General features: G+C 34.0%; 4 protein-coding genes across 8 annotated transcripts; 2 read left to right on the top strand and 2 right to left on the bottom strand.

The window, feature by feature from the left end:
• Positions 1-15021: 15021 nt before the first annotated feature.
• On the top strand, positions 15022-18476 carry LOC132054676 (CEN-like protein 4). The gene is made up of 4 exons (XM_059446650.1): positions 15022-15755; positions 16079-16140; positions 17129-17169; positions 17968-18476. The coding sequence occupies exons 1-4, from the start codon at positions 15552-15554 to the stop codon at positions 18186-18188; spliced, it is 528 nt and encodes a 175-aa protein (XP_059302633.1). The 5' UTR covers positions 15022-15551; the 3' UTR covers positions 18189-18476.
• Positions 18477-46103: 27627 nt separating this feature from the next.
• LOC132052715 (zinc finger protein WIP3-like) lies at positions 46104-48725 on the top strand. The gene is made up of 2 exons (XM_059444370.1): positions 46104-46807; positions 47797-48725. The coding sequence occupies exons 1-2, from the start codon at positions 46229-46231 to the stop codon at positions 48226-48228; spliced, it is 1011 nt and encodes a 336-aa protein (XP_059300353.1). The 5' UTR covers positions 46104-46228; the 3' UTR covers positions 48229-48725.
• Positions 48726-55258: 6533 nt separating this feature from the next.
• Positions 55259-59788, bottom strand: LOC132052716 (beta-1,6-galactosyltransferase GALT29A). Of its 4 annotated transcripts, none has more exons than XM_059444373.1 (2): positions 58299-59788; positions 55259-55628 (listed from the first exon to the last, which is right to left on the bottom strand). In XM_059444373.1, exons 1-2 carry the CDS (start codon positions 59364-59366, stop codon positions 55575-55577), a joined length of 1122 nt encoding a protein of 373 aa, XP_059300356.1. In that variant the 5' UTR covers positions 59367-59788; the 3' UTR covers positions 55259-55574. The 4 variants fall into 4 exon arrangements, with proteins under 4 accessions (XP_059300356.1, XP_059300357.1, XP_059300354.1 ...); XM_059444374.1 differs by having other exon boundaries at positions 55259-55639; XM_059444371.1 differs by lacking the exon at positions 55259-55628 and adding an exon at positions 56775-57344.
• A 5460-nt stretch (positions 59789-65248) lies between these two features.
• LOC132052717 (uncharacterized) lies at positions 65249-69861 on the bottom strand. 2 transcript variants are annotated; one of them, XM_059444376.1, is made up of 5 exons: positions 69611-69861; positions 69406-69512; positions 67673-68129; positions 65790-65908; positions 65249-65661 (listed from the first exon to the last, which is right to left on the bottom strand). In XM_059444376.1, the coding sequence occupies exons 1-5, from the start codon at positions 69812-69814 to the stop codon at positions 65463-65465; spliced, it is 1086 nt and encodes a 361-aa protein (XP_059300359.1). In that variant the 5' UTR covers positions 69815-69861; the 3' UTR covers positions 65249-65462. The 2 variants fall into 2 exon arrangements, with proteins under 2 accessions (XP_059300359.1, XP_059300360.1); XM_059444377.1 differs by lacking the exons at positions 65249-65661; positions 65790-65908 and adding an exon at positions 67263-67533.
• Between the last annotated feature and the right edge of the window lie 2228 nt (positions 69862-72089).

Consider the following 72089-nt stretch of genomic DNA (forward strand, 5'->3'; position numbering starts at 1 on the left):
CCCTATCAATCACATTATTCACTTCCAATCAAATCCTCTCATCTCTCTCTCTTCCATCTTCTCCCATACAGCAGCATGTGCACCAGCAGCACTTGAGCGCAACAGCATGTGAACAGCTTTCGACGTCTTCTTCTCCGACACGAATGCGCAGCAACCAGGTTCTCTTTTTTCCCTTTTGTGCAGTCTTCTTCACCTTTGATCGGAAAATGCATTATTTTTCGAATTTTCAGCTGAAAACGGGATTTTCAAAATCTGAAGGGAGTTGTGATGAGGACAGGAGAAAATAAGAGGAAGGAGAAGAAGGTGTACTAGATTCCTCAAGAACATGCTATGGGGAAGTTTTTTTTTCCAAAACGTGTGTACATATTTTTCAAAAGTTTTTTTTCCCTGATAAACGTGTATACGCACATCGTATACAATATTTTTCACATTTTTTGAAGAAATATGTTGTATACAAATGAATAGAGTGAATTTACACCTATATACAAATGAATACAATCAATTTTATTTTTGTATTCAATATTTGATATATTCGTTATTTTTTTTGGTTAATTTTTTAGCTTGTATTCATTTATTGTTTTGTATTGGTGATTTTTTTGAGTGTTTTTTGTTAATTTTTAGTGTATCTAGAAATTTTTATACCCGTATTCATGAATCAGATCAGGCCGTTTTATGAATACTAGTGATTTTTTGAATAGAAGGAAAATCTGATGAAGCTACGCAACGTAAATATTCAAACCGTAGCTATGACAATTTTTAAACCCCCAAAGTGTAGTCATTTATGTAAAATTCCCATTAAATAATTCATGTATTAGTTATACATGCCCCAAAATGTCAACCAAACATGGAATAAAGTAATACCACATCTAATACCATGACTATTTTAGCTAAGGCCTCCTACCAAACGAGCTCTCGTGTCAATTTGGTAGCAGTCACTGGTATTACGGAGAACTCAATGAGAATAGAGAAAGGCGCTGCGAATAAATATCCCAAAGGTTAGTACTGCACTTATGTTTTGTCAACTATTTTGTTACGTTTCAGCTTACTTGTGTTCAACATTGGAGCTCGCAAAACCGCATTACCTTAGCTTTTCTCAAAAATCCACCTGCAAGGTAGTTTATTCTAATTATGTGTCGAATATAAGACTTATTTCTTGATAGTGGAGTCTTAAATTTGAATTTGTTGCCCCTGTGAAGTTTTGATTTCCGTAGTGGAGACTTTATTTGTGTGGCAGTAAAATTATTACTATCTTCATCAATTGATTATAGCCAAGTTAATTATAATTTTGACTTAGAAATTGTTTACATTTTTCACTTTTGTGAACAAGGTTCTCAAGATGGAGCCACCAACAAATAAAGAAACATAGATTCTGAGTCCCATCTTTTGGGAACAAAAAGTTGGTTTCTGTAGGAAATCAATCCGTAATCTGTATTGATGTGTGAAAGTTTTATATACAAAGTAGTATATAATGATACTAAAGCTAAATTATAGGATCCTAATTACAATACATAAGGAAGGGAATATTTACATAAGGAAGGGAATATTTACAATATTTACATAGTCTATCACACCCCCTTTAAATGAAGCGGGAGGTTGTCGTTTTATTAATCGTCCCCGAAATCATCAAATAGCACGCGCGGAAGACCTTTAGTGAAGATATCGCGATCCGGTAACGGGACGGGACGTGAAGAACACGAACTTCTCCACGGCAATTTTCTCGCGTACGAAATGTATGTCCATCTCAATATGTTTAGTGCGTTAGTCTTAAATGGATTACACGACTTAGTATATGGCACTAACGTTATCACAATAAACCAATGTAACCGTCCGGATGGGATAAATACTTTAAGGTTGCGAAGCCAACGGGACTCGAGACGACATTGGCGACGCCACGATGTCTTCCGCACTCGACTTGGACAAGGTAGGTTGCCGTTTGGATGAAAATGGAAGTTATCTCCGAGGAAGACACGAAACCGAAGTTGATCGGCGAGTGTCCGGACAACCACCCCATCTTTCCGCGCCGTATAAGAGGGCAAGAGAGAAGAGGAGCCCCGATGGAGACCAAAATCAATAGGACCTCGAACGTGTCGATTACGCGTTTACAAGGTACGGGCAACCTTAGGATCGTAAATTGAAGGCATACTTGTTGAACCGCATAGGAAATCCACGGTCTTGTGAATGTAAGGTATTGTAAAGCGATTGCCAAATTCACGATATTGGGTGGGATCAAAGGCCGGCCGCGCAGAATTTACAAAATCGAGATCGGCTATGGTGTCCCCGGGATTACGATTGTGCGTGCCCGCACGCTGGATTTAATGGCCATTTCTTCACGAGAGAAAATGCCATGTGAAGTCGGGAAGACGATAGAAAATATCTTTCATTTGACTCTTTCTTTCATAGCAAATTCTTACTAAGGAGAGACATGATGGATTTCTCCATAAGAGGTTGTGAGAATAATTTCGTCAACATATATCGAGAATGTAAGCAATTCGTAATCCTCGACAGATAAATAAAAGAGTGATCATCGGCTATTGAAAAACCAATGCGTGGAGACATTTTCCTAAGCGTTGGAACCGTGCACGGGTTTGTCTAAACGTAGACGAATATTCTCAAGAACGAGAGATGATGGGGATGCTATTAGATCCTTAAATCAAAGCCGACGTGCGCATATCAAACTTGACATGTCTCATGATAAGATTTCGTGGAATTTCATTCTTGACGTCCAAAAAGAATGGGCCAAGAGTGTGCATAAAAATGCTCGATTTCTAACAATTGGTGCGAATAGTAGGCCGGTTTGACAAGGTTTTCCGAAAGTCTCGTCGCAATCAACTCAACGACTTTGTTGAGACTCGCCTAAAGCGGACAAGACGGGCTTTGTACGCTCAAAAGAACCATCGGGATTTCTTTTTATGACGAAAAATCCACATTTTTAATAAGATTCACATCGGGGGACGTGGAACCAACTCACGTCTTATTATTATTAGAGCATTATATTCATCAACCATGGCGATCCTTTCAATTGTGGTCATTTGCACCGACGAGGATTTCGCGGATAGGCGAGATGGAGAGAATCTTGGAAGTATTTAAGTTGAACGGTTGTTTGGGTTTGAAGATCCCGCGTTGGCTTCTAGTAATTTATGCGGGAGGGGGATTAATCATGTGAGTGGGGGCGGTGGGGTTGGGGACCGCCGATAAATACTCTACGGGTGGGGGCGATGGGGTTGAGGATGCCGGCGATCACGGGCGAACAGCCCGGTGGGAGGGTCAACAATGGTCCGCGATTCCACCGGAGCAGCGGCGGGTGAGGGTGGACCGAGGGAATGACGGGAGGAGTAGGTGGAGACAGAAAATGCAAGGTATACGGGGAAATTCCATGGTCCAAAATTCATAGGAAGACAAGGGAGTGCAATTTGGAGAAGGGAAAAAAGTTTTCGTCAAAGAGGACATGCCGTGATGATGATTTTGTTGGTAGACAAATCATAACACTTATATCTCTATGATTCAACGGATAGCCCAAAAAAACACACGGCGTGGATCTGGATTGTAACTTATGAATAGTCGTAGACGGGGGAAAAGAGGATAGATAGACACCCGAAAACCGAGAGATGGGAATAAGAGGGGGTTCGTTGATAAAGAACTTGCGTCGGTGATTTTTGTCTAAGGACTTTGGTAGGAAGTATATTGAGGAGGTATGTGGCCATTTTGGAGAGTATGATGCCAAAAAGAGGGGGGACGGAGGTGGACAAGAAAAGTGCGCACTATGTTGTTAATGAATTTAATTTTTCGTTCCGCTTTGCCATTTTGAGAGATGTATGGGGCAAGAAAATCGAAAATTTATACCATTTGAGGCGCAAAAAGATTGAAAATGCCCATTTGCGAATTCCCGCCCATTGGTACATTGAATGTTTTTAATGTCTCTTTCGAATTGAGTCCGTATTAACGCCTTAAGATAGAAAAGTGGAATACACTTGAGACTTGTTAGAGATAGGAAAGGTCCAAAAAAAATTACTATAATCATCAAGAAAGAAAACGTAATAGCGGTGCCCATTAGAACTTAAAAAAGAGATGTCCATAAATCACTATGAATGATGTCAAACGGCATAGTAGTAAACGACAACGAATCATAAAATGGCAATTTAACATGTTTCCCCAAAGGACAAGAGGTGCAAAAAGAAGATACGGGCCCTATTACATTCAATTAAGGCATTACTACGAAGAGAACTAAGGATAGCTTTTCCGGATGACCGGGGCGGGAATGCCACAAGCTAGGTGATGCGGCGAGGAAGGTGGATGGTGGAGTGGACCAACCGGCATTGAGAGGATACAATTCCCCGGTGCTCTCACATCTCGTTAGGCGGCTCCCCGTCGGAAATTTCGCGTAGAAACCCAAGAGGATCAAACTCAAAAAACATTATTATCCTTAGTGAATTTACGTACGGAAACAAGGTTTTTGATGAGTTTTGGAGCATGCAAGACATTTCGGAACGTAATTGAGCATTAGGTGGGGGGAAGGAAGTATGACCATAACCTCGAATTGGAATAGTGCTACCATTACCAACAATAATTCCAGGTAATTATCGCTCAAATTAAAATAAGACGGAGAGTACCCCGAGTCACGGATCAAAAAAGTCGCCCGTGTCCATGACCAATTGTCATCCGGTTGATGAATGGATAAGTGGCCGCTCCACGTCCGTCGGAAATGTATCCCGAGGTGCGGAGGAACGATAATGGCTTTCGCATCCGTCGAGGCCTAGGACTAACCCGCGCCAAAATGCCGCCGCCGGCCGCGATTGAAATATCTTGGTGTGTTAATCATCGGACACGGGCACTTCAAGTAGAATCGATTCCATGCTAGTTGGTTCAAATGCTAAATGGTACTCTTAAACCTCCATGGAGGATACAAAGCATCATTGATGGAATAAAGACAAAGATGAATCATAGAAACATCTCTATCAAGCATTGCTATAGGGAAGGTTGTTGTTGTTATTTTTGCCCTTGCTTAGCCAAACATGCTACACAATTATTCGAGGTCCCCAAGGATTTTTTGAACGAAGGAGACCCAGGTGGTGGAGGAGACAGGTGCCATCATGAATAAGCTCGACTTCCCATCTAGAGCGCGGGGGTCGGGAATCACGGTTGGTACTTTGAACCTCTTCCTTAAGGTCCGGAGCACCATAGGATGCAAAACTTATGGTAAGTTTCAATGCATTAGCATAGGATATATTTGTAAGATCTTGGATCAAATGGCAAAATGGATGCTTATGCTGTCCTAAAAATCAAAGGAGCGAGACGTATGGTCCCCCTCAGAGGTGAGCCTGTTTATTAAATCAATGGACGAGGTAGGGGTCTTGCCAAACCCCCCATCATGTGCCGTAATGGTGGATTTTGGTTAAAAACGCCGCCCGTGGTGTTTTATTATCATGGTGGAAAGTGAGGATAAGATAATGTATTAAATAATTCATGTATTAGTTATACATCCGCCAAAATGTCAACCAAACATGGAATGGCGTATATCCATCTAAGGACCATGACTATTTTAGCTAAGGCCTCCTGGTTGCTCTACGTGGTGAGTTTGGTGTCAGTCACTGGTATTATGAACTCAATGAGAATAGCGAACGCTGCGAGACTTTAAATATCCCAAAGGTGATAACTGCACGGTTTATGTTTTGTCAACTATTTTGTTACGTTTCACATTGTGTTCAACATTAAAGCAGAAAACCGCATTTTTGTTTTCTCAAAAGTCCACCTGCAAGGTAGTTTATTCTAATTATGTGTCGAATATAAGACTTATTTCTTGATAGTGGTCTTAAATTTGAGAGAGAGAGTGAAGTTTTGATTTCCGTAGTTTTGGAAGGAAACCTAGTCCGTGGCAGTAAAATTAATCCTATCTTCATCAATGTGAAATTATATACAAAGTAATTATAATTTGACTTAGAAATTATAGGACCTAATTACAATAGGTTCTCAAGAAGGAGAATATTTAAATAAAGAAAATATTTACAATATTTGGGAACAAAAGTTGGTTTCAAACTGTAAGTGATGGGACTAACTAGCAATTTTGTTATATGTAGAATAAATATCATTCACTTAGTACAAAGGGGTTATATTAGTAATATAACCTAATAGTTCATTAACCGCGCCAGTCCATTTGAAATAAGCAAGCATAAGCTCTTTTTGTGCGATTGAAGATAGTTGTTGTTGTTAGTTCCGAGCATATGCTCTTTTTGCAGGATTGAAGACAGTTGTTGCGGTTGGTGAAACATCTGCAAGAGTCAACTGAAAATTGGCTTTCCTTTGCACAGAGGAATGTGTTTTAATGCATTGTTAGTGTGGTGAATGGCTCTTGCGTTCGTGCTACCTTCCTACTTGGTTTAAAAGAAGCTTTACAGTGGAAAATAGGAAAAGTTATAGATGATCCACAGGCAAGCATCTTGATGCTTTTACAGTTGGTTGTGCCCTTAATTAATTGCCTTTCAAAAGCTTTCACTCAGTTATGCGCAAACTGTTAGGCAATACTAATTACTCTCAAATCTGCATCTTTACTATTGTGCATAGCATTTATCTAACAAAAAAGTAAAACTCGCTGATCCATGAAATCTATTGTGGAAGTTAAATAACTTTTGTTTGTTATGAAAATTTATTCAAACATGTGGGCATTTTATGCTATCCTGCGTTATTGTTACGTAGAAATAGAATCCTGCTTAGTTGCTTCAGCGACGAGTTTTAGCCTTCTCTTCGCTTTAATAGGAGCTCTAGTGGACACGGGCAGAGAGCAAGCAGAGCGTATCATTCGTAATAGGAATAAAGGTACCACTAATTTGCCTCTTTGTTGGACTGCTGGCACAGAAAAATCAGTCTCTGACCAGAACCAAGAACCAATTGGAATCTGAATCTTGACAGGTCAGTGGTTTTTATATACTTTAGATACCAAGTGAGAGATTTGTTGAATATGCTTCGTTCTCAATTTCAAGTTCTAATATTTATTTATAAATGTCATTTCCTATTTACTATAATGGCAGCCTTACTTTTGTACAGTATTTTGCTCATACTTTTTTTAAGGCTTATGGTTATCTACGTTCATAAGAAAAAAGAAAAAAAAAAATGTAGAACCAGTTCGTCTTTGTTCCAAAAAATATAATGTAAACATATTTTGGCTTTGACATGGATATCTAGTATGTAAAATATGTATATCCCAGCAGAACTTTTGTCCTACAACTATAAGACATTACACCAAATAAGGGGTATAATTAGGGGTCGTTTGGTAGATAGTCGAAATTATCCCGGGATTATAATCTCAGGATTAATTTATCCCATCTGTTGGGATTATTTTATACCATCTAAAAGATGGTTGGGATAAGAAAGTATAGGCTGGAATATCCAGCACTAATTTTTGTACCATATTTGATATATGATATAAATTTATTCTGGAATAAATTTATACCTTCTACCAAATATAATATAAAAATTAATCTTTGGGATATCCCAGCTTATACCTTCTACCAAACGACCCCTTAGAATTTAAGCAGACAAATGGACAATTTACCATCTCATAGGAGAAAGTGCATAGCAAACAGATGCCAGGCAGGTCAGGAAATGTCCCTGTCGAATGGGACCCAGAGGTGCAACTTCTTTGGCGGCAACAAAAGGAATAAAACCAAAGTGAAGGCCCCAAAGTTGAAGATATTTACCATTTTATACCATGATGACCAATGGGATAAGTTAAATATTAAGGGCAAATCAGTCAATTCAGTAGAACGGGAAGCTCCTCTGTTCCCTCTTATTAAGAGTAGTAATAAAAAAAAAAAAAGTAATAATATATGTCGTTTAACATTTTAGCATTCCTATTAGGAAAATCATTTAAGAGCATTAACATAATGAGTATTTGAATAGATTATCAATATATCTTTCCTTAAATAAGTGACTTGTCCAAGTGCCAATGAAAATTAAGGATGGTGAAATTACACGAGTTATGTTGTTGTCGTCGTCCTCCTAAACTAACTATTAGTTCAAGAATAATGACTGCATTACATGTCTATATCAATTTAATCATAATTAATTTATGTATTTTAACCATAATTATTATGTAAATCATACTGAATAAATAAAGGAATGTAAGGCGATAAACAATCCGACACGTTGCAATTTAATTATTTTGAAAGTTACGGATTTTGGGGACAATATTCTGTTGGCATTGAATAAAGTAAATTATTGAGTTTCTCACTGCCAGCAAATGTTTGCTGATATGGAATTAATCAGATATTTTCATGTGACCATGTTATCCTTCATGGTTGAGTTTAGGTTTTTGATATGATCAGTCATTTAAGTATTTTGTAATTTACTCGAGAAATTCTATCAATACCATTGATAAGGTCCAAAGTGGGCTATTTGATGACATAATGTTATAAGGAAAAGAAAAAAAGTGGGCTTTGCCCTAAACCTGATGGTATTTGGGCCGGGCCCAGTGAGATGTTGAGCCTGTGCTCCTATCCACAACACATTCCATTGCATAAGAGAACTCGATAGATCTATGTTTTATTGTTATCAGAAGAATGAATCGCGTTCAATGTTTCCATCAAACAAATGAGAGTCCATTTCGTTTTGCACCTCTAATGTATGTCCTTTTTTGTGATCTACACCCTGTCTTATTATTTTATACTATCTACACTCTATCCTCTTTATTTTTGTGCAAAACAATAAAACTGCTTTTTTTAAAAAGTTTCCAGAAGAGTAAAACAGGAAATACACATAATATAACTTTTTTTTTTCTAATTTTTCTTTTTGTTTGTGTAGGAGGTAATTAGATCGAACCGAAACTCTTTGTCTGTCCCAGATATCATACCTATCAAGACCAGATAAACAACACGATTAGAGAACAAAACGATCTTACTAGAAGTGGATTAGAAAGCTAGAAACGTGTCTCGTTACTGAAAATCATTTGTTACTTGCTGATTCATTTGAGCTTATCTGTATTTTCTAGATTTGGTCAAGAAAAGAGAGTATCAATCATAAATTATCTTATCTGATCTTCTATCTGGAAAGTACTTTTTAGTTTTGGATTGTCGAGATTGTTCATTCTCTTTTATTTGAATGATCGATTTGTCAAGAGTTAATACAAATAAGTGGATTATTTGTAGGTCAAAGTTTTTACTCTTCTTCCTGTTTAGATAAATCACGAATCTTCTAATATTTTTTTCTTGAGCAGTTAACTTTTTTTGCTATTATCTTATCTTATGCAGTCTAAAATAACAATTTCCGTTTTCAAAGAGTTTCTCTAAATGCAGAGGAGTTCAAGTTGCCAGAAATTAAGCAGCTGCTAAAGGAGGCGAATGTCACGTCATAAGTGATTACAAAATTTTAGTAACTAATCATTTTCTTTTTTGGTCCATCAAGTAAATATTCTTTATGTGATCTTCTATAGGAATTCAACGTTTTCTATTGTAATGTGTGTTATGTCGAGTTATGCACGAGTGTTATATTTTCTAGGCTAAAGTCATAGATAGACCCTCAAATTTGTCCATATTTTTCACTTGGACCCCTCAACTGAGCGGCGTACCATATGAACCCTTTAAGACTACTTTTCTTTGTGTCACTTAGACACGTCGGTCGACCGGCTTGAAATAAAAGTTTGTGCGTGTTATGTATTACGCGCCAACCCTGTATTATTTGCTACCCAATTAAAATTTGTCATGTATTTTTACAATGCCACATATAAAATTAACAAGGCTTCATCCAAAACAACCCAAATATACATTTACGTGACCCTCATTTGAACTCAATTAATTCCTTAGATTTCTCAATTAAAAAAAAAAAAAAAAAAAAAAAAAAAAAATCTCTCTCATTCATCTTCTTCCTGCGCCATTACCACCAATGTGCCGACCGGATCCACTAGGTCACAACCACTGTCTCCGCCACCTCCTTCCCCAAATACTTTGTATAAGATTGCTTCTTCCTCTTAAATGCTTTGTTTTGTTCTAAAAAAGAGGAGTCAGATTTGGGTCCTTAAAATAATTCCGGCCATCTTCATGATGAAATTCAGGCCATCTCCATTTTTTTCCGACAACGAACGGAAAAATCGAGCATTTCACCTCACCATAGACCTCTAATATACCTCCATTACACTCTTACCTCCAATTTCACGAGAATAAACGTACAAAAATGTCCTATTAATTAAGAGACTCTAATATGCATTACCATATGATCTAAAAATAATAATTAAAAAAAAAATGGCTGCTTCCTAATTTTAAATTGTTGATGGAAAGTATTTTTAATTGATTTGTTGAGTTGAACTTGAGCTAGAGATGGAGTTGAGAAGCTTGGAGGTGAATAAAACTTGAGACCGCCATTGTTGGTTCTTCGGATTTGACTATCATGGCGGCTCTATAAGGAAGAAGAAGAAAGGGTGGCGTGGGTGGGTGGGGTGGGATGTAGAAATTAGCTTTTTCCTTTCCTTTTAATACATTCACGCGCTCAATGTCAGTGAATTCCACGCAATGTGCCAAGCTGGCCCGCGGTGTCCAAGTGGCACAATAAAGGTTGTCTTGAAGGGTTCATATGGTACGCCGCTTAGTTGAGGGGTCCAAGTGAAAAATATGGACAAGTTTGTGGGTCTATCTATGACTTTAGCCTATTTTCTATCAACAAGAAGACAAATACGAGTACACAGTGAATGGATAGTTTTGGTTTGGAAATAGGCCGACATCTTTTTTCTTTTTTGAGCTCTTTTAAATTTTTATGCATTTTATTTTGTATTCTTATTTGTATTTCCTGTTTTACCCTTCTGGAAACTTTTAAAAAAAGAGCAGTTTTATTGTTTTGCACAAAAATAAGGAGGATAGGGTGTAGATCGTAAAAAATAATAGGACAGGGTGTAGATCACAAAAAAGAACATACATTAGAGGTGCAAAACGTAACGGACTCAACAAATGAATATAAAAAAACATGTTAATTTTGCGACTATAATGATCAATTTATTGGATTTAATGTAAACATTAATTCCAAGTAAATATTTTTCTTTTGTTATGTTTGATCCCAGTTATTTATAATAAGGCAACGCATTTATAGCTCATATATTAATTGCTCAGGCACTATATATAAGTAGCAGGGAATCGTAGGCTGCAGAGTTGTAGAATGCACCAACACCATTAAATAATCTCTACTCCAGTGGTAATCTCCATTCCCTCTTTCACTTGGAACATGGGAAAAAAAGGGAGAATATTAAGAGATTTGACTAGTATGAAATTTCCTTCCATTAGGAAGAATTTCAATGCACATAGGTGCAGACGTGCAGTAGCTACATGCATCTCTTCCCTCCATTTACTGATAACAATGCTGAAAATTCAAGGTGTCAAATTTAGCCTTTAAAATGATAAAAAACCTACTCGTGTTTAAGCAGATAGGTCCATTGAGCAATCTATTTAGTCCAAATTGACCAATAAAAGTTCTTACCAAAACATGAAAAAAGAAGTGTTTTCGGTTGGCTAAATATAGTCATGACGAATTCCAAAAATATATAAATATTTGTTACTTTGATTTGGTAATTAAATAAATTGTAAAAGACAAATAAATAAAAAATGATGTTAGATTGGACAAGTGGGTTATGATTAGCTCATATCAAGCCATTTATTAAGAGAAATTTACACTGCTAGTCACACTTTAAGACTTATAAACATAATTAGCATAACTCTTAAAGTTGAACAAAAATAGCAGCTTTTATAACTTTGGGGTACACTCACTCACGGTCATTTACTCCACCAAAATCAGGGAGAATTAGTAAATTCTTTCCATTAAATTAGGAATCCACATCCACAATTATTCTTTTAATATTTTATTTAATTCTATTTTTCCATTAATTTTCTCGCTCTTCTTTAATCAATACACCCTAATATCTCAATTTTCTGTTCCTTCTTTTAAATACTTTGTATATTTATGGGATAAATATGCTGCATGAAAAATATGTTCCAGTTGAAAAAATAACATGTATATCTACGGTATAAACACTTTTTTTTTGTGAAAATACCATGTATATTTATGGTATAAATATATATTTTATGAAAATATCAAGTGTATTTCACTAGTATTTGTTATGTATAAATATATATGTTTATGAGTATAATTAGATATATACACAAATGCTGGTTAGATTTTTTTTTTCCCCAGCAAAATATACCTTAGAAAAGGAAAGAATCAAAAAAATTTGAATGATTGTTTCAAATATGGAAGATAAATACTTTGTCCAAAAATATAGGAAGAGTTTCGTATTGATCCTCATTCAACTTAATTCTAGGAATTTTTTGGGGAAGTTGCTAATATTTAATTGCTATGAAATGAAAACTAACTAATGTTGCTACGATTTTGGAATTATTTTTTAACTATTGCCTAGTTATGTTTTTTCCCATTTATTAACTCAATTTGCTTCAGCCCTCTAAAATTTAACCTGTCACCTTGTCACGCCCATTTGATATCCCTACTGGGGGCATTTCATCATTTGAAGTATGAACAATTGGGGAATATTTCAACATGCTTTAAGTCATTTCCTACAAGTATGTGGTAGAATCTAACAACCGAAGAAATGGAATTGGTACAAGGAATCAAAATGACGTTATTTTTATTATCTTGACTCAAATGGTGGAGCATCAATTTTTCATTGTGTGGTTGGAAGCAGCAAAGAGTAATTATATATCTTGGGGGAAAAATTCACTTACTACAATTTACATGGTTTAATTCCTTCATTTAGCAAAGATTCTTGATTGTGCCTAGCTCGTGGTGTCAATCCTATTGATAATTACTAGTAGTATTATCTAATTCACCACTAAGTTTGAAGTGATTATGCGGTGCAACAAATAATGATAGAAATGAAGATAAAGAATTTCAAATATTTTATAACGGGATAGTGGTTCGTAGAATAAAAACGCCTAGCTATATATACTATATGTCACTTCTATTTTCTAGGGGAGAACACTAGCTACTTGCTTATGCGATCGAAATGGGACACTATTACGAGTATTAGTTATTTGTCAAAAGCTGCAGCAACACAAAGACTTTATAGTTTTTGTTTGAATTCGAAAACAAGGTGACAAATTCTTTGATCAAACAAGCTATTTTTTTTTTTTTTTTTTTTGGTTTTGCATTCGGTCTCCTCTATTCGCATTGGGATCAACTAATCTGGAGTAATTCGGAAAGACCAATTTTTTGGTAAAACACTGCTACTCCTAACTACCTATTAAAGACCAACTTTATTCGTAGGGCTCGAACCAAAAATATGTGATTAATGATCGAGAGATTTCTAATTTTATGGTCAGTGTATACTACTCAAGTCTCATCTTCAACCAATTCCCAAAGTTTATGCATAAAGCTGTCTTTGTGTCAGTTCCAGTATCTACGCTGCTCAACGTTGATATCTACATGGGGAAAGTAGTAGAAACAGTGCAAATGACTATCCATGATGATTAATAACTTAATTGACAAATAAATAATGAGCAAACAAATAAAGAGAGCGAGAGACATAGAGGAATCAATGAACGATAATTAAAAGTATTGAATTAACCAAGCAGCAAATAATTAATCTCTGTGCTGTCATGTCTGAACTGTGCAATGTAATGCAGATGCATCTACAAATGGAAAATTAAGGAGAAAAGAGGAAGAATCAGCTTGTAGAATGGAATATGGAGAAAAAGGTAAATTCAGATTTCTATTAATAGTAAGCTTCTTCTTGCTATTACGAGTTTAAAGCTGCATAGAAATTGAGTTTCTTTTTTCTTGATATGACCTGACTTCCACCATTAATTGTTTGCAGGCTGGTGGTGGAGTGTCCCTTTATACCCTCATCTCCTAGCTAGGTACCATTACTCAAGTTCTAATTTTTTAACAAAAAAAGAAAAATTATGAAGGAAGTTCAACTTTTTTTTACCTTAAATACTAAAGTAATTTTGATGCTTTAACTAGCTTGAGAATGTCCAAGACGGTATCTGCAAATTCCATATGCTTTTCCTTTTTAAAATAAAATAGTGTACGTGCTATCTAAAAGTGGAAGTAAATTCTGTGTTTCCCCAAAATTAATTTTACCGTTGGACAGCAATTAGGGTAAATTGTATAGGGACATACATTTCTTCTAATAGTCCAGGGTTGTTTGGTTTTCGATATGTTGAAAATAATCCCGACGTAAAGTTTTACCTAATTAGTACAACTCTTAGTTTGTACTATAACATTTAACACCACATTAGGCTCTGCATTACCTATTTTGGCGTAACGTTTACGTAGATACATGTATTATCATACAATTACAGACCACCAAAGATAGCTGATTTTCTTTTTAGGGACAAATGTATTTCTAACATCCTCCTGCACGTGTACGGTTCTTGAACCTACACATGGATTGATTTTTTTTTATCTTATTTTGTAGAAGATTGAGGAGTGAAATTTGATGTAGGAAGGGAGCAAGTTCAGGCCCAACAAGCTGAAAAGTAATCCTGAGCTAAGAGGAGAGTATGCTCAACAAGCTAAGAAGCGAATCCGGAGCAAAGTTTGTGATTCAATAGGCTAATTAAGATCCACAGACAAGAAACTCAGAGCCGATGGATTTATTTGAGAGAAAAATACAAAGCATTATGGTCAAATGGGCTTACCAAAGTTTGACTCTAATATTGTACTACCATATTTAAAAAAATTAAGTATTCAACTAAAACTATAAGGCAATGAATGAAGTGGTAGTCCATTATATTATGAACTTCTTAAAAATCTTTACACAATCACTGTGGGACAAGTGTTTCCTCTAACACCACATAACATCTCTATATTATTATTGTTCATTGTGTAACACTCTATGCATCATCTATGCATCATCTAAGAACCAAAGGACCCCTTGAGTGATGGACGGACTGGTCAAATATAGCAATTCTCATCAGTGTATGCAGTTCAAACATATCTTTCTAGCAAGAAATTACACACACAGTGAACTGGTAGTTTGCCTTCAAATATATACTAACAGAAAAGGGTAAACAGAGGGATGAGTGGAAAAAGCAAAGCTAGAATTTAAAATTTATTAGTTCGGGATTTTAGTTCTTTTGAGTTATTTGTCTTCTAAATTAATCATTTATGTATAAGATTTGAATCAAATTACTGAATTCTACAGAAGCCGCTTCCTGCACTCTAGCTCCGTCCCTGATAGGTGGGGCCGAAGAAAAAACAGAAAACAATTCAGTAACTTGTCAAATCATCTTTATCCCTCTTTCTAAACCTTGGTACGCTTTTTTTTTTTTCCTTCATTTTTTATGAGGCTAAAGCCCATAAAATAGAACCCATATTCTTTCTCTAGCTGCTAATTAAGCTATGACTTTAAGTCATTGTAGCACGAGTAGGAGAATAACCTTTTTGGGCTTCTCTTTTCTTTAATTTGGTTCCCATTTTTTGAACTATCAATATTTTAATCCAGTCCCACCTGACTCTACAATGATCTGATGGCCACTATAAATATTGCTTTTTGGCTGTTCTCTTCTCCACCAAAAAACAACTCGAACTCTTTATATCCACTACTGATAAGTCTTTAAATCTTTCAAATGGCTTCGAAAATGTCTGATCCCCTTGTGATCGGTAGAGTGATTGGGGAAGTTGTTGATTATTTTTCTCCAAGTGTTAAGATGTCTGTTATTTATAACTCCAGCAAACATGTCTATAATGGACATGAACTTTTTCCTTCCTCAGTCACCTCTAAACCTAGGGTTGAAGTTCATGGTGGTGATCTAAGATCCTTCTTCACACTGGTACTTAATACTCTACTACTCCCTCATAATATTGTCTTCTTTTCTTGTTCACTAATTTTAATGAGTTTAAATATATAAACAGTCATAGTATAAGAAATTTTCACACTAGCAGGTAATCTGTTATAGCAGGTAATCTGTTTTATTTTTAAGATTACAAATTTCACGTTTTAAAAAGACCAAAAAATATCATTTAAGTGACCTGATAGTGTAAAAATTACTTGTTGTGGTGTATATAATTTAAAACTCATTATTAATACATTTCTCTTCAATTATTTATATGGATATTTGACCCCTATTTTTTTTTTTTCTACCTTAATTGACAGATCATGATAGACCCAGATGTTCCTGGTCCCAGTGATCCATATCTCAGGGAACATCTACACTGGTATAGACATATGCCTTTTATTAGCTAACTCTTTACAATTTTATCTTCCCTCCTTTTCAATTGTTTACTTTGGAAGTGTATATGAAATGATCATCCTATGTTGATCATATGGTGTTTGGACAAGGAATATTTTTTTTAAAAGTTCCCCGTGAGTTTGTTTGATTTTTTTTTTTTTTTTTTTTAACCTTTTCTAAAAGTTGAACACCAATGAGACAATCATCTAACAAATTATATTGGGAATACAAAGAGAAAATAAATTAACTTCTGGTATTAATGTTTATGACATGATTGCATCAACAACTCATGGAGATATGGTTATATATAGTAGCAGTACAGATTAATCTTTATGTTATTGCATCAGCAACTAGAGAGATATGATCATATAAAGTACTGGAGTATTATTGAACTATACTTTAAACAATAGTAGTCTATATTACATATATATGTGAGAAATTTATATCAGTCATCCCTTTTTTAGAAGATAAATGAGCCATTCTATTTGGAAACTTCACCAGAAAACTCACAGATACTCCAGTTCAATACAATGGTGTTGTGACGACCCAACGTGCAAACTAAATCTCATCATCATTTAAATGAGATGTGATTAACTGGCTGGCTTGGCTGCTCGCAACAATAAAAGGTTCCTAGTTGAATAAAACTTATTTTTCTTACAAATTACAAGTTACGGATTATAAGATTTTGGTGAATTGTTGCGAAAATAAAAGAATTTTGATAAATACATATATTATTGTGGCTTTTAATTAGTCAAGCAAATTATAAAATGTCCAATAATTGTTCACATTGTCCTTATTAATTACTTGTTCCCCTCAACACTATAGTGGAGGTACCAAAAATGAATACTGCAAAATGGTCACATTAAGTGGTAACGGAAAAAACGTACTCGATTCATGAAAGAAACAAAGTGACATATTTGTGCAATAATTATAGTTGACAAATATCTGAAAAGAGGATTTGACCATCTTTACAGGATTGTCACAGACATTCCAGGCACTACAGATTGCTCTTTTGGTATGTATCCTTGACCCGTACTCCAAAATAATATTTTTTAAATTTATTTTATTTGTCATAAATAGGTATATTTTCTTCATTGCATAAATTCCTGGTGGTAACAGGATCAAACATTGACTTTTGTATTTTATTTATTAATGATCAAAAAAAAAAAAAGGAGCACAGGAAAAAAGAAGTGTTCACCTCCCTGTAGACCTAATTGAAAGCCTGGGTGGATCCTTCTCAAAAAAAAAAAAAAAAAAAAAAGGATTGAAACAGATACTTGGCTATCTTTTTCACTTAAATATGCATACGCAATGTCAAGAAATAATAAGATTTCTATGATCTAAGAAAATCTCGGCGCTAATTGTACAACGCTTTCGCATATAATAATGCATAGTAAGATGAAAATATATGAATGTTTACCAATTAAAAAAAACATAAATGTTTAGTAAGCCTAAACATTGAGTTCTAAATCACCTATTCAGACTTCAGTTAATAATTTGTTAAACATTTGGAGTACTAGTTTAATTAAATATTTATTTAGTACAAGATACTTATCAGTATTTCAAATGTTTTGGTAAAAAGTACTCCATTTAATTTAATATATATACACACCCCTTCAGAGAGAGATTTGATGTATAGTCTGACTCATAGTCTCATAGGCGAATTTTCTTAACTTCCCCTTATCTCTTCTTAAATATCTTAATTAATTAACATTCCACTAATTGGATGCAACTGGTATGTCTTACAGTGATATATAGTAGTATATTTTTACACACTTGTCAAAAAAAAGTAAATCCAATTACTAATTGACAGGAAGAGAAGTAGTTGGGTATGAAATGCCAAGGCCAAATATTGGAATCCACAGGTTTGTATTTTTGCTGTTCAAGCAGAAGAAAAGGCAAACATTATCCAGTGCACCACTCTCCAGGGATCGTTTCTGTACTCGCAAATTCTCTGAAGAAAATGAGCTTGATTCTCCTGTTGCTGCTGTTTTCTTCAATTGCCAGAGGGAAACCGCTGCCAGAAGGCGCTGATCATGCGCAGACACAAGAAGGTCGACCATTAATAGCATTACTGTTTTATTAATCGTAACTAATTAAGGTGTTGATCACCAATTAAGCTCCATAATATTAATGCATGTACTACTGATCTTACAAGAATATCAGGGATACATGTGGATTGTGGAGTGCCATGCTTGAATAAGACCTATATATGGGTTGTTGTTCCCCCTGTTGAATGGCCAGTGATTAAAGCAGCATGTAATATTATCATCATTGTAAATTAATGTTTGACCTAATTATTAATGCTAGTATGTATGTGTGTTTTTGTACCTGTTATTTTGTCATTATATTTTTCTTTTTTAATTTTTCTTAACGTGTTGTGGGCTAATTTTCTGCGCATCTCAATTATTTTCTAATGCAACAGGCAAATAATCACTTTTTGGCCACTAATTGACATTAAACTACTGTTTCAAAAAAAAAAAAAAAAAACTTTCTTTTGACACGAAAATAGGATTTGAATAAAATCGCCCCAAGCTAAAACATGGAGAAACTCCAATAACTTTTACTGGTGTTTTAACCATTGCTCAGTTCAAATTTCAGAATTTTGTTTTGGACTTTAAAAATCGAGGAGTTTGAACTGGACAACCGAAACTCCAGCATATTATGTTGGTTTTTGAAACAAAGAAAATACAGGAAAATAAAGAGGAAGAAAACTTTAAGAATTACAGTTGAATGCAGTAGAGTACAAGAAAGAAGAGAGCTTATGAATTGAAGTTGAAAGTTCGATATAATTTTACTGCAGTATAAGACTACAATTTATAATAGAAAATACGCTTAAAAACCTAAAGATGAGCAAAGAAAATCTACTTAAAATAACAAATTCCTAAAGACTAGGAAATACTATTTATTCAAAATTCAAATAGAAATCAACTCCTAAATACTAGGTCTAACTAATTGACTAGGTAAAACTTAATAAACTACTACAGTAAAAAGATTTGTAGTTCTAAAGCAAATATTCAACACTCCTCCTTGCTTTAGGAACTGCAAAATCTTGGTCTTCTATCTTGGAATCTTCACATTTGATAACTGAAAGTGACCTTGTGAATAAATCTGCAGATTGATCTTTGGACTTGTAGTGAATTAAATTCACTTCTCTACTTGATTGCAACGCTTGACTGCTAAAAATTTCTGGCATGTTTTCTCGCCGTTTGCATCTTGACTCTAAGCTTGTCAATTTTATTTTCCTGAAACATTGACAACTCCTCCATTGCTTTAATTCTTTTTGGAACATTGCAATCTTTTTTAAGCCTAGGTTCCCTTTTTGCTTTTTCAATTGGAGTATAATCTTTCAATTTTTTCGGCCTTTGATCTTTTGGTTGTTCTACAGGAACATCTTCCATTGGATCAAATGAGAAATTCTTACCTCTCATCTTAATTTTAAAAATTTCTTTTCCAACAACATCATTGATGAAACAATGCTTATCCTCAAAGGATACTTTGAATCCTTTTTCTACCAACTGACAAATACTCAACAAGTTCTGATCAATATTAGGTACATAAAGAACATCTGAAATTGTCTTATTACCAGAACTTGTTTTAATGACAACGATTCCTTTTCCTTTAACAAGAATCTGGTCACCATTTCCGATCCTAACTTTAGATATTTTAGTGGGCTTTAACTCTTTGAACAAACTCTTGTCATAAGTCATATGGTCAGTGCAACCGCTGTCAATCAACCAAGAATTTGTTGAAACCTTACTTGATATACACGTTGCAACAAAAAAATGGTCTTCTTCTTCTTGATCGGCGACACGTGCATCTGCATCATGATTTTGAGATTCGTTTTGCAAATCACTGCTTCATGACCAAGTTGATTACACTTGTTTCACTTTGCGTCTGGCCTCTTCCAACATCGAATGGTGGATGTCCCATTTTTTCCACTGATCTTTGGCAAGGTGGGTAATTTTTCAAATTTTTACCCACGCTTTGAGTGTTGTGGGTACGTCGCTAAGGCTCCTTCAACCATACCATCTTGCCTCATAAACCTCTTTTGTTCCTATGCCTGGAAAGAATTTAACAACTCTGCCAAGATAATCTTAGACAGATCTTGTGTGTTTTCCAAGGTAGTTATACATGCTTCATATCTTTCGGGCACTGTTACCAGAATTTTTTCAATAATTCTTGAATCTTTAAATTTAGTACTGAGCAATCTTACCTTGTTAACAATGCCAAGCAATCGGTCCGCGTACTCTTTGACAGTCTCGGACTCTTTCATTCTCTGCAACTCAAACTCCCTTATCAAATGTAATACTTGCATCCCTCGTATTCTCTCATCTCCAACATATTCTTTCTTCAAATAATCCCAAATTTCTTTTGGTGACGTGAGAGACATAATTCTCGTGAAAATAGTTGTTGAAACAACAGCAAACAAAGTTGCTTTCGCCTTGGACTTCCTGGTTTTCTTTTCCTTGTAGCTCTTGATTTAGGCCATGGTGGGATTAGTTGACAGCAAATTAATTTCATAATCCTCTTTCACGGCTTCCCAAATATCAAAGGCCTCCAATTAAGTTTCCATTCTAATAGCCGATAATTGGTAATTTTCTCCATCGAAAGCAGGAGGAGCCATTCGTGGAAAACTATTTTCGGAATCCATTTCTTTACTCACAAGTCCCTTAAGGAAAAAAGGCCCTAGATACCAATTGTTGGTTTTTGAAACAAAGAAAATACAAGAAAATAAAGAGGAAGAAAACTTTAAGAATTAGAGTTGAATGCAGTAGAGTACAAGAAAGCAGAGAGCTTATGAACTGAAGTTGAAAGTTCGATATATTTTTACTGCAGTATAAGATTACAATTTATAATAGAAAATACGCTTAAAAACCTAAAGATAAGCAAGGAAAATCTGCTGAAAATAACAATTCCTAAAGACTAGGAAATACTATTTATTCAAAATTCAAATAGAAATCAACTCCTAAATGTTAGGTCTAATTAGTTGACTAGATAAAACTTAATAAATTACTGTAGTAAAAAGATTTGCAGTTCTAAAGCAAATATTCAAACATATTACTTCGAACTCTAGCATCATGTGCCAGCTATAGAGTTGTGTCATGTTTTAGCTGAGGTATTTCTGTCAGAAATGTTATTTCCATCTTAAAATGACTGTCTCCTTTACATTTCAAATAGTTTCTAAACATTAACAAACGATCTAAAAACTGACCACTCTAGCTAACATTTACACTATTCTTTCGGGAGATCAAGTATCTCTTATACGTCCCACCAATACAAGTAATAAATTCACAAGGCCTAGGCAAATAGCAGGAAAAGATCACTTGGTCCTAATTTTCCATGATTTTCATCCTAACCCAAGGTGATCACAAGAAAATTGAACATTGCACCTTAATCAAAGGGCAAAACCTGAAAGTAACTTTAAAAGGCATGGTTATATCAATAAGTTTCGGGGAAAACACAACATGCCGGAAAGACTTTCCCAAAATATAACTTTCTGTCGTCTTGAATTCTGCTTTTCAATTTCGATATTCTGAAATATATATTTATTGAAGACTTATGATAGATGTTATACCCTATTTTAACCTAAGTCAAAATAGTTTATAACATCCGGGTAATTCCGGGGTTATTTAAAATTAAGGAGTCGCCACCTAATTATTTACGGTGAATTAGGGCACCTAAGTTATTAAAGTAATTATCTAAAGTTGATTTTATTTTTTAAAGTCTACGAAACCAAAAGATCTAGGTAAGGGTTCAACTAACTTAAAGGAAAGGTATTAGGCATCCTCTAAATTCCATTAATAATGGTTAATCCGACCGGACTCAAATTTAATTAGGCTAAGTGTAAATATAGTATTTAAATTTAAGAAAATGGCTTGTAAATGTTGCTGAGGTTTTAAAAGAAAATATAATAATACTATTTAAAATAATACTTGTAAATATTGCTAAGGCTTTAAAAAAAAATGCTATTTAGAATAAGACTTGTACCAAATATAATGATCTTGCATAAAAAGGGAAATAAAACTTATAAATATTGCTATGGCTTTAGCTAAAGATGCTATTTAAAATAAGATTTGCATAAAGTATATAAGTAGAAGAAAGTGGGATTTATGCAGCGTTTTAGTAAATATTTGACATAATTCAAGTAGCGAGGTATTAATTGGTTTTTGCATTTCTAGTAGCATAAACAAAATAGCTGCTGAGAGTTTTCTTTATTTTTTATTAACTATTCTTTAAGAATATGCATAATTGATTCAAAACTTAGAGAGTTATTTATAAAATATATTTGATTTTATGTTTGCGTATTAGTGATGTTTTGAAATTTCTAAGATAGTAATAAATAAGACATAACTCCTTTAATTCAAAATATGCTATTTAAAAATCAATTATTTTGAAAATAAATATTAAGATACTATAAATAACTCTAATATAAAAGGAAGAAAATGAAACTTATGGAATTAATTGTTAGTTCTTCCTACCCATTTACTAAAGCCAACCCGACTAAATTCGCTAAAGTTCACCTAATCTAAACAAAATGAAACAAGTAAAATATTAGTCATGTAATTACAAATTAAATGCACAAACAAAAATAAAGTAAAGAAATGAAATGATTTAAATGATTCAAATTACCCATTTTAAGTCGCCATTGTTCATCAGTTGTTGGCTTAAAAACCAACGGCCTCAATATATTCTTTCATGATGGGTGGTGGGGGCACCCGGGAGAAGTGTTTCGTTGGGCTTCGGCCCAACGTCGAATGCGGGAGGAAACGAGTCCCCGCGGACTCGTATGCGATGTTCATGCATAAAAAAAGGGAAGAGAATTAGTACACGATCAATGGACAATGTTAAACATGTAAAAGATAAACTCAGACAAATCTGCAGATCATGTATACTTTATGTTTATTCAAAGTATACCTCATGTATACACACTCGTAAGGATGTATAGAAGGAAGAAATGGACAGCAAAGGATAGTGACGCAAAGTGTCACAGAAATTAAGGCGCAGCGTTTGCCAACAGAATTGATAACAACATTTATATCAAAAGAAGAGCTCGCAACAGACCAAGTTAGCAATGCATGGCACATTATTTGGGATACAAGAATGCCTCGATCAATCAGAACTATTGAAAAACACAACCAGTGGCAAATGACGCAGTCAAGTAGCGACAATGGACATCAGTGATTATAAGAAATAAATAAGACCAGCCCTTTAACGAAGCAATAACTAATCCTCATCAAAGATAACCATTTTCACAAGCAATATATATATCAAACAACAGTCCTCCTTTGGTCGGGTCTGTGTTCTGTCCCTTTAAAGTTCAGCAGCAACCAGCTATAACAGTAAGCTCATCGAGTGTAACAACCAAGATAGCAATCAATTGTTTATGAGGAATTTGTGTTGTCTAATGAACTAGAATGTTTAGCAAGCTAATGTTTCCTACATTACACTCAAACAATGCGAAACTAAACATTTAAACCTTCGAAACTTTCCATACTATAATCAACTTCTAATAAACGAATTTGGACATTTCAAGAAAAGCAGAATCTGGGCAAAGGTAAAACAGATTTCAAACCAAAATTGACATTTATCCTTATAAAGATCTTCATTTAAACTCAAAACAAAAATCATTTCATGCCTATGTTATCAAAAGAAACCTATTTTCAATAGAGAAACAGTAACTTTGAAACAAATAAATAACTTCGAAATCATTAACAAATATTCAGTCCCTTCAGGATTCCAAAGGTTCAAGTTATTTGAAACAAAGAAACTAGGGCTGGAAAACAGTTCAGTCGAAAACTGGGAGGCATGGATATTCTATTAACGAGTGATAAGACGTAGTGATTACAGAAGGAGTCAAACAATACATAAACTACAGTTTTGTTTTTCTGATAAGCTATTTTAATACTCTGATTTGTTCTAATTCAGGTAGCCCAGCAGATAAGCATTGAGATTCACTAATCACATAAATTAGCATGAAGACCAATGTAGAATCCAGACAGCGATGAGCTAGTTAAACTGCTTAAAGCTAAGCCATGAATCCGAGGGAAAAGCAAAAAAAATGCGGTGGAAATCAAGCAGAGTAATGAAAGCAATAGCCTACTCAACTGAAACAAGATATAACAGATTTCGAGTAAATGCAAGTCATCAATATGCCTATGTGCTATTTTAACAAACTAAAGATCCGAGAAACAAAATCGATATAGAAAAACATGAAAGGCCAGTTATTCATCCTATACTTGTGCATACTAATATAAGACAAACCAACCAACAAACAAATCTAAACCAAGGAACTACTCATGCTCATCAACTATCATCGGATAGAATTCAAGGGATAAAGCTAAACTTTTAAATTCAAGCTTCGGCCAAACACTTGCATTCGGAAAATGAGATAAACTTCAACAAATGTGCCCTGTACTTAACATGTACATTCATGTTCGCAAAATCATATTAATCAACAGAAAGCGACAAAATCAAGCAAACAATACGTCTTTGCACCACATGGAACTGGTCTTAACAACAACGAACAACAAAATAGAAATAGGGATAATGATTTTACCTGTTGTAGGTGCAGTGAATGAGGCGTCGACGGTCTCGAATCTCACCCGAATAGATTTAAACTCCAGATCAAAACAGATCCGAAAATTTTCGTGTGAGGAATGTTTTGGGACAGATAAAAATTATCGAATGGTATCCAACTCTAAAGTAAAACTCTCCCTTTCGGCTGAGCCCTTCGAGACATATTTATAGCTGACATTAGGGTTTTTAAAGAAAGTCACGGACTGACATTTAGGCGGGTTTTTGAATGATTTTGAATCGGGTCAAATGGACCCGTTATCTGCATGTGATTGCTGCAGATTCGTCCCAAAAATGGATCGATTTTCTCTGCCTTTCGGAGGTTTGTTGTGTTTGAAGTGGGAAAATAGGAGGCCCCCTCTCCGTCAACGACGAGCAAAACAGCCGATATAGGGACGTGTTATGTGGAAACGGGAAGGCGTAATCCGCGGGCGTGAAAAGGGAGGGTGGATTGTAACCGGAAATGGATGAGGGAGAGAGGCGAGAGGAGAGAGAAAGAGAAAGAAGGGAGGCGGCGTGAAAAGAAAAAGGAGAAAGAGATTAGGGCTTCTCTTTTGTTCCAAAGAAGAAGAAAAATGGGCCGGATCGGGTCAAGTGACGGGTATTGGGCTGGTCTGGTTGTTGGGCTGCGTTTTGGGCCGCTAGTTGGCTGAGCATTGTTGGCTTTCTTTTCAATTTATAACTTGGAAAGTGTATTTAATAATCACACCATTAGTAATTGAGAGTAATATTATATAATTCAATATTATTAATTTACTAACAATAGAAAACCATAAATATATAGGCAATGTGATAATGGAGTAAGAAATCTTTGTCTAGCTTAATTTTATGATTAATAGGTAATAAATAAGTAGTAATGTGAGGATAATACTAAAATAGTAATATTAAAGTAACGACACTCTAAATAATTGTAGTAATAGTAATAATGTAGTAGTGAATAGAAAGTATATAGTTTATCAATAAAATTAGAAGCCCAGGAAATAAATTAGAATAAAGGAGGGACGAAATTGGGTGTCAACAATAGATATAAGTGTTGGGCTAAACGGTCCAAAGATACTCTTAATACGGTGTGATATTGTCCGCTTTGGGCCAGTGACGGATCCAGGATTTCCACTCAGGGTGTTCGGAAAAACAACTGGACCACTTGACCTAGCCTTTTGCATTTGTTCAGGAGCCTTTTGCATTTGTTCAGGGTGTTCAAAAGTTAATATATGTACATGAACACAAAAAATTTACCCTAAATATACACTGTAATTTTTTGCCCAGGGTGTTCACCATTACTAAATCCGCCCCTGGGCTTTGGGCCAAGCCTGCCCTTTTTTCCCCAAAAGGCCTCACACCATTAAGAATATCCAACACCTTATAAGTGACTCCTTTTTTTTTTCAGCTACCAATATGGAACTTTGTTTGCACACCCAACAATCTCCCCCTCGAACTAAGTTCCACATGACTCATCACGGGTCAGAGATTTAACGTGTCCTTGTGCCACCCACATCGTCAAAGTATTTACGTCACCGAAGCCCAAAGGCTGTGTATGCGTCTTCAAAGCTATGGGTAAATGCCGTAAACCAGCCCATAGACGGACAAAGGCACTAGGCCGGGCCCCACACCACACTCCGCCATCTTCATACCCGTCCTGCCAAACCATTAGCTCTGATACCAGTTATTGGGCTAAACGGTCCAAGATACTATTAATACGGTGTGATATTGTCCACTTTGGCCAAGCCCGCACGCTTTGGGCTCCTTTTTCTTTTCAGATACCAATGTGGGACTTTGTTCGCACACCCAATAATATGATCTTCTCTATTTCCTAATTTACCAACTACAAATACTTAATTGGCAATTTATGGAGTACTTATGTATATATGGCTACATATGGACCTAGCCAAATAATCATTCCAACAGTATCTGTAAGTGTAATAAGGAAATGTGCAAACTACTGAGATAGAGTGCATTTCAATTAAATTTTACTTCCTATACTTATAATTTATTTTTGGTTATCAAACAATGCTAACAACATACCCAGTGTAATCCCACAAGTGAGATCTGAGAGTGTAGAATGTATGCAGAGCTTACCCCTATCTTTGTGGGGTAGAGAGACTATTTCCGATAGACCTTTGACTCAAAAAATATCAATCAATGCTATTAAATAAAATTAATCAAGATTAACGTTTGAATGACGTCATTGTTAAAAATAAAATAAAAAAATTACACCGTTAGGGCATAAAACTTAAAGTCGATCAAACAATTATCGAAATGCCATCATGAGGTTTTCCTTTTGACAGCCTACAGTTAAGTGCAGCTTAGGTCTGTGGTGTCTGTAGGTCTTTACCTATTCATATGCACTTCATTTGTTTCCATAATTTCCTTCGGAATTGATTCCCCTCATCCGTGACTCCTACTACAGATTCTCTTGTAGAAACTTTGTACCATGTCCTTGTACCTGCCACAGCCCCAGCACCAGAGCTAGCTATGCTTGAATTATAACATTAATTTACTACCACTATGTGATTGAAAATAAGCATTAATAGAAATTTGCAAGTGTCAAGAATAGGAAATATTGATGCCAAGGTGTTAAAAGAGGTTTTTTCCCCTTATATTTGGCTGTAAGTTCGCATGCAATTCTCATACAAGTTCTAGAAAATGGACAGAGGTTTTCATTGGACCCTTTCTTGTCCCATATATTTTTTAGTGATTATGTAGTAATTAGTTTTTTTTATTGTTGTTGTTTTAGGTATAAAAATTCACTTGCCTGATCAATATGGATTTGCCGCAAGTTAAACACTTCCTTAACGTAGTTCAAACTTCAAACTCAAAAAAATTTGGTTAAATTGGAGAAATTTTGACCATCTGACCACACCCAGGTAGACGTATTATTGATTGGAATGTTTGAGATATTATCCAAAGAGTTTAAGTAATATACATTGTTAGTGCAACAATTTTAATACCATCAGGTCATTTTCACATGCTTTAACATGTAATTTCTTATTTTTAAAATTTCAAATCCCACATTTATGGAAGCTTACCAGTAAACACACTCCCTCCATTCCATAATAAGTGGTGTTTTAGGCTTTTCATTTTGTTTCAAAATAAGTGGTGTTTTAGGATTTTAAGAAGAAATTGATCTTATTCTTCCAAACTTAAATTGATCTTATTCTTCCAAACTTACCCTTATTTATAATCAAGAATCATTAAATAACTTTTCTTTTTCTAGGCATTAATTAGAGGTAAGTTTGTAAAAACACTCATAATTTTTTAGGAGTAAGCAATTTCTTAAGGGGTGTGCATAAGCTAAAAACACCACTTATTATGGAATGAAGGGAGTAATTAGGATGATCTAAGGATATATACTATAAAATGTACTCTTCCGTCTCATAATAAGTGTCACCTTAGGCAAAAAAATTTGTCCCATAATAAGTGTCACCTTAGGAAACCAAGACATAAATTGACTAGTTTTTTTCAATTTTACCCTTAGACAAAAAGACAAGTTAAAGTAACATCTAAATGATGATTGGAAAAGCCACATAGTAACTTAGTATTGTTGGATTCCTAATTAATGTCAAAAGTTTCACTACTTGTACATGCTCTAATCAAGAGGAAAAGTAATTTATTTTTATTATATAAGGGCAATATGGTAAATTTCATATAACATTATTGATTTCTTAATATACATATTTTTTTGCTAAGATGACACTTACTATGTGACGGAGAGAATAAAACTTAACCTCTTATCCAAAAGCACCCCGCTTTTCCACCAATCAAATTTGTACTTTCTTTCAACCATATATCTAGCAAAGGTACGATGCAGAGAATAGAGAGATGGTTTCGGAAAGGGCCAGGGATAGGAATTGATAATAGGAATTTACGAGAGGCCTTAAATTATTCTAATGAAATTTTGTACACGTTTATTCAAATTCTTTCTTCATCTTTTTGTATAGATGGCATACAGATCATATTGCATGCATCTTGATTATTTACATAATCACATGTTAGTTTCCACCGTTAGAGATATTTAGTAACTATATTCATTAAAATTTTAATAAATATTGTATAAGAAACATATATTGACGGTTAAGATAATACTTTTATAAATTTTCATAATCTAACAACCTTAATTTTATATCACTGAATAGATGTCAAAAATAATTTCATACATTTAGCATAATTAAAGTCTATCTTGAAGTTAAAAAATGGTTTAATCAACTATTTATAAGAAATAATCAACTCTACAAGAGACTTCGTCTGTTTGAAATTGTCAAAGTCTTCATCAATTTGTTCATTTTTTTGTATTAATTGCATAGTGTTTGTTATTCTCTAATTTATGTGAAGATATTTAACTAGGCAAGGAGTTTAAAAGAAAAAGAAAGATTTTTAAAACTTGTGGTCTAAACCAAGCAATGAAACTTTTGTAGCTATAAATCATCTCATTAAGGTAATATAAAAAGTTTAAAATTAGATTTTTATTAAATATGTAAAAGTATCATTCTTTTAAACTGACTAAAAAGAAAAGAATGTCACATGAATATGGACATAAAGAGTATAAACTTTGAATTATTTATTTCAATAACCTCTATCACATTTTAAAAATAATATAAATTCTAACCCCTTTTACTCATAATTTTATAATGTACGAGTAATACATAATAATAATTATATGGGGCCTTCAATTTGGGGGGGCTAAAGCAATTGCTTTAGTGGCTTCCCCTCCAGCCGGCCTTGCTTGAAGAACCAATAGCTGCAACGCTAAAGCAGTAGCTAGAGCAAGTCAGGTAGCATTATAAGGAAATCCCCATTAAAAGAGATATTTTCTTTAAAAAAATGTATGACTAAAATCAAAGACAAATTAAAGAGAGAGGGGGTGGCCATTGTGGAGTGTGGACTCCTAATTTAGGATAACTGCCATAGAGACACGTTTTCACTATAAAGACCTATAACTGAAACCAGTAGACTGAATCTGAAATCTGCATGCAAATGTGTGTTCGAGAATAAAGAAAGTCATGATATATCAGGTCATTATCGCACGTCTGTGTTCGACAATAAAGAAACTCATGATATATCAGGTCATTATCGTACGACTAGGAAAAAGGAAGGAAGGAAAGAAAGAAAGAAAGAGCTAGGGCATGCATAATTGAGAAGAAGCAAATGGGGTTTGGCTCTTCAACTGCATCTAATGTTTCACTCTAGAAGATACTGTTAGATAATTTGTTTTTACTTGCATGTATGGATTCCTTCTGCTTCAATCTACGCTTAATATACATAGATATATACTTCCTCAAATTTGCCAGCAAATTTCATTTAAACACTCGAATTATTACTTGTTTCACTTGAACACCTGAACACATGATAAAATATTCTCATTAGACACTTTCTGTTCAAGTTTTGATTTTCTTTTTGCTCATGATCTCAAATGTCCATTACGTAGATAAGTTAACCACTTAAAATATGTTATTTTCTTTAATCATACACATCAATCTCAATTGGAACATGCTTGAGGTTTTACAGCTTATATATTGAGACTAATTCATATAATTAACGTAGGTGACATATTTTAAGTTGTTAACTTACCTACGTCACGAGCATTTGATAACTAGAAATCAACACCCCTTTTTAGTTTAAAATAAGCACGTGTTTGCACATGCTGCATTTTAATTTATTTTCAATACTAGGTAATTAGTGAATAAGTTCAAGGAGGTAAATAATACGAAAAAATAAGTTCACGGGGGTAATTGGTCCCCCGCATAGTAAGGTGTGTAGTCGGCAATTTCACCCTAATTTAGGGGTGTTTCTATGTCTTATCCCAAAAATAATTAGGAAAACAACACAAAATACCCCTAAAATGCAAAATATTTACCCGTCCATGCCCTCTCCTAAACTAATTTCGCTTCTTACCCGACCGGCCAAAAAAATTTACCCAAGTACCCCCTAGCCCAAAACCATTCCTCCATAATACCATCGCAATATATTTATATATCATCATGGTATCAAGGAGGATTAAGAGAAGGACTGAAGCAGTCCTCCATGATACCATCTCAATATATTAATTATATACCACGATGGTATCACGGAGGACTGAGAAGTGTCTCATTGAAGGACTGAAGCAGTCCTCCATGATACCATCACAGTATATGCATATAAGACGATGGTATCATAGAGTTTTTTTTTTTAGAAAAATGTGTCTTTTGAATAAATGAACACGATACCATCTCAGTGTATTTATCTACTATTTTGGTATCATAATTTTAGGGGCATTTCAAGTAAATAATTTTGGGGGCATGAAAGTAAAGGAGGCATGAGCGGGTAATTATTTTGTTTTCAGGGGGTATCAATGTTCTTCCCCAAAATATTCGAAGTGGGAAAAATTACATCATTAGTCAAGGTAATAGACTTATGAACATAATTATCACAACTTCAAATGTTCATCAAAAATAGTAGTTTTATCACTTTTTTGGCATAATTAAATACGTTCAATTAACCCGACTAGGGATTCATGTCTAAATTTTATCCCACTAATAAGGGATTCACATTTATTCTCTTATTCTTATCTTCATCCTTTATTTTCTCATTTCTCTTTTTCTTTAATTAATACACCCAATTATTTTTAATTCTCTCTCTTATTCAATTAACTAATACACCGTAATTACTTATGAAATTTCACACTCCGGAATCTCAATTCCCATTTTTACTAATTTCTTGTTGTTCCGACTCTTTGCTGCTACTTTACATGGAATTACATTGAGCATCCACATACAAAATAATACCCACAATATACATAATATAATTTATTATACAGTGTATAATAAAATTATATGAGTATATAAAATTTCATATATCGTGTATAATCAAATTATACGAGTTATATCTAATTTATTTTAATAGGTGTAATAAAATATAATAATATTATTCTATGTACAATATTATTCTATGTATAATATTTTTATTATACTACATATAATAAAAATTGCAAGTCATATCCAAAACAAGCCATGAACACTGAAACTATTGTACTTGTGTCCAATATCCCAATCCCATGATGTTCAATCAAAGCTGTGATTTTATTTTTCATGGATATATGAACAATGAAAGGAGACTAAAATAAGAAGAAGTAGAAAAGGTAAAACGAAAAATGCTGGTAAAAATTTTTATTCAAAATATGGGGGAAGTGTGTAAAAAAGTAGTTACAAGTATATGCATGAACAAAAAAATCGGGATGGACTTTATTCATGTGGAAATGGTTTCCTTATATATAGCAATTTGGTTTACTATAAAACTCTTTACCTTTCATGTAATGTTCATTTAATCTACCTGCTAAGAGAATGTAAATATTATTATGTAAAATTTACTTGGCATAGGTTCCATTATTACCTATTTATGAAACATAACTCAACTTTTCAATAATTATATTTAGTAGCTAAAATATAACATATTTACTTCACATAGCTACCATATTTTTACCACTCATCTAATAACTTCTCACTCCCCTAAATTTAAGCCAAAAACGTGTCTCTCTCCTACCTCCTAAATACACGCCATTATTCACCATATTCATTACTTTCCTCCAATTTCAAATCGGTTTTACAACTCTTCAACTTCCTTTTTATCTCTAATTAACTACTCATTAATTTCACTCACGTTCAAATCTAATTCCCAAAATAAAGTAAGATTCTATACCTGATTTTTAATTTTTTACCGTGTATTTAACCTATATTTTGGGTTTTTGATTTTCATGTTGAACAGTAGCATAGTTGGTTGCGACTTTTGTTGCTGTTTTTTCATTTGGACATATTGTTTCATGTGCAGTAATGTTTTTTAGGATGGTTAATATTGAACACCACCTTATGGTTTTTATATTGTTGTTTCTTTCAAGTATGTTATTTTTTCAATGCATAAATTCCATTTTCATTATCCGTGATGTATTCATTTAACAAAGTAGTATATATATAACCATTTAAATACGGTGTTGAATATATACGTAAAATATAACTCAGATAGATTCCATAGGTCCATTTTTTAAATTACAGTGTGTTACAAAATTTAAAATTTCATTTAAATACGCTTCAAATATATGTAAAATATATATCAAATATAGTTAACAGTAAACCAGAATAAGTATTATATACCAGATCAGACAAAATGCAACTAAAATATGGCCAAAATATATACGAAATACAACTATTAAAGCATAAACCAGAATGACGGATAACACATATTGTACTTTTTGAATATGATTGTACTTTTTGAATTCAATTTTTTTTGAATTTATTACCTTTTTGAATGAGATATGGAATCAGATATGGAATGGGAAGATATTTGCGTGAATCAGGGAACAATAGAACCGATTTTAATTTAAATTGGAACATTTTGTTTCCATAAATATAATATTACGTCATTAGCCTCGCGTCCGTATTTCCGCTATATTTACGCTATATTTTGGTATACCCGACTACTAGCTAAATATAGAGTCATCTAGTTACGAATTGTAAATATAGAATATGTAGTTATAGATTGTTAGAAGGTGCTAAAAGGTAGCTATTTGTGAAAATTTTACTATTATTATATCATTGTCTACTTAAGTTTTTTTTCCCTAGAAAATATGACAGAAGAGCTTTATTTAAGAAGCCGACCCAATTATTTCCAACAGAAGAAAGAGGTGCAGGATCTTAGCCCATGATCGATACAGGTCCATGGGCCCTCTGTCCTTACAGATGTAAATCTTCTGGGCTGATGCACTTTTAAAAAGGGCCAATTTGCAGGATTGTCTTTCGTTGGGAGTGGTCCTGAATTTTTATCCCTCAAAATGGTGGTCATTACAGAATTTCAATGAGGCCTTAAAGGTAGAATTTGCACATGGGTATATGTAAAATTCTGCCTTACATGGCTAGAATTGTAAAATTGTGCCTTGCGATTTTTTTTTTTTTTATTTAGCTGGGGTTCGAACCCACAACCTCGGGTATTAGGCGAAGGGAAAAACTTAAAGACCATCAATTTGAAGGCCAAAAATTAAAGACCACCCCAAATGAAGGATAATCTGTGCAAAAAAAAAGTCTTAAAAGAGACCGCTATACTAATAGCCCAGTTTTAATAGCAACTATTATGTCATAACTTAGTCAAGAAAATAAGAAAATGATTCACAAAAATCTATTTTGTTTTATTTACTAATTTTTTGCATTATTTTACTAATCTCTTCTGAAAATAATATATTGTTAAAATAATATTTGTAATGGACTGTAAACCAAATCTCCTTCCTTTTGAGAATATTAAATAGGCAATTAGAAATAAAAGTTATTAAAACTCTGAGAGAATTTTCATTAAAGTTCTACCTAAATAAAAATTTCAACAGTTTTTTCGAGATTAATTTTTGGATGGAAAAGTGCTCTTGAGGCACTTTTTTTTCTTTAAAAAATAATAATTCTACTCACAGAACTTCAAAGGACTTTAATTACTTAAAATCCATTTTCTTCCACATATTTTTTTTTTCTCAAACATACAGTAAATTTAAAAAAACAAACCTTAAGAAAAACAAATGAAAAAAGAAACAAAAAATGAAATTGTTTTGCAATCCAAAATGGCACTACGCGCATTCCACGGGGAATTTAGAAGAAGAGTCAAGTCAACTATTAGGAGGCCTAAATGGTGGTTAATTAAGTTTTATTTTCAACTTGGTAGTTAAAATCTTTATGAATGAAGCGAAGGTGTAATGATGAGAAATTGGACTAACATTCCAATAGTAGTAGACTCAAGCCAAGACTCATTTAGTCATGAGTCGCCCTCTTTTTGGTATTTTTTCACTAATGTTGTCAATATTTACCAAGCAAATCTTCTAAAAACCAACTTTTCTCCCCTCCCAATAAATGTTGAAATTAAATTGTGCAGTTGTATGTATAGATATCTAAAAATTATTTATAAATCAAGTTACCTATTAGATTATTATATGTAAATTCATATGGTATGTATTAACTAATAACTTGGTAGTTATGGTTCTGACCTGCAATCAAAGGTTAAACTAACATGATAATGTAAATTCTTTTTTATAATTATCATTATATATATACTTTAAAATTTATTAAAATATAATATAGAGAAAGAAGAATAAAAAGGTGGGAGTCATTTCATAATGAAAATTTCAACAGGGTATATTTTTTGTTGACTTGACTGAATTAAATATTATTCCTTGGTTTGACTAGTCATGTGTTGTTGATTTACCCTTTGTTGCAAAAAATAGTGGTCCTAACTCTTAAATGACCTAATCATTTCATCACCTTGAAGCTATTGATCCTTTAACGTGTAGGGTAAAAGTCATGGGTAAATATTTTTAGGATTTAAAGTTGGGGAGAATAAACTTTAGGTCCTGGTAAATTTTGATATTGATCTTGGTGAAATATATATGAGTCATCACGTTTAACTATACTATATTTGGACTATTTTTAGAAGTATATTATCCTCAAATATCAAGTACATTACAAGTTTAACAAAACATATGGGTAATTAATTATATGGTAAAACGATTAATAATTCTGAAAATTTATGAATATCCATAAGCAAATGGATCAAAAGTACAATATTTTAAGCAATTGAAGATTAAATGTGCTTAGTCATATATCATAAGTACTAAATTAGAATTTACCAATGATGAGAGATCAAAAGTGTTATTAACCCTTTAAGTTATAGGCACTTAAGACCATTTTTTTTATATATATATTATCTGTTAATTCTGACCTGTAATAGCAGGTTAATCAGTTAACATTTTCATTAGATTACCAATTAATATTTATCAAGATATTTATATATGATTTCCTAATAAGTAACCTAATTATATAAATATTCTTTACACCATTAATCTGCATAACTTAAACTCATTTTATGCTTTACCAGGAATTTCTATTTTTTTCGTTTGGGGAGATGGGAGCTCTTCACCACCCCCCCCACCCCCCCCCCACCCCTCCTCTTGAATGGTGGTAGTTCCACTCCATATTGATCAAGCCCAAACTGGGGGTTTTGATCAAGAAAAGAAAGAGAGAAAAAAGGTGGTGGCCGAAATATTAGAATTTGCTCATCATAATTAATCGGCCATTAGCAAACTATAAATATATCTTCTTCTGTGAAATCATAGCAACATAGCTTGACCTAGAAACCCCCAACTTTTACTTCAATCTCTTGAATGTATTTCAGACATCAACTGAAGTTGCTCCTATTATTAAAGCAAAAAGGAATTTCAACAAGTCAATATAAGGCAAGAATGTTCTGAGTGAAATATTACCTAACTTTTAATTAGACTCTTTCATCTTGTAAATTTTTTCTAAAAAGAATTATTGTCACGGGAAGTGAACTTTTTCTCTCAAGTTTAGTTTGGAGAAAAAGGCATTTGTACCAAAAGTTCAACACCTCGCAAGGGAACAAATTAAAGGGACAACAACTATGTCGCATGTGAAAAGGGAGAAAATGAGAACAGGAAAATCTTTTTGCCGTGTATTTTTAAATAGGAGTAGCAGTATCACATTTTGGCTGCCCATAAGAAATTGTTTGTAGTCTAGTTTGAATAATATAAACAGGACAAAGACTTAGATTTGGTTAATATTATCTATTTTATAATAAGATATTTATATAATAGTTACGACGTACTTAGTTAATATTTGAGAATGCATTAATGATTGGTGTTACAAAATGGTATTCTCCCTCCAAAAGAGGAATCAAGAAGTCCAAGACAAAAAGATCTAAACATATGGAATGATAGTATATCGTGAAGCTAAAAACAAATTTATAAAGGATTACAAAAGCAACATAAATGACCCTGTGGCAGATCTTTGAACTTAGCATTCCTAAATAACCTGTAATCATCAACAATATTAGAGTTAAATATTAAACATTCATTTGATGCCTAGTCTAGTTCTTAACTTTCCCATTTACTATTGACTTTTTTGGGCCATTTTACGCTCGGCATTAGTTTGAATTTTCGCATCATAATATCCAACAAGTTATGTCCCGCTCGGCATATATACTGGCTATGAAATACATTATGCCTTCTCCAGCATAAGCTGTGTAACATCCCACAAATTATGCCCCGCTCGACATAAGTTTGATTTTTTGCATGTGTGTTGATACGCTATGCCCTTCCCTGCATAAGTTGTGTAACACTTATTGAGTTTTTTTATCTTCTGAAACTGAATTTTTGCGTCACTACAAGAAAAAATAGATATGGAAACAATTTTTTTTTTTGTTGCCATAGGTTGATTATTGTTGCAAAAAGTACTTTTGGCAACAAAAAAATATATTTTGTTGTATTTAACTTTTCCTAACTATCGTTACCGCAACAACATGCAACAACTTTTTTTTTTTTGTTGCCAAAAGTACTTTTGCAATAATAATCAATACTATGGCAACAAAATTAAGTTCTTTGACAACAAAAAAATCATTTGCCAACAATAAAACTAAGTTGTTGCTAAATATAAAAAAATTTGTTGTGATTTCTATACTTTCTTGTAGTGCCTCTCTTGACATAAGTTATCTAGTGTGTGGGCATGTGTGTTGCTATGAAATACATTATGCCTTTATTGGCATAAGTTGCAATAAGTGTTAGCAACTTATGCCGGTAAAGACATAATGTAAAAGGTATAACAACTTATGCCGGTAAAGACATAATGTAAAAGGTATAAGTAAGTTATGCCTTTTACAGCATAACTTGTGGGTTAATGATGGGAAAATATAAATTTATGTCGAGCGAAAAAGTAATGTAAATTTTGGTGTCGGGGGTATTTTCGCCCTCTTATTTGCGACATAAAGCACCAAAGAGTAAAAGTTAAAGACCACAGATTTGAGGGGCCAAAAATTAAAGACCACCCAAAATTGTGTTTGCAACTTATGCTGGTAAAGACCTAATGTAAAAGGTATAAGTAAGTTATCCCTTTTACGGCATAACTTGTGGGTTATTATGATGGGAAAAATATAAATTTATGTCGAGCGAAAAAGTAATGTAAATTTCGGTGTCAGAGGTATTTTCATCCTCTTATTTGCGACTTAAAGCACCGAGGAGTAAAAGTTAAAGACCACATAATTGAGGGGACAAAAATTAAAGACCACCCAAAATTGTGAATGACCATTTTTTTCCAGCCTGCTAATATTTGACGGGTAGAAGCTTGTTGTTTTTCGAAAAAGAAATTACTAAAAAGAATTTAAAATTACAAAACAAGCGGAATAAATTTTAGATTAATTTAAAAGGAAAAGGCAAAATATTTTCGGGCACACAATTTTATACTTTTGTTGAAGCCCAATACACCGTGGATCCTACATAGCACTACTCAAGGCCCACTTCATTATTCGTCTTGTACCTGGGCCGAGGCCTATATATGTAATAGGTTTAGCTTTAGATTTTTTTCTCTCATTTTGTATAAATATGAGTTAGAACTTTTCAGAACAAGTTTAGCCATTTTTCTTCAACACAAAGAAATAAAAAGATTCTCTCTTATCTCACCAACTTCACTCTTCTTCTCAAACTCGGATCAAACAATGGCTTGATCAGTTCTCACTATTTTCACATGGTATCAGAGCGGATAATCCGTTCCTATTTGCTTCTGTCTCTCTTGCGATATTAATCTCATTTGTTTTCAACGATTCAAGTTTTTTTACAATTTTTTGCCAGTTTCACGATCATTTCACTTATATCTTGAAGTTCTGGTGTTGTTTGATAGTTTCATCGGATTGATTGAAGTCGATTGAAGTTTTCTTTGTAGAAATCGCTCCAAATCTCATCTATCTAGGGTTCGTTCGTTGATTTAGGGTTTTCTCAAAATTTTGGCTTGTGTATACTCGAGATTCTCTAGTGTACTCGATGATTTAGGGTTTTCTCGTGGTTTAATCGTGATAACTTGAGTTTTTCTGGTGGATTTAGGTTTGGTGTGTGCGTGTTCGTGATTGTTGAAGTTCTAGGGTTTGACCCAATTGTTTTAGCTTCGACAACTGGTAACCTCGTTCCTTATTCAATTTTGCTATTGTTGCTGCTTAGACATTGTTGCAATTGTTGTAGTCCAATATGGTGACCTCTACTGATGCCTTTACATTTACTCCTGATTCGTCTAGTCCTTTATACTTGGCATCATCTGATGTGCCTGGTGTTTCACTAGTGACTAATCCTTTTTCTGGCACTGGGTTTGGGGGATGGAGACGAAATATGATTACCTCATTGTCTGCTAGAAACAAAATAGGGTTCATTGATGGTACATTTACCAAACCTGATGAGAATTCTCCTCAGACCAAACAATGGGACAAATGGAATAACTTGGTAATTTCTTGGATTGCCAACTCCTTAACCCCAGACATTGCTGAGAGCGTTCAATATTCTGACATTGCTCATAGCATTAGGGAACAACTAAACAAAAGATATGGTGTTACTAGTGGTACAAAGGTGTTTGAAATAAAAAAGGAATTGGCTTCCACTTCCCAAGGATGCTTGAACAGAGCCTCCTATTTTAACAAATTGAAGAAATTGTGGGATGAACTTAGATTTATATGTATTTCCAAGGGTAGAAATTCTTGTACCTGTGCTGCAAAGGCTGAACTTGAGAAAGAGGATGAGGAAAACAAGTTACACCAATTCCTCATCGATCTTAATGATCCTTATGTTGGTGTTAGGAGCAACCTCTTGATGATGCAGCCTCTCCCTTCTCTAGATACTGCCTACAGCATTTTGCTTCAGGATGAGAGACAGAGACAAGTCTCCAGTACATCTCAATTTACACCCGAGACTGCTTCATTCAATGTTAACATGAATCCACCAGCACACCCTGCTCTTTCTTACCCTCCTAGACAGTTTAATCAAAGGGTTAATTTTGATCAAACCATGCCTACCTTGATCTGCAAATATTGTAAGAAGACTGGGCATCTAGTTGACAAATATTATAAACTCCATGGCTTTCCACTCAATTTCAAGTTCACAAAGGGTAAAAGAACTGCTGCAAATGTAAAGTTGCAGAGTCATGGGACATCTACTGAAACTGGAAATGATGTTTCTATTGGGAGTTCTTCTATCCCTGGTCTCTCTATAGATCAATACAATCAACTCATGCAACTTCTCAAACAGATCACTCAAATCACAGAATCTGCTTAGTCCAATCTTATAGGATCTGCAAATTTTGCTGGTATGATGCCTGTGCCTGGTTGTATAAATAATGTGTCTTATGGTGCATGTATGTTAACTAAAACTAAAGATTGCATTTGCATTATAAATTTTGGAGCCACTGACCATATGACCTCAAATAAAAGTCTACTTTTTAATATCAAACCTTTAGTTATACCTTACCTAGTTACTCTACCTAATGGATACAAAGTGAAAGTTACTTGCACTGGTTCCCTCAATTTCCTATCTTTCACCCTTCACCATGTGCTGTACATTCCTAGCTTTCACTATAATCTTGTTTCTGTGTCCAAGCTTACTGTTCAACTTGATTGCATTGTCTTGTTTACTAGACTTTCCTGTTTGATACAGGCCCCTTCAATGAAGAGGCCAATGGAAGTTGGTAGATTGGATGATGGTCTCTACAAACTTGTGCAGCATTCCAATTGCCTTAATGCTTCCTCTTCCATTTCCCCTGCTATCTGCACTAAGTTTGTCTCTGGTACCCCTATCTCTGTCAGTTCTTGTAGTTCAAATGATGATGTCAATCCTTGTAATATACATTCCACTGATGTTGCTTCTGTTCTTTCCATTTATGGTTGTAATGATGTTGTTGTTCCTTCACTAGAATCTGCTTGTAATATTCTTAGTAAGCAATGTCCAATACTTGATTGTAATAAAACTTCCTCTCAATGTAATGCTACTGCTGTTTCAAATAAAATGGAAATGTTATGGCACCACAGACTTGGTCACATACCTTTTATTAGGATGAAGGACATACCTACAATTCCATACTCCTTTTCTTCCAAACAGCCCTTCACCTGCACAATTGTCCCCTTGCAAGGCAACCTCGACTGCCCTTCCCTGATAGTTCCATTACTACTACACATCCTTTTCAACTCATCCATGTAGACACTTGGGGTCCATATAAAAGCCCCACTTATAACAACCTAAATATTTTCTCACCATGGATGACTATACTAGGGCAACTTGGACTCATCTCATGGGGTCCAAGAGCTATGCTTTGCCCTTAATCAAAGCCTTCATTACCATGATTAGGACTCAATTTAACTTCTCCATACAAACTATCAGGAGTGACAATGCTTATGAACTTGGTTCCAGCACTTCAGCCATTGATTTTTTCCTTACCCAAGGGATTCTTCATCAAACTTCATGTCCTCACACACCACAACAAAATGGTGTGGTTGAAAGGAAACATAGGTATTTATTTGAGACTTCTAGGGCCTTACTTTTTCAATCCAAAGTCCCCATCAAATTCTAGGGTGATTGTGTCCTCACGGCCACCTACTTAATAAATAGGTTCCCTTCCAAAATCCTACATAATAAGTTTCCTTATGAACTGCTCTACCATGCCCCTCCTTCTTACTCTCACATTAGAACTTTTGGTTGTCCTTGCTTCTGTACAATTCCTAAGATACAAACGGACAAATTTCAACTTTGGGCTGATCCTTGTGTTTTCCTTGGATACCCTTTACGTAAGAAGGCATACAAAGTTTTTAATCTCACTACTAAATCCATCTCCATCTCCAGGGATGTTGTCTTCCATGAGGACATATTCTCTTTTACCTCTGATTATGCTTTCATTCCTTCATTTGTTTTTCCTATCCCTTCAGTTCCTCCTTCTGATCGTTCACACATCTCACCTTCTCTCTCACCTTTATCTCCCTCTCCTGCCCCTGCTTCACCTTCCACTCCTTGTTCTTCACCTGCTTCTCCTCATCTGTCCAATTCTCTTGCCCTTCCTCCTCCCTCTTCCCATATTCCTCCTGCTGTGCCTTCCAGGAAGTCCTCCAGACCTTACTCTCTTCCCTCTCACCTTCAGCAATTTGTTTGTAATTTACCTACCTCTTTAAGTGGCTCTGGTCTATCCTCTATTTGTTCTCGTGGTTTGGTCAGCACCGCTGCACATGAACCACGCTCATATCACTGTGCCGCTCGCCTCACTCGCTCAGATGCTACGACAAGGAATTTGAGGCACTAGAGGCCAACAACACTTGGTCCATTATAGAACTGCCTCCTGGTAAGAAGCCCATTGGTTGTAAATGGGTTTATAAAGTGAAATATAGAGCTGATGGATCAGTTGAGAGGTACAAAGCTAGGCTTGTTGTTAGGGGCGATACCCAAGTGGAAGGGGTAGACTACAATAAAACATTCTCTCCAATTGCCCAATTTTCAACTGTCAAGTGTCTTATTATTGTTGCTGTGAAAAGGAAATGGCCTTTGTTCCAACTTGATGTGAATAATGCCTTCCTACATGGCGACTTGGATGAAGAGGTGTACATGAAACTTCCTCTTAGGCTATCCACCTCTCCTCCTGCCTCTGCTAGATCTCCTTTAGTTTGCCTTCTTCAGAAATCTCTTTATGGCCTCAAACAGGCTTCTAGGCAATAGTATGCCAAGTTATCTCAAGCCCTTTGCTCCCGGGGTTATTCACACTCTATGAATGATTACTCTCTGTTCTCCAAGCAGTCTGGTTTTTCTATAGTTTTATTAGCTGTTTATGTTGATGATATTGTTCTTACTGGTGATGACTTGGTTGAAATATCTGCATTGAAAGATTTCCTTCATAACCAGTTCAAGATCAAAGACTTGGGGCATCTCAACTACTTTCTTGGCATTGAGGTTACCTCTTTTCCAACTGGTTTGCTTCTCCATCAGAGTAAGTTCATCAGAGATTTGCTTCACGAACACAACTGTGCTGAAGTTACTCCTGTTGTATTTCCCCTTGACTTGAGTGTTAAATTGCACGCTACCCAAGGTAAGCCCCTTGCTAATCCTGAGGCTTATAGAAGTCTTGTGGGAAAACTTAACTTCCTGACACACACTAGACCAGACTTATCCTTCGCTGTTCAACACCTGAGTTAATTTCTATAACTTCCTACTGATTTGCATATGCAAGCTGCTCTCTGTCTCCTCAGATATCTCAAAGGGTCAGCTGATGTTGGTATCTTCTTCAATGACTGCTTCCGATCCGTCTTGCCTGGCAAGCTTCTATCGACGATTGGGCGACACCTTCGACACTGTGAGATCCGTTTTACCGGGTTCTTGTTTTACTTGGCAACTCTCTCATTAGTTGGAAGGCCAAAAAGCAACCTGTTGTCTCTCTCTCCTCCGCTGAGGCTGAATACCAGGCTATGAGCAAGGTTGTAGCCGAATTGTCTGGCCAAGTGAGACTTTTATCGACTTTTATTGCTATTTCATCGCCCCTTATTCCGCATTCTCGCGATAACCTTGTTTGCCATTCACATAGCTAAGAATCTGGTGTTCCACGAGCGCACAAAGCACATTGAGGTTGATTTCCACTTCATTCGTACAAAACTTGGTGATGGCCTAGTTGATCTTCATCATGTTCCCACTAGTTCGCAACTGGCAGATGTCTTCACTAAGCCCCTCACTGGCCTTGTGCATCGTCCTCTTCTCTCCAAGTTGGGCGTGTTACCCCTCTCCAACTTGAGGGGGGTGTTGAAGCCCAATACACCGTGGATCCTACATAGCACTACTCAAGGCCCACTTCATTATTTATCTTGTACCTGGGCCGAGGCCCATTTATGTACTAGGTTTAGCTTCAGATTTTTTTCTCTCATTTTGTATAAATATGAGTTAGAACTTTCCAGAACAAGTTTAGTCATTTTTCTTCAACACAGAGAAAAAAAGATTCTCTCTTCTCTCACCGACTTCACTCTTCTTCTCAAACTTGGATCAAACAATGGCTTGATCAGTTCTCACTATTTTCACAACTTTTCAGTACTTACAGATATTATACATCATTTTCTTTAAGAATATAACAACATACTGCTTTCTAATTGTAGAAACAAAAGAAAAACAGCATGTAAAATAAATTAGAGAAGCAAATATTTCACACTTGGCACAGAGTCACACGTGCCAAATCTGCACACTCCCACGTAAAATAGTCCTTGGATATATGAACCTGCACTTTACATGTTTTTTTTGGTTCGATATTCTGTTAGATTTTATTAAGCAATTAACAAACAAAATTAGATTTATTTTATGACAAATTATGTTAAATCAGAATCACGAAGTCCCCTGTCTTTTTCCTTTTTTACGTGTAGGTGACAAAATTACTCATCATGACCAGAAAAAAAGAGTACTTTAGTATTAAAGGTTCCTTTGTAAATAATAATGCAACTTTTTGGATTGAACTTCTCAAGCTAAATTACTGGTAGCACACATGATATATTGCTGTAGAGATATAGTTTATGTAGGTCCAAGTGACTGCTTTTCATGGTCGTGACAGCACTGTAAATTAATTACAAAAATATTCAATTAATAGCCACACAAAAGTACTCTTTCACACTGCTTTTATTTCAAGGCTAGATTGAGGGGGGGAAAAAACAAAGAAAAAAAGAGAATCAGACTGTGTTAATAATACTACAAAAAGAAAAGGTTAAGAGAATAACGGACAGACTAATGAGAAACTAGGAAGAAATAGTTGAGAGAAAGAGAAAAAACGAAAAAGAGAAAAAGGTGACAATTCTTTTTTATCTCCTGAAAATCCGGTTTCATGATATCTTGTCGGTTAATTTTATTAAACCAGACCTCAACTGTTCTGTGGACTATATAAAGGTTCAATTATGGTCATCCTTTTTTTTTTTTTTCTGAAAATAAAAAAGTAATCAATCAGTTATGACGTAATTTGAAAGTAATAAGGCACAAAGTGGCTGTAAAAATCGTCATAATGATTTTGACGAAGCAACTTTAATTTCGTCGCGTTCTCTTTTCATTTCAAATTGAAATGAACAGCGACTTCATTATGGTTAGATAAAATTATAGTATGGAGTATAAGTTGCATACGATAATAATGTAAAGATTGTTTACATTAATGTAGTACTAGCTATTATAGCAGATTAATTACTATTTCAAGTTGCGATTTACGAATTAATACTTAGTACCGAGATTTATTTGTATCTGTCTTATATATATCTGATTGCGTGAATATTTTTCACTTGGTGCACTGAGTTCCGACACTAAATTATTTTGGGTTTACATTTCTTTATGCAACTTTCGTTTGGAACCTTTTTCATCTTCCTAATTTTTAGGGAATGGAAATGCTAAGACAAATGACAGGATTAATAATAGAGCAAGCATTTGAAAATAGATAATAATTGTTGGCAGAGTCCAAAGTACTAGAAAATAATCGTTCAAACAAATAATTTTTGATAAGCTCCTATATTTTCTGTTCTTAAAAATGAAAACTACAAGAGTTTTGATGAAGGTAATTGGGCTTGATCAGTACACTAACAAACTTTAACAAGTGAAAAATTAAGGTTGTATATGAAGGAGCTAGAACTCCAACGTCATATATTCAAAAAAATTCTAGAGCAGCAAGTACTCCTAAATTCCGTACATTAATCTTTTAGGTGTCAGCAAGTATATACTATAGAAAAAGCGAGATAACAGCATATGTTTTTTTTTTTTTTTTTTTTTTTTTTAATTACATCCATCATTGGATGTGCATCTTATTTCTTCCCGCAAAAACTTACATGATGCACTTTTTTTGGCTTTTAGTATTTAGAAATATTGGATGAATGGCATTACTCAGCACTCAGCTGCTTCTTTTGAATATCTTGATATTTGTTGCAGTTTTTGCAATGTACATATCACCTTAATAGATCTATTTTATGAATTAGTTTTCCCTTTTAGGTATTTGACTAAGCTCCCTTCTAATCTTTGCACTAATTGTACAGGACCATTAATTTTCTACTAATGAGTAAAGTCTCCGGCCATATAACTACCCCCAAAATACACAAGTATACATACCAAATTACCAACAAATTTAAATAAAATGATCTTTGTACAAACAGATGTGTATAATCAGTGTATACACTGACTATAGACGGTTAATATACACATTAATGTAATTCTTCAACAAACAAAAAAACTAATTTTAATGTAATATTGTCAATTTTACATATAATAACTCATGAATAAATTTTTATATTAATAAGATTAAAAGTAAGATAAAATTACCTTATGTCAAAATCAAAATATACTGATAATGTAAGAATTATTTACAACATAAAAGTTAAATCCTAGTAGTAGCTATTATAGGATTCTCCTTCAATAGTGAGCCACATATTTGTATGTCATTATCTAACCCCACCACTAATCAACCCCCCCCCCCCCCGCCAACTTCCCCCATTTCAACCGTTTCTATGTGAGACCAAAACCTCACGAATGAAGAAAAGATGGGAAAACAAAAAATTCTTAAAAGACAAACCAAACCACTTTTCCATAAATCAACCTTAAGTGGATCTTTTCCCACATAAAAGTCCAAATAAAAAGCCATTATAATTAACCATCAAAGATAGAACTCTCAAATTGAAGAGAGAGTTCATATTATTTCTTTCTCTCCAAGATGGGAATAAGAAATATTAACTTCCATGTTCATCAAGACATGGATGTTTGCTTTCAAGCTCCAAATTTTATTGAATGGTTAAAACCATCATCTAATAATTCTTCTTCATCTCCCTCTCCTTCTTCTTCATCTTCTTCTTCATCTACCATCACTCAATCAAAGATACTGATTCATCCTGACCAAGAAAATCCCATGACTTTCTTGAAACTCCCTCTCCTTTACAATCCACAAGAAGTTGAAGATATTGACATTAATCAAACAGTTCAATGTTTGCCTCTTCTTAGCAAATTAACCGATCTGAAAACGGAGAAGGAGGAGGAACATTTTGAAGTAAAGGAAGAAAATATGGAGAAAGTTAGAGTATCTTTGCATATAGGGCTTCCTGATGTTGAAGCAAAGCCTTTTAACTTCAAGAAGGAAGATGAAAATGGGGAGAAAAATAGCACTAATATTAAGGGTTGCAATTTCAACAGTGAGAGTAGGTTTTGGATCCCAACGCCAGCTCAAATTCTTGTTGGTCCCATGCAATTTGCTTGTAATATATGCAACAAGACCTTTAATAGATACAACAACATGCAGGTTAGTTTTGAATTTTATCATGCTTCTCGATTTTACTCTCTTTCATCTCTCTCATTTAGGCGAATTTGGGACGGCAAATTCAGTTGAAACCAACTCTTCGCTTTCAGCTCAAAGTATACATACATACATATATGCAAAAATAAAAATAAAATACATATAACGGCATCAGTCTCTTTTTTTGAATCTATTGACTCTAGATTTTGAATTCACATTAATTTTTTTATACTAATGAATGACAAACACCACTATGCTAACAAAAAACAATGAAGTTAATCATGTATGAGAATGTTTATATGTATTTGTTCCTCTTTTTTTTTGTTTTTTGTTTTTAGTATGCTGAATTATGATTAGTTCTTTCGAACTTCACTTCATGCGAAGAGTTTTATCGTCGGTATTTTAAAAAAATTAAAAATATTTCCAACATTGCTCAGCGCCTATTTTCAAACCGATAATTAAGCATTTTATTCTTTTTTCAATCTCTATCTATAACTTCTTTCTCGTGCACCTCCTCTTAGTCAAAAGAGTGATCATTCTTACTTCTTAGTGCTCCTCGTTTTATCATTTGTTTAAATAGTGTCGAATTGGATAGTTAATCGATTGAAGATGAAGCATTATATCATTACTCTTTCTAATAATGCAAAACAATTGAAATTGCTATCATTTGGTTCTTGAAGTTTCTAATAAACAATTAAACGTTACCGTAAATGTGAAAAAGTTTCAAGCTACCACAGTAGCACTTTTCAAATTAAGCGTTTTTTTCCTTAAAAAGAAAAAGAAATTCAGTATAATATATCCATCTCCACTACTCCTTTAAGCATACACTACTTTGGAAAGTAATACAAATATTGCGTGGTTTGGTAGTAGGAAATTATTAAAACAATCAAGATGGCCAACACGAATATTATACATCTATCAACTATTTTTTATTTTTGGACGGACGACTATTTAAGTTAATATTCCCTAAACTTAAATGTCTTATATATTTGCAGATGCACATGTGGGGTCATGGTTCAGAATACAGAAAAGGGCCAGAATCACTTAGAGGAACACAGCCAGCAGCAATGCTAAGGCTACCATGCTACTGTTGTGCTCAAGGCTGCAAGAACAACATCAACCATCCAAGGGCAAAACCATTAAAAGATTTCAGAACCCTTCAAACTCACTACAAGAGGAAACATGGAGCAAAATCATTCAGTTGTAGGAAATGTGGGAAGACATTTGCAGTGAAAGGAGATTGGAGGACACATGAGAAGAATTGTGGAAAGTTATGGTATTGCACTTGCGGTTCTGATTTTAAGCACAAGAGATCACTTAAAGATCATATTAGGTCATTTGGTAAAGGACATTCTCCTCACCCTTCTCTTGATGGCTTTGAAGATAAGGATGGTGGCTCTAGTGATGATGAAAATCTCACTAATTGAGGAAATTAAATTGTTCAAGAGTAAGCAAGAATTTCTCCTTGCCTAATTCAAATGAAATTCTTGACTACTCTTGGAGTTCACATCAAGGTTTTTAAATGGCTATGCCTATGAAGTTATTGGCAAGATTTTTAAGTCCTTTTTAAGTTTCTTTGTTTTGTTTTGGTGTGTGTGTGTTTTTGTGCTTTTGGTGTATGATGCAGCCCTGGCAATTGCTCGGCAACAAGAATTTCTCAGGAAGAGAGGGGTTTGTTGAGGAGCATTAGCATGGTGGTGATCATTAAGCATTACTTAGAGATATATAAGATGTTTTTCTTGTGCTAATTTAGTTTATTTGTAACAATAAGGGTGGTGACCTAAAACATTAAAGTGCATGAAGCAGCTGAATTTTCTCCTTTGCTGTGCTCCTAGCTAATAGGTTTATTGGAGAAAATTTATCAGCTTCATTGCTAACTTGTAATGTTCCATGCATAATGTAATGAGTTCAATTGCTTGTGTGATCTCCTTCTCTGCTTCTCAATTTCCAAACCCACCCCCATCCCCACCCCCCACCCCGGACCCAAAAAAAAAAAAAAAAAAAAAAAGAACCCCTTGGACTCACAGAAAGAAGAAGTGTCTAAATGCACTATGTTCAGAATATTCTTGTTTGCAGCTACTATATACCACGCATGAATGGATTGAGAGGAATTTTCGCAGATATCGGCAAAAGAGAATGGAATTATGGAGCCAGAATAAAAAAACATTATCTTACAATCACGTATTGTAGGCCAAAAACAATGTAAATGGAAGAATCTGTTAGATCATTTCAATTGTTTAATTTCCCTTGATTATACTTAGTTTGTTGCAAGATGGCGAGGATACACTTAAATACCTTTCCTAGAAGGTTCTAGACTTCTAGGTATTAGCTACTGATTGCCTTGCAACCATAGGACTATGTTCAATCTTGATTATTTTTGGATGATCTAGTTCTAGAGTCTAATGAGCAAGCCTGTGTAAATTGCTTACTTGATTAAACAAAATTTTAGTTTGACAAAAAAAAAAAAAATAACGTCGAGCAGCCTAAAAGCCACAATTCAAATCGAGCGCATTAGTTTGAACTAGGATAGGAACATTTAATTTACATTCCCTCAGAGTATTTTTTTTTTTAAAAAAAAACTGCTTTATTAGGGTGATTTATATGTAATACCAGTGTTTTCAGAGGCGTTTTTGGGGCGTGTCTCAGGGCGAAACGCTTCGGGGAGCAAATGAGAGGCATAGATCCATAGGGCGTACGCCCTAGAATTTGAGGTGTAAGTCCCTGGCGCACAAGCCAAAGCCCCGGGCGTACGCTCCGGGTTTTAAATTTGATTTTTATTGTTTTAAAAGTATTTTTGCTATAAATTATAATTTTTATTAATGATATAATGGTATTTATACTTTATGTTATCATGTTGTAGTGATTTTTCCTAAAATATATAAATAGAGAAAGCAACTCTCAAAAAAAAAATAACACTGTCATAAATAGTTTTTTAAAAATGATTATACCTGAAATTAATATGATAGAGATTTCATAGCACTATGTTCCTGAAGCAACTTTTGTTAGGGTTTTGCCCTAATTTTCTAACCACAGTTGGATTTTATCTTTTCTTGAAGGAAGGGCAAAGAGTTTATCATAATTGGTTTTACTTTTCCCAAAAGGAAAATTTTAATATTCCATATTTGGGTAATCTCTTTCTTGAAGGAAAAGCTTTTGGACCTGTATAAATTGAAGAACCCCTCTCGTACAATATAACGCAATGGCAGCCACAATGTAGTCCTTTAGAGAGATTTGTCCAGGGGGAGATTTTTCTCTCAATAGTTTTATGCTTTTATATTAGTTTTTCATATGTCAATCAATTGATCAAATAATTTTAGAATATTATGCCTCTTTTTAGTATAGTTTTCTTTCTCCTCTGATTTATCGACGTTCAAGGTTTGTAATTGTTAGCTTCCGCATGACGCCCTGTTATTTTGATACCAACAACTTTATCCATATTTTGTCATTACTCTTACACTTTTTGCCATTCTCCTTCTTTGAATATATAAATAAAAATCAGTGCAAATATTAGTTGAGGTCGGGAAGGACTAACAGATCTAGAGATTGATGGTGAAGTGAATGAAGATTTCATTTTAAAGACTATTTAGGCTATTATCATTTTTTTTTTGTTACCTTCTCAAATAATATTTATAATAATCTTCTTAAAATGTTATTGGTGATTTATGTGCAAAAATTTAATGAAAACTTTACTTTCGCTTATTTTTTAGTAATAAAATTATAAAATTGAAGACACATGAGACATACACTCTATAGATCTATGGGACTTACGCCCCGTATCTCGGGGCTTACGCCTCGCCCCGTGCTGCGTAAAACGCCTAGGTTCGCGCCTCCGCCTCTTAAAACACTGTGTAATACCACCGAGTTAAAGCTTATATTCCAGTAATATCAGCGAAAATCCACCAAGTGGGAATGTCAGAAAATTTTGCCTGCATATAAGAGTTTGGGATACTACCAATTAAGTCCCAACATGTATATATATCGGCCACTATCATGCCCAACTAGCTAACGTGTACTTTCTTTTTATTTTTTTCTGAACTTTCACACCTTAGTTGGGGAAGTTGAACAGATTATATATAGTAATATATTTCCTAGTCCAATTTGGAGGGCTAAACCAAAGAAATATATCCTCTTTTTGTGTAAATTTTACCCTATGTTAGGGGTTGAATCATGATCATCAATTGCTGGACCACAACTTTTTGCAAGAGCATGATTACCCTAAAAGAGACTAATGACTGAACTGTTGATGATAGCTTTATACAGTCTTTGCATACAAGATTTTGATTCTTAATATTAACTTTAATGGATTTTAAAATAATTTAGAAAAAAATAACTTAAATAGTCATTTATAATATATGTATAATTCATATATAACATGTATATAACCACTGCCATATAATCAGTGTATACATTATGTATACCAACATGAGAAAATAAACAGTGAGTCTGACTGGATATTTACACCATGTCCAAATTATCAAAGTAGTAATAGTATGTTCAATTGCAATGGGGTTGAAATGGGAAGATTTTAATTTCTCTTGGAGTGGGCTTGACTAAATCTGATGAAACTAAACAACATCGCTATATAGAATTTTTTTTCTTTTTGGTTCTTTTTTTTTTCTCTAAATTTGAAAATAATGGTCAAGAAGTAGGGGTTCTCCACTATGTTTTGTCGGAAGAAAAAGAACAGAACCAGGTTTCCATTTCTCTAGTTTAATTTCTTGGCTCGAGCTTATTGGATATTAATATTTCGTTTGCATTGGGTTTTTGTTACTTGGAGGCTGGTACTAGAATTATGGCATTTTCTCATGATAGAGTCACTTGAGTTTACTTTTGTCAAGAAATTGGGCGGGTGGTCCATCAATGGTGGCCGTTTAGTCTCGCTTAATTATTTTTTGAAAAAATGATCCTTTGCTTAAGAAAATTATAGATTTATAGTACATAGTAATAATTAAGTAATACTAAAATGTTCAAATTTACCCTTTACTATTGGAATATTTTAAAATTATCATTTTTTATACTTGGCATTGACATCTTTTTCATTATTAAATTGTCTCATGTTTGGCCTTGATTTTGGTGGAGTTCCGACATTGGATTGGAACAGGAAAAGTGACATTCGATATTCTTTTTCTTAACATCCGTTTAATAAGTTAATAATGGAGGGTGATTATTAGAAAAAACAAAATCAAAGAGGCACAACTAAACCTTTTTTAAAAAGGGCAAAAAAACGTTTATGTACATAGTAACAGGGGATATTTACAGAACATGACGATATGTTTTAGTTTACAAAATATATCAATAGATTTTTTATGAATCAAGTAACTTAAAAAGAAGCAAATAAAACACAGTATGGTAAAGAAACTGCTTCCCCTATTTTATCCACCTTTCTCTCCCCATTCAAAATTAAGAGATATTGTTCCTAATTTTCTCCAACTTTTGCTCCCTTATTTCATCCACTTTTCTCTCTCAATTCAAAATTAAGAAATATTATTCCCTAATTTTCTCCAACTTTTACTCAAAAAGCCCATTCTAATCGGTAATTCTCTCGTTCAAAATTCACACACAGTCAATTTCTCGGTATGAAAATCTCTTTTATGTTCTATTGATGCTGCTTCTTCGCCTCTGTGCTTGTAGAAAAATCAATTTTTCAGATTGGTGGTGATAGAGTTTTGGATCTAGGGACGGTTTAAGAGGTGAGAAGAAGAAGAAACAGAGGTGTTGTTATAGTTATGGTGTTTCAACCCTATTTTTTGGTGTTCCATGTGGTACCACGGTGCTATGTCTTTTTATCTAACTCCCTATTAATGCTTCTCTATCACTGTGCCTATACTAGTGGTTCCCAAAATTCCCTAAGAAAACCCAATGAAAATGCTCTAACCAAAATCAGATCCCTTGAAGTTTCGGGGGGGGGGGGAGTGGGGGTGGGGAGAGGAGATGTACAAAGTTCATACACCAGAAAACATATATGCATAATTTTTTTATGCAATATGTATAACTGTATAAATTCATTATAATTTTTATATATGAAATATGTCTAAAAATTGTATGTATTTTGATTATGATAAGTACATATAAATTGTATAAAATCTAATGAAAGTATGTATCAATTTAGAGAAAATATGTATAATAAATCTTGAATTAATAGAAACCAGATTCCATACAAAGTTCATGCACCAGAAAACAAATATGTATAAATTTTTGTATGTAATATGTATAACTGTATAAATTTGCAATAATTTTTATGTAAGAAATATATATATATATATATATATATATATATATATAAGTTGTATGTATATTTTAATTATGATAAAATACATATAAATTGTATAAAATCTAATCAAAGTATGTATAGATTATGAGAAAGTATATATGTATAATAAACTTTGTAATTGGTACAAATCAGATTCCATACACATATCGATTTTTTTCAACATTTTTAAGACTAATTCATATCGAATTTATTCGCATTTCATACACACTGTGCCACATATATCTCAAAAATGATATATAGTAGATTCCATACACATTTCATACATATATTAGTTTTCAACACTTTTTATAAACTACAGTTTATATAATTTATACAGATTTCAAACACACAATGATCGCACATATCTCAAAACGATACAAACCAATTTTTATATACAATTAATACACAGGTCAGTAATCAAAATCTTTATATTATTACTATATAAATAATTTATACACATTTCATACACACAATTACAACACACATCTCATACATACATTTCAACTTTTTTACATGCTGCATTAAATAATTTTTTTCTTTTTTGCATTAAACATATCATCACTCCTAGTATCCCGCTGCTTAAATTCATAAGATTTTCTATTCATTTTTTCCCACAAACAAAAGCCGAAGCACAATTAAAGTCTAACAATGTAGGACCAGAAAACAGTGTTAATATACAAAAATATCGATGAACAGTAATAATGGTGAAAGATTGGTTTGAAATCGTGAGTTGAAAATATAGAGAATTGTTATCAGGCAAACAACATTAAAATTGGTGGAGAATTATTCGTTGATGAAGCTGAAATCGCATCATACTAGGAGAGAAGATGAATTTTAGGTCTGGAAATGGTGTCTATCATAGAGGGAGGGAGAGAGAGAGAATCTTTCTAGGCAATTTGCAGGATTGTCCTTTCTTTGGGGGTGGTCTTTAATTTTTGCCCCTCAAATTGGTGATCTTTAATTTTTGTCCTTCGCTAAAAATCTCTTAGTTTCGGGTTCAAACCCCCGCTCAGTCAAAAAAATTTAAAAAAAATCGCTAGGCAGAATTTAGATTCGCAAGGCCGAATTTTGGCCTGAAGGTAAAATTCTCCCTTAAGGCAGAGTTTTGAGGCAAAATTTTGCCTTGCGAAAATTCCTTCTTTTTTTCACTGAGTTGGGGTCTCTGGGTATTAGGCAAAGGACAAAAATTAAAGACCACCAATTTGAAGGGCAAAATTTAAAGACCACCCCAAATGAAGGGCAATCCGCGCAAAAAAAAAAAAAAAAAAGAATCTTTTTGAAAAATTGATTGGTAATTATCCTAAAATTAAGTCCACAGTTAAAATCAGATTCTCTTCCTAAAAAAAAGCTCAAAATCGTGAGTATTCCATTAAGCTCAAATCTGGAATACTTTGTAATTTTGTTGATATGTTTTGTAAATAAGGAAAAGGATCCTTATGTGTTGTAATACAGAGTCTTAAGTAGTACAATTAGGTCATTTTCCCTTTTAAAACTTAATTTGACACATCCACTATGTTGATTTTTTTATTTTTTTTTATTTTTGGGTGTCAAAGCTTAGCTATTCAGGTTGGAGCTCCGTTAGGATCAGACGCATAAACGAGAATAAGGGAATCAATCACCGGAGAATATGAGAATTTTAAAATATATTCAATAGTAGAGGGGTAAATTTGACTGTTCTCTGACTTGTTTTTAGACTTGTATGAGATTGTAGTATCTTTGTTTGATTAAAGGAAACTAATGGCTTTGATGTTGCTATGTCCTTGGATCATACATTTGAAATGTTGATGTATATGTTCGTTTCTTGTGTAAAGTATGACTAGTAGTAGTTTTCTTTCGTTTATTTGTCCCTGTCAAATTCAATTGCTGAGTGAGAAAAAAGAATTTAGTTGCTGCCAACTTCATATATTTGAGTCTATGGACTGATTCACAGAGGGGATCCATCTCTACATTACTGATTTTAAAAAGATGAAAAGCTCAGAATGAACTCACAAAAGAGTAATTCCTGAAGACAGCTTGCTGGAGTCAAATATATAGAAACTTGAACAAGGTATATGTACAATGAACTAAGGTGAAACCTCATTATTTGATTTTACAGATATGAATTGTATGTGATGAAATACAATTGATGAATCTGGTTGTCAAAGCTTCAGAACTCAAAGTTCAATCATTCAAACTCAGAACAACTGAATCGCAAGCAAAAACCGAGAGAACAACAAGATAACCAGTACATATGAATCGCAATCACTAGGATGCATCAATTTGACTCCATAGGGTCTGATACCATGTCAAATTCTCACAAGAATAGCAAGAGGAGTAATAAGTTCGGATTACAACTTCATTCTCCTCATATCTTGTGTACAACAATCATCATGTATATGCAAGGCAAAAGTGCTGCTAACTACCATAGTTACAAGTTGCAAGCACTCAACTCATCTATTCAAACTTACACTAACTAATCTGAGCTGCCACAAGTCCTAACTAACTTTAACAAAATGATGCCACGTATACTTCAGCCTGCTACAATCATCTTCTTTCCTTGTGTATGAGATCTATGTAAGCTCCATCTGATACACTTGCCTGCACGTGACCTGCATGAGGATGAAAAAAATTCTAACAGTAGTACAGAGCGTGGTTTTGTAATTTAGTATCCTATAATGCGATTATTTCCCTTTAAGCATTCAGTTTGGAAGATTTGTGGTCCTTTTGGAAGGTCTAATCAAAGCTGCTAGATATGGTCTCACAACTACAGATAGGCCAGAAAGGTTACCTAGTTTGGCTATTGCTTCAATTGGAGAACAAGTCAAGAAGTTATTACAACTTAGAGCTTAAGGTTTCACAAGAAATTATCTAATACGAACCTAAAGTTGTGCAGATAACACCAAATTCTTAGAAGAGAAGAAAAATGGAGTGAGTGTCTAGGAAGGGTTAAACAAAATCATCGACTCAGACCATTTTGTCTATAAGGATGATACCATAGTACCACATTGTTGGCTGATTCCAGCCATGCATAAAGATATTCCACTTAAATATGACAAATATGCAGTTTATGCTACTACTAGGATGATACCACAGTACATACAACAATGCGAAACGAAAAAGAAAAAGATTTCTTAACAATGTTAAAGACAAGACTGTCTTATGATTTAAAGATTTTAAATCGGTTCATTGACCTTTTCCATATCCTGTTGTCTATATGTGAGCATAAGGATCTTGGTGGCAGTGAAGTTCGAGGAACAGGACATGGCGTACCATACACAGCCAAGCCTTCAGGACAAAATGCAAAAGAACATAAGTAAACTGATAACCAGAATTAAAAATCAGAATATTGTATTGACACCTTCTAAGTTAGCAGTTTTTTTTGTGTTTATTTTTGGCCTAGAGGGTCTTCTGTCTTGTTTGGTTTACTCCTGAGAAGGGTGGAATAGGTTTTTTCCCCTCGGCTTTGTAATGCTTTCTCCTGGTAATTAGTAAATTTCTTTAATTGCCAAAAAAAAAAAAAACAGAATAGTGTTAACATAGATACTTTGCCTCCTCTTATCAGACTTCTAAAGGGATCACTGTAGCTTTTGGTTAAAAGATGCTCAATGCTTTGTTTGGGTATGCACTTCGTATGATACTTAAAGGAAGTTGATGTGTATGTGTAAAGCTGAACAAACAACTGAAAGTGTTTAGTGCTATGTAGTGGGGTGTTTCTTTGCTTCAAATTTGCCCATCTCAAATTAATTGCAGCAAACTTTCCGTTTATTTAAGACCAAGGGACAGATTTAAACGTGACTGGCTTAAAAAGATGGAAAGCCAGAATGTAGCTTGCCTGCAAAACAATAGAGTCAAATATGTAGGAGCATGAACAGGGCATCTGTATCACAGTGTTTCATGGCTAACACAACTATTTTGCCAGATTATTAAATAAAATAGAAAGAGCGACTACATCCTAAAACAAAAATACAAAGTAAAACCCTTTCATGCCTTATCTCAATACTTGAGGAGGCTCATGGGAGAGCATATGCTCTTTTTGTCTTGTGCTGTTTCTCTTTCTTTTTCCTTTTTTCTTTGTGTGTGGATGGGTGGGGGGCTCACACTCTACACTGAGCAGTATAGAACAGCGGACCAAAGATCACAAACCCACAGATCCTTTATCATTAACTTAAATCAGTTATTTATGACAGGAACACGACTTCCTACGACAGAGGACAATGCCAAATGAAACATCCACTTCTTGGATTACTCCAATGTGATATCGGTTGCAAAGACTTTCCGAACTGTGCCATCTTGCAGAATCTCCAAGAGCAATTCCTAATAAAGCAATCTTATTGTGGTCACATTCCATATACAATTAACAAAACAGAGAATAGACAATTCCCATCAAAATGTAAAACACCTACTCAGTACAAAAGACATAGTTAACAGCCAACAGAGACAAATAGGCAACCTCCGAGAGAGCAATACACATCCAAACATAGGTAGATGGTATCCAAAAACAGCATTATATGGTTATACAGAGAAGAGTAAATGATAGATTTTATTAGCTTATCAGCTCAAAGCTTTTCGGTACATGGAATACAACTTTTCGAAAAGATCTTCTACTATCTTAAAGCTGATCTAACCTCTGCAGTAATAAAACTTTTACTTACCTTCGCAAGAAAAATCCAGCAATACATGATTAGTCTCCATGAATGCTTTAATCAATCATTGCTGAATCTTGCCCCTATCTCTATGTGAGCTTTGCAGCACATGGATCTAAAACCGTGCTATTGATATATTTCAATGCTGATTACATAAATAATTAATCAATTGGTTGGAATAAACCTTCACATTACTCTTCCAGCAAAAATGAATAACGAGAGTACACAACTCTGTCATTGTTGGACTGTTAATATTGAAGCTAAGTCCGCTTTTATTTGTGTGCCAAGTAAGTTTTTCGAAAATCCTATAGTAATAAAGACCAAATGGTGCAAGTCAATTTACTTAAATAACAAAGAAATAAACACCGAAAATTTCAATCATTGTTTGTGATTTAATTATACAATTGAGTTGTACCCCAAACAACCTGCATAACCTACAATTACAATTTGACAACATTTCCTCCTTGTCTTACCCGTGGAAGAATACTGATACAAGATAAACAAAAAAAAGAGTGTACTTAACACATAATCTATCAATCTCTCACTTTAAAGGAGTGGAAAGGAAAGGTCATTGGTATATGGAAATAGGAGGAAACCTGAACTTGTCCGAAATGAATGGTATTACCTGTGGTCTCTCCACCAAATCGCGGTACAAATCATACTCAGCATCGTAATCATGTAACTTCAGCTCAGCCCTCTGATTTGTATGATAATGATGCTTAGCTGAAGTGGATTTCCCGAATCCAAAAACACTAACTTTTTCACAAACACCTAAAGCAAGCATCACAGCTTGAAAACCAGAAGAATAATGGAAATTAGCTCCATCATGAGCAGGACCCCATTCTTGAAGACTCTTCCCGGTTCCCTCCACGAATCGTTTTAACGAATAATACTTCACAACCTTAGCACACAACATATCAAAGCGCGAATCAGTTACAATTAACGGTGCTTTGTGCGATGAATTACACACCATGTAATCCAAGAAATGCACAGGCTGACATATATACATAACTAACCCCACATTCACTCCATATGAATGACAAAAACAACCTTCCCTCCTGGCACAAAGATGCAAAATGTTACTATTCACAAATGAAAGAGTAGTTTTTGAACCTACTCTATGTTCAAAACCTCCAGTTCTCGCATTATTCAATCGAATTACAGCTTCATGACTATCAATTAACTCACCATAAACGCTCTTTAATAAAATCCCACTATTTCCTACAACAGCACATGATTTATATCTCTTCTTTAATCCCATTGTATTCACCAAATCCACCATAACATCCTTATAAACCTTCCTATTTCTATACCAATCTTGTAAATGCCTTCTAAAACTCTGCCAAAGGCGATAAAACTCCGGTGACCGGAGTTGTACAGGTATACCTCTAGCTGTTCTTGGCCTTATATCTATTCTATATTTTCCAGAAGATAAAAATGATCTATGCCTGTTATGGCCTGATCTAAAATTACCTTCTAATAACTCCTCAACATCTTTTTTCAACTGGGGTTCACCAATATCAATAGATGCATATTTCAATAATGTCTCATTTAATACTGGTTTTTTAGCAAAAGGGTATTCATTTTTTAGCTCAATAGAGCTGTAACGAAGTGTAACTCTAACAGCAAGTGTAGCTGCCACAGCTATTAACAGTAATACACTGAACAATGGTCGCATTGTCCTCTTCATCATTATACCTATATAGCATAATCAAATAATTTTGCCAATGATGAAAATACAAAAAAAGACAAGATTTTTAAGGTGGGGATGCTAAAGATTGAAGAAGAAAATGATGTGTAAAGATCTAGTAGAAATTAAGCGACTATGATTTTGGTTCATATTGGGAAGTGAAAAAAAAAAAAAAAATCAAGAAAATGTTATTGCACATGACATGAGTCAACTAGTGTTAATTAAGGGGGAAAGTATATTTATGAGTTCTTGGGTGAGGTTTAAATACATGATAGATCTATGACTTTTAAGAGATTTGAGTGGTTGGGGGGTCAGGTTCAAGAGGGGGGTGGGGGTGGCGGAGAACCCTAGTGGAGGAGTGGGCTAAGGGGAAAGAGAAGAAGATGCTGACATACTTTGGAAACTGCAGCTTAGTTGCTATGGGGTTTGGGTGTTAACTAGTTATGGGTTTTTAATTTGTTAATTACGTAAATTTATCAGTCGTGTTACTAGGTAGGTGTTTGGCCATGAGAACCAAATATTTTTCACTTTATTTGGAATTTTGAAGTTAGAGTTGAATATAGAGTTGTGTTTGATTATAATTTATACAAAGAATATTTGGTTGTTGAAATGTATTGAAAGTGAAAATAAGGTTTTAGGTAAAATATATTTAAAACAAAAATTCAAATTTGAGCCAGATGGAGTTTAATTTTAGTTTAGTTTCACTTATTTAAGATTTTGCACCTTACTTAATTGAATGTGGTGATCCCTTGATGAGAAAATAATTTTTAGGAAGCTTTTAATTCAAAAGGTGAAAAATTTTTTTTTTTTCAGAAATAGTCGTCCAAGTCTTAATTTTTAGGATATAATATTGTTTTTCATTAAACATATCGTCTGAAAATTATTTATCATTTTACTTCTATCTATTATATATATATATATATATATATATATATATATATATATATATATATATATATATATATATATATATATATATATATATAAAAATAAAAAAAAAAAATAAAGTAAATATTTGAGTAAGAAATATTGTAATTTAGACATAAATAAAAATAAAATATGTCCAATACTAGCGTTTAAAACAAAAAACGCCCGATAATTTGAGCCAGATGGGGTAATTAATTAAGTTTAGTTTCAGTTATTTAAGACGTTAATTGCACTTTTACTTAATTGAATGAGGTGATCCCTTGAATGGGAATGACGCAGTTCGTGGAGAGGACACTATTTTAGGAAGCTTTTAATTCAACTACTAGTCTAGTAGTAACCTAAAAAAAGATTTTTTCAAAAAACAGAAATAGTCGTCCAAGTCTTAATTTTAGGATATAATATTGTTTTTTATTACGAGTCGAGACGTCTGAAAATGTTTCCCTCTATTCTATACTTCTATCTATTATATATATATATATATATATATATATATATATATATATATATATATATATATATATATATAAAATATGTTAGTTTGTGCATTTCAATGTAGTAGCTTTCAACAATTCAAATTTATGTGATTAATTAAAATTTCAAATTTTAAATTTTGATGTGATATTTCTCTAAAAGAAAACGACTTTACTATAAATTGTTGAAAAATGTAAATAAACGTCAATTTAGGATAACAAGCAAAATACTATAACCTTACGACTTTAAGCTCGTATAAATCGAGCTATAATAATAGCTAAATCGGTTATTATTTGCACAAATTTTATGGGAGTCACTAGGTGGCTATATAATAGTTTGATATAGATCTACCTATATAATGTTTTACAAATATAATATGATCACACGCAAATTAATGGCAGAACTGATTTGGGTGAAGAATGATGAACTATTATCATCTGTCAAGGAAAAATCAACAGATATAAAAATTAATAAATTGAAGACGGCAAGTTGGGATCGGATGCCTATGGATTTGCCGTCAACAACTCAACATGATAAGGTGAAATCAACTTCTTGTTTCTTTCGTAGGCTTTTCATTAACTTCACCTTACAGTCTTACACCAAAGACCAAGTAATACAGGTTAGGATCTTAATAGTGTTTGGTTAGGATCTTAATAGTGTTTACTAAACGTATGCTAGTTTATTTTTTTGCTTTTTTTTTTTTTTTTTTTTTTTTTTGGCCTTAAATGGGGTCTCCATTCTTTTAATACTAACCCATGCAATATAAACTTTTCCATTATCGAGAAGTTGAGAAAAAGAGTTAAAATTTTTGCTTTTGCACTATCATCACCTAACTTTTTTTAATCTTTAGTTTAAATATGCGTACGTTTTTCCTTTTTGTGCTTATTCTTTTATACATTATGCATCTTTAAGTAACATGCATCGCAACATTTTTTCAAACATTACCCACAAGCAAACAAGCTAAGGCATATTATGCTTTAATTTGTTTCGGTAGGTAATCACATGATTGGGATGATCGTCATGTTTCGTGTTAAAATAGTGTGAAGTCTAGAATGGAAACTTCGCTAGTTACCACCGATTAACATGATTAGATAAATAAAAAAGATTTACCCTTAGTTAAATATTTTGATTTCAATTTATCAACATAGAAAAATTCTTGATAGAAAATGCTCGTTGATGATTTAGTAGACCCTCTATTCCGTTTGTCTGAATTATTCGGATCGCTAATCACTGAATATTGATTCATGATTTAAAAAAAGAAAGAAAAATGAGAAATTCAACCTTAAGAAAAAAAAGTGGATCATTGAACTCCAGATGCTAGATCCAGGGAGCATGTGCTTGCGGTTATTGGTGACAACCTTTTTGTTGGGATGGGGTGTCAAAAGAAAAGACAAGATTTAGCTTAGCTTGTTTAGTGCATTTTTTGGTATAATGTCGATTACTGTACTGAAATTTATCTGCAAAGGAGAATGTTGTGAAAAAATCAGAGAGAGTTCGGGATTTAAAATTTATGATTTTTTATAATGACTTTAAATTAATTAAGATAACAATTGAGTTCACAATCTAATATTTATAGATATTTAATAAATAGTATAATACATATATTGGATTTGAGAAAAAATTACTGGTTTCGTAAACCTGCCAAGGACATTGTTGGATCCGCCTCGGAATAGAGCTACAATCTGAATAAGATTTGATGAATTCGTAGTTTAGAGTTTATGAGTCCAGAATAAATGCAATCTTATTATAGGTACTTCAATTTTTTTAATACATATACCTATATAATTCCAGCTGAAAGTATAGATTTAGTTGAAACAGCAAAACTCGCCCTAAATTTGCCAATAACAAGATTAGAGCTACTTATAAAGTACAAACTAGTAAGTTGCCAAATAAGTAAGAGTCTGTTTGGATTGTCTTATTTTAGGTGTTTTTAAGTCAAAATAGCATTTAAGTACTTTTTTAGTATTTGAGTAAAATAAAAAAGATATTTTTAAACACTTATTTTTAAACCAAAATAATAAAAATAAATCAAAAATTATAGGCTAAAATTTCTAATTTATGATTTTTGACTTGAGTCCATCAAGGGAATAGCTTTTAAGCTAATTTTAGCCATTCTTTAATCCACTTATGAATAGGGATCAATTTTTATACTCCCGAGGTCCACTTATTAATTATGGTCTCCCTTCATTATTACGAAGGAAAATTTTACTTTATGTAAACACCCTTTGACACCCAAAAAGTCAACATGCGATTTCTCTGTTTGATATAATTTTAGCGAGATTAAGTGTATTTGTATTAAAAAATTCATCGAATATAGATAAATTTCATTTAGATATATATAAATAATTCATCCAAAATTCAGTACGATTTTTTCTAGAATTCAGAATCTATAAATTCAAAATTCTAGATTCGTCTACGCTATGAGCCTCGAGTAATTCGGATATCGTCGGAAATCCCACTTTGAGAAGTAAAACATTTTCTATCAAAGGCGAAATCATTCTTAAGGCTTGAACCCAAGATATCTGATTATGAAAAAGTACGTACCACTCTACCACAAAATTTTACTGTAATATATAGTCAAGTTGACGTTAATAGTTAACCATAAACGTTTGTTTAAAATTTTGAAATTTTGAAATTTTGAGCTTCAGCAAAAAGTACTGTTCTTTTGAGTTTTTTTTTTTCCCGGTTTTCAAGACCGGGGCTATCAACCACTCAGCCATCTCTCCGAAGCCCACTTTGACTCGTTTTTAGAGTTTACACACTTTTGTATTGCCGCTTTTTTTTGTTGGATCTTTGATTTTTAAATTAAAGGAATTTCTGTCTTCATTTTAACTTTTATCAAGCACGCTCTTGGTTTGTTTTCTTTCTTTTTAACGGGGGGGAAGGGGGAGGGGAGGGGGGGGGGGGGGGGTGGAAGCAGCAGTAATCTAATGATAATTTTAGATCGTTTTCACTTTTACCCATCCTTATCATGCATAAATACATTTTTCAGTCAACTGCACGCCAAAGGGATAAAAATGGATGATTACTGCAAATTCTGCAATGATGCAGTCAAAATTTATCCAGGTTGAAACCATCATTATTTATCATTGAAGAATCAACACAAATATTTGAGAAAAGACGCTGGCATTATTGCCACAGCCTTAGGTATTCAATATTAATGATAGTACTTGTCTCGTCCAATTTGTTTGACATTTTTCAGAATTTGGAGTCAAACAGGACTAAATTACTTATTTTAAAATTAAATGTAAATATACTGGAAGTTAGAATTTTCTACATATCAAAATGAACAAAGAGCATGTTTTTTTAACGTCCCGTACGACTAGTTGATGTCTTAGACAATCAGTACCTCTCCTTAGATGTACCTATCTGAACTCCTGCACGGTTAAATTTTAACTTGCTATAATATGCACTGATAATATGACAACCATAAAACCTGAAGAACATTTGAAGGGTTGAATTTCATATTCTGGTCACTGAACTTTACATGTTGTTAGTAAAGTCATAAACTACTTTTTGTATCATTAAAATCATTGATCTACATGTTAGTTTCTCAGAAGTTCACATATAAATCCTGTATGCAGATTGACATAGTAAGTTCGCCTTAAATAAATTTCAGCCTTTTGGTCTGCATGATCAAATCGACTCTACTGTCCGTGTATCTCCTATAGATGCTGTTGATTTGTCGGAGGGGAGAGATCCATTCATCAATTACACTATATTACAATGTAATAGTAACGTTCCGTACTAAAGGAAAATGTTTTCATGAAAGATAAGTTGATTTCATAGTTATTTTCTAGTATTTCGGTAAGTAAGCAAAAAAATAATATCCCAAGAACATTTCTATGTGATCTAACAAAACACTATATAGATGGGACGGGGTGGGTAGGGGGGTTCGAGGTGGAAAGGGGTGGGATGGTCGATAGGTGGGAGCTGGTAGTGTTGGGTGAGTAGGGAGGAGACAATGAATTTATAATGTCACTCATAAAACTTATTTTTATTCCATTAGGGAAGTTATTTTCCTCATTTTTAAAAAAACTTGTTTTCCAAAACATTTTGACCAACCGAGTATGAAAAAATTGAAAACACTCCTCCATACTGAAAACACACCCTAAAGTCATCTGAGAATCAAAACCAAACTTTCCAATTTTTTAGTTTCACCTAGCTCATTTAGTCAGGAATAGCAGTTAAAGTGTAGTTCATCATTCTGGAATCAAGTTACTCAACAAGCTATATATGGTATGAATATGGGAACCTCCTACCCACTCACATTATTCCTTTATCTCAAAGTAAGCCTCTAGTTACATTAAAAAAATCATGCACTTGCTCCTCTATGGTTTTCTTTTAATGAGAAAGGTACAGTCATGCTCCCCCAATGATGTTGATTGGTGGGACCTCATTATCTAATTATCTGAGTCAAATGGAAGTCTTTTATAGTTCTAAGAAGATTATGAGCCTACTTCTCAATCAAGAACTGAAACACTATATTCAGGAATCGCAAGGGTTTAACTGAAATAATTCATAGTAAGAGAACCTATAGATGAGGGTACAAGATATTTTGAGCATCGAAATAATGTATCCAAAGAACAAAAGAAATTTAAAATACATCACAAGTACTTCTGTGTCAACCTGCTTATCACTCTAATGAAAAATAACTTCTTACCTAAGCCCACTTTCATGAAAGCAAGGCAGATGTAGCAACTATGCAACACCTACAATGTATGCGTTCCATGAATCTTGTTGTTGAAAACTTGTAACCTCTTCATATTTTATGTCTCGTCCTGCAGCAAGCCCATATGTGCTTCTAATTTCTTCACTGTCAGGCATATGTCGGATCCAGAAGTGGACTGACTGAAATCCAGCTTCTTCCAAGCAGTCTTTGATCTCAGGCAATGACCACCTATACAAGAAAAACATCTCATGGTATTAGACAAACAGAAATAGAAAAATTAATAGTGCCATAATAGAAAGTCGCATTTCATAGTGACTTTTTTTCTTTTTTCTATTATGGAAGAGGAAGTTACTTACAGTCTCCAGCTATAGGAAAATGCATGGCGAATTTTTCTTTGGGGTTTGTGCAGATTAAAATGGAGGCTGATCCTCGTTTTCCGCCTAATGATGTCGAATTCAGCTTGCTCCCAAACATACTGTGAAATAGACGGCACAATTATCAAATCACTTAGTGAATGCCTCGAGGAAAGACAATGTTCCAAGTTCTTACTTTTTCTTATGTGAAACACGAGTTGTTTGGAAGTAACATTTCTTACACGAGTTGTTTGGAAGTAACAGTTCTTACAAATAAAAGAGTTATTACATAGGATGTCCGACCCTCAGGCCTGGTTATGGCTTACCACCTGAATTTTTTGAGAAAGATCCCATTCATACAGATACATCATATATATAAAATGTATCCATAAGGAAACCTAAAGCCAGTAATTCGCTACAAAGCTTTTCCTTCTGGGCGTGCATGGTTTTTTCTAACTGAAGCAATTAACCAGAGGAACTAACCCCTAGCACACCACATTAACATTAGTCCCTCCTGTCCCCATTACATGATTAGTTGCAATTGATATACTAGGCCAGTTGTCAACAAGCAGTAAGCAGTTTAGATCATTTATATGTAAATAGGAACACACAACCACTGTGCCATTAATTAAGGTAGGATGTGTACCTGGGGAATTGAGCTGTATCATAAGATGACAGAGATAATAATAGTTATATCACTAAGATACAAAGCATAGGAACATGTTTAGATGATTATGAGTCAATCTGTATCAACATGGGTTCTTGCATTTTTGTCCAAGTTTTGGGCCTTTTTGGTTCAGTTTTATCTAATCCACCCAGTCAGTTGACCTCGATTTTCTAATAAGCCACTTCAGCTAATAGCAAAAACAGCTTAATCAAATCAAACGGAATTCAACATCTCTCCGGGCCTTCAGATGGCACTTACTGGATAACCCAAAAGGGAAAAAGAGAAAATGCTCAAGCTGAATACTCAATCAATGACATACGATCCCTTAGTAAGTGCCACTATAACCTCTCTATGCTAAATTCTCCATCTTGAGCCATGCTCTAAGGTGTGTGCTATTTTCTCAACCACATAATGATCCCTCTAACAAGACCCCTAATGTTTCTTTGATTAGATCATACCTCACATTATCTTTTTCTTGTCTGTCATGACTAAAGAGTTATTTCACATTATGGGGACATTAAAGTTTTTTATATTATCTCTCCTTTCAAGTAGCATAAACTTTTTGTTAGATGGGATACAACACAAAGTAACTAAGACATAACTCGTTTATTTAATCTATGGTCTCTACCTTAAATAAATGACAGCCAACAAAGATTATCAATTTCTTTTTCTTTGTAAAGATTATGATACTAAATTTCCTGTACAGGTAAGGTTTTACGTGTTTTATAATCATTGGTCTATTAGTATCACAGAAATAAGTTTTGCATGGCTATGTAAGGCAACAGAGAAGGAGCTGCAGGGTTGCATAGTTGGGGGGAAGGGTTGGTGCTAGCAGTAGAGGAGTTGACTCATGAAGGGGCTTTTCCTTTTTGGAATTGTTGGCTCTGCTAGCGAGTTGACTAAGCTGTGTCATTTGAATAAATGGAGTTTTAATGCAATAAACGGTGAAAGAAATGGATCATAAGCAGGTACAGCCCAAAATTTTAATGACGAAAAATGCATAAACGTGTATCGGCATCCCCAGAATTGACATGTCCACATCGATTTTTTTTTTTCATTATAGCACTGTTCCGAATTGTCCTGAAAACGAAGTGACAAGAAAATTTTTATATGCTGAAATTGAATAACAAAGAATATGATACAAAAGTGAAAATCCAGATTCTAGTACGTGTAATCCAATGATAGAAGACAAAGATCATCTTAGTTTGGATAGACATACTGTGAAGTTAGGGAATTTTCTCTGCATCCTCAGCTCATGCTCCGCTGATGTGCCTCCATATAGATCCATCACAAATATTCCACCCTTCTTGTTCAGAGCACTTAAGGCATGTTTGAAGTATGAAACTAGTTCTTGGCGAGTATGAAGGCAACAGCAACTGTAGTTAAAAGCACAAACTATATCTCTTGCAGGAAATTGAAAATCCTTCATCACTTTGTGATCAGCAAAATCATTTTCACTATCTCCTAGTGTTATGTTTTGCATGAGATTTTGAGTAGCGGCATTAACCAATTTGGCCTCAAGCGGTTGCAACACATTACCATGAAACAGAAATATTCTGGAAGAGACATCACCACCAACTTTGTTCACATTGTTCTCTATGCACCAATCAAGTGCCTCAACATCCAAATCTAATCCAATAGCAGTGCGCCTAGCATCACCATGGAGCCATTCCGTACTGACAAAATGCATCAGTATAGGTGATGTTACAAAACAACAGTTGAGTTAGCTTATGAAGTTGCATAGGAAATGAGTTGTAAATATGGATCTTTTTTAATGTTATTTTTTTATAACCGTTGTGCCGGGCAACTTGCGCACCTCAATTAATTCCACAGGCTACTTGTCTTTGGACCAGCACAAGAACCAGGTAACTCTATTCACCATGACTTGGATAGATTGAAGATGAGACCTCATGATTCTCGACCCAATTCCATGACCACTAGGCCACGCCCTTGGGTGCGTTAATTTTTATTTTTTTGAATTGGTGAAACAATGCAGTTATCTATCGGCATCAGCATCAGATAAGTGGTGATACAAAAAAAGAAAAAGAAGAAGAGGGAAACAATTGAATTAGCTTACAAACTTGCAAAGGAATGAGGTTGAGACTATGCATTAATTTCTAGAGGTTGATCCCACTAAACTACACTTTAGTCTTGATGGAAAGTCGAGTGCAAGAGACCGGAGGCTAAGCCTCAACCAGCAAGTGTGACAAGTATGGCTAATAAGTATAAAACTATCATTAGTTCAACATGGAGACAAACTGATATATAATTTTGAGGAGTAAGCTTAACTAACTACAAGTTTGAAGGAATTAACAGTTGCAAAACTACTTATTACCAGAAAGAAAGGCATCAATCAATTTGAATAAATTACAATTTATAGTAGAAATAAATGTAGACTATCAACATCATTAGTACCAAAAGTTTCAAATCCAATTTTCCGGTGACATGTGTTTTTTGATAGGTGAAGTTTAACTCAGTTTGCAACAAGGCGACAGTATCATGTTACTGGAAATTGCCACGCTAAAAGTAAAACTAATACTATTATAGAACAGACAGCCGTGGAGAAGAACTAATTATAATTGCCATGCTCTCCCTGGCACTTACATCATAATTGCTCAAACTTTAAAAGTAATCAAGTCCAATAAGGATTTTAAAAGGATGACCACTAATTGAGGAGCTAATTTGCAGTGGTGGAAAAACCAATTTAAAGCGCTAAACCAAATTAAGCAATTCCAAGAATTGCATAAGAGAATGGCTTGATTTATGTTATTGCAGTTTGGAGATATTAGCAGGTAATATGCACTTATCTTTCAGCAATAATTAACTCAAAAGTTGCAGTTCCTTGTAAATTGAAGCAATGTACAAATTGATGATAAAGAAACTTGGACATAAAGAGCAAATAAGCTAAAAATCCCAATAATTTCCTAGTGCATAAGGTAGTTCAAAGTATACCTCAAAAGAGCAGTGCCGCAGAAATCTTCCTGGAAATGGAGGGGCACCCTCCCACCTACGTACATCAAGAAGAATTTCTGCAGATAGCTTATGTCCCCTTTTGGAGACTGCAACAACAAAAAGATACTAACCAAGTTACTTCATTTTGTCCAATTAGACACTAAACAAGAAAAAAGAAAAGAATGCGGAAAATGGGTGTTCTTGCCTGCACAGATTGTTGGTATAGAGAAAACTTAGAAGGGATATCACTGGTTGAAATTGAAGAAATTAGATCATCTTCACTCTCTTTTTCATCTTCTTGTTCTTGAGGGGACTCAATAGGTGGGTATTGTTGCTCTTCATGTTCAAGATAGTAAGCTCTATCTCTACGGATTTGTTGGTGGCTTTTCTTCTTCCCATTCTTCCCCATTTCTCACTGCTCTTTTTCTGCCGCCAACCAACTTTGTAGAGACGCTGCGAGGACAACTATGTAAAACCATTGCCTTCCCTATTTTTTTTTTTTTAAAATATTTTGTGAAGAATTATTAGATGTAGTAGATAGACCCCCTAAACTCTTTAATATAAAGTCTGGACCACCTAACTTTTGAAAATAGCAAGGAAAATCTAGATGGTTATCATCATATCCAAATGTGTCAAATGGACCCCCTATCTTTTGATACTGTAGTAAGAAGATTCGACATGGTTAACATTTGAAATACATTTCATTTGATGACAATAGTAACTTATGTTTTAAAATGTGGAGATCTATAACCTATATGGCCAAGCTTTTAAAATCAGGTTATTTCAAAAAAAAAAAAAAAATTAAAAAAGTGTATTTTAAAAAATGACTTTTTATGAGAAGCAGTTTATGTTGAGATAATAGTCAAAATACCCCCCAACGTTTGACCAAAATGCCAACTACACACCGAACCTTTGCGTTGGACCTATTACCCCCTGGATAATTTTTTTCAGTATTAAAAATGTGGACAAGAGCGTGACTACACCTCGGTGGTGCGTTATAGCCTTTTTACGATGTGTTTTAAAATGCCAACCTGGGATGCCACATAGATGCCACATAGATAAATTTAAATTCCCTCCATTTTTAGGCTACTTCATCTTCTTCTTCACCCTATTTAACACCCATCTCCATTTTTTTGGTCAAAATAATACCCATTATAAATTTAGAGCTAGGATAGGGATTATTCTTATAATCACTGTTTTCCCAAATCAAATTCAAAAAAAAAAAAAAAAAAAAAAAAATCTGAAGAAAAAAAAAGAGATAATACTCAAAATACCCCCCAACGTTTGACCAAAATCCCAACTACACACCTAACATTTGCGGGGGTCCTATTACCCCCCGAACAAATTTTTCGCATCAAATGTTATGTTTCGCCAACCCCCAAATATTAAATGGCGGTTGTCCACACGCGCGCCCACGTGCCACGTGTTTAATTTTGTCCCATTTTTTATTAATTTCCCTCCTTCCTCCATCCATCTACTCTTCTTCTTCTTCAAAAAAAAAATCTCTCAATTTTTTCCATACTCCATTTTTATTAAGGATCCGAAAACCCATACCCAATTCTCCTTCATCTTCATCAACATTATCATCATCATCATCATCATCTTCATTAGGAGTTGAAAAAAAATCACACCAACTTTCAAATCTAATCCAAAAACAAAAAATGTGAAACTAACACCAATATAACAAAGTTCATCCATTAATTTGATTAAACAATCAAGAATTTAGAGAAACCCATTTGGTGTTCTTCATAGCTTTCTCCAAATTCTTAGCGATGGAGTTTAATTTTCTCCCCAAATCAACTCGAAAAATTAGTGCTTAAACAACTCCAACCAAGCAACAAGTAGCAACTCCAAACAAGCAACTTCTAATCGATTTTCTTTAACAAGATTAGATTTTTCATCCTTATTTTTTTTTTCCATTTTTCCTTTTTCTTTCTTGATTTTTCATTTTTTTTCTTGATTTTCGTTTATGGTGGAAAGTTGTTCTTTAACAAGTTGTTCGGAATCATATGTGGATTTTCTTCAATTGAGATTTTCGTTTATAATGGATATTATTTTGACAACAAAAAATGGGGATGGATATTAAATAGGGTGAAGATGAAGATTTAAAAATGGAGGAGTTCAAATTTTATCTACTTGGCATCATAGCGCTTAACAAGGCTCAAAACGAGTCGGAAACGCCATCAAGGCGGTGTATCTCGCCACATCGAAGCAAAAAAGGGCCATTTTGCTACAAAAATTTGTTCGTGGGGGTAACAGACCGCAAAGATTAGGTGTGTAGTTGGGAACGTTGGGGTATTTTGAGTATTATCCCGAAAAAAAAAAACTGAAAAAAAAAAAAAAAAAGGTTGAAAATCTAATCTTGTTAAAGAAAGATTGAAAGTTGCTTGTTTGGAGTTGCTACTTGTTGCTTGGTTGGAGTTGTTTAAGCACTAATTCTTTGATTTAGGAGCTTGGAGAAATATGAAGAACACTAAGTGGGTTTTAAATTCTTGATTGTTTGATCAAATTAATGGATGAAATTTGTTCTACTTGGTGTTAGGAAGCTTCCTTTCACATTTGAATTTTTTTCCCAAATCAAATTCAAAAAAAAAAAAAAATCTGAAAAAAAAAACCGAAAATCTGGAAAAAAAAAAAAAGTTGAAAATCTAATCTTGTTAAAGAAAATCGATTGTGAGTTACTT

Source organism: Lycium ferocissimum, chromosome 4 (assembly GCF_029784015.1).
Source record: "Lycium ferocissimum isolate CSIRO_LF1 chromosome 4, AGI_CSIRO_Lferr_CH_V1, whole genome shotgun sequence".
NCBI classification, from domain to species: Eukaryota; Viridiplantae; Streptophyta; class Magnoliopsida; order Solanales; family Solanaceae; genus Lycium; species Lycium ferocissimum.

Excerpts from the sequence above, each read along its gene's own strand:
- LOC132052716 (XM_059444371.1), bottom strand. The coding sequence starts at position 59,366 with ATGATGAAGAGGACAATGCGACCATTGTTCAGTGTATTACTGTTAATA. Across the intron at positions 57,345-58,298 it reads ATTTGGTGGAGAGACCACAG|GAATTGCTCTTGGAGATTCT; the intron begins GTAATACCATTC and ends TTGCTTTATTAG.
- LOC132052717 (XM_059444376.1), bottom strand. The coding sequence starts at position 69,814 with ATGGGGAAGAATGGGAAGAAGAAAAGCCACCAACAAATCCGTAGAGAT. Across the intron at positions 69,513-69,610 it reads TATACCAACAATCTGTGCAG|TCTCCAAAAGGGGACATAAG; the intron begins GCAAGAACACCC and ends TTGTTGTTGCAG. Across the intron at positions 65,909-67,672 it reads GAAAATTCCCTAACTTCACA|TATGTTTGGGAGCAAGCTGA; the intron begins GTATGTCTATCC and ends TCTATTTCACAG.
- LOC132052715 (XM_059444370.1), top strand. The coding sequence starts at position 46,229 with ATGGGAATAAGAAATATTAACTTCCATGTTCATCAAGACATGGATGTT. Across the intron at positions 46,808-47,796 it reads ATAGATACAACAACATGCAG|ATGCACATGTGGGGTCATGG; the intron begins GTTAGTTTTGAA and ends ATATATTTGCAG.
- LOC132054676 (XM_059446650.1), top strand. The coding sequence starts at position 15,552 with ATGGCTTCGAAAATGTCTGATCCCCTTGTGATCGGTAGAGTGATTGGG. Across the intron at positions 16,141-17,128 it reads CTCAGGGAACATCTACACTG|GATTGTCACAGACATTCCAG; the intron begins GTATAGACATAT and ends CCATCTTTACAG. Across the intron at positions 17,170-17,967 it reads CACTACAGATTGCTCTTTTG|GAAGAGAAGTAGTTGGGTAT; the intron begins GTATGTATCCTT and ends ACTAATTGACAG.